Source organism: Lithobates pipiens, unplaced genomic scaffold, assembly GCF_037356315.1.
Source record: "Lithobates pipiens isolate NorthernLeopardFrog02 unplaced genomic scaffold, aLitPip1_a1.2 Scaffold_8, whole genome shotgun sequence".
Lineage (NCBI taxonomy): Eukaryota > Metazoa > Chordata > Amphibia > Anura > Ranidae > Lithobates > Lithobates pipiens.
In genome coordinates, this window is record NW_027507903.1 from 46,687,327 (window position 1) to 46,759,415 (window position 72,089).

The window sequence follows — 72,089 nt, forward strand, 5'->3', positions numbered from 1 at the left end:
ACATCCTTGGTTAACCATGGTGAGGCCCGTTCTGAGTGGAACCTGACCTGTTAAACCGCTGTATGGGCTTGGCCACCATACTGCAGCTCAGTTTCAGGGTCTTGGCAATCTTCTTATAGTCTAGGCCATCTTTATGTAGAGCAACAATTATTTTTTTCAGATCCTCAGAGAGTTTTTTTGCCTTGGGGTGTCATGTTGTACTTCCAGTGACCAATATGAGAGAGTGAGAGCGATAACACCAAATGTAACACACCTGCTCCCCATTCACACCTGAGACCTTGTAACACTAATGAGTCATATGACACCAGGGAGGGAAAATGGCTAATTGGGCACAATTTGGACATTTTCACTTAGGGGTGTACTCACTTTTGTTGCCAGCGGTTTAGACATTAATGGCTGTGTGTTGAGTTATTTTGAGGGGACAGCAAATTTACACTATTATACAAGTTGTACACTCACTACTTTACATTTGTATGAAAGTGTCATTTCTTCAGTGTTGTCACATGAAAATATATACATTATATATATATATATGTACAGTATATACACAATATTATATATTATGGATGCACCGATGGCAGTTTTTTAAGACCCAGTACAGATACTTTCTCAAGTACTCGCCGATACCAATTATCGATACTTATTTCTATGGAGCCAGTTCACATATGAGCGGGCCAGCTGCAGTGCAGTGTCATACACTTTAAAAATTTGCACCGGACTCTTTTTATGAATGGCACTGGAGCCAGCCCCGCACATATGTGAACCTGGCCTTACAGCCTGTGGACTTGAACGTATCGGTTTTAGTAGAGCATCACACAAGTACTCATGCAAATGTTTAGTATCGGCACCGATAACGGTAAAAGTGAAACGCTATTATATATTTTTTTATATATATATTCAAGAAAAAGGCAATCCAAATCCAATCTGCCAAACCCAGTAAACGGTTTAATTTAAAAAAAAAATGTATTAAATTAATTTTAATACATTTTAATTTATCATTAAAATGATAAATGTAACTTATTAAATTAATTAATTAAAATGTATCCAAGCAATGGTTTCAGTTTCCGTGAAGATTCTTTCTCAAGTACAACATATGACTTTACCATTACGATCAACAGCACAACCATTGGTCCCTCCATACATGCCAGGGTGCGGGGTGTCATCCTTGACTCTGACCTCTCCTTCAACCCCCATATCCAATCACTGGCTAAATCCTGCCGCTTTAACCTCAAAGCAAATCAACTTATTCACTCCTTGATTATTTCCCGCCTTGACTACTGCAACTCTCTCCTTAATGGCCTACCCTTAAGCAGGCTATCCCCCCTTCAGTCTATTATGAATTCTGCTGCTAAACCTCACTAATCAATCAGTGACTGCTGCCCCTCTCTGCCAGTCCCTTTACTGGCTTCCCCTACCCCACCGAATAAAGTCCAAAATACTAACCACAACATACAAGGCCATCCACAACATCGCCCCCATCTACATCACCACCCTCATCTGCAGATATCGCCCAAATCGTCCCCTCCGCTCCTCCCGGGACCTCCTGCTCTCTGGCTCCCTTGTTACCTCCTCCCATGCTCGCCTTCAAGACTTCTCCAGAGCCTCTCCCATCCTCGGGAACTCCCTGCCCCGGTATATCCGATCAGCCCCTAACCTGTACACCTTTAGGAGATCCCTGAAAACTCACTTATTCAGGGAAGCCTATCCCACACCCACCTAACAATCCCATTAAATCATTCCTCGCATCTATTACTTTTTGTACCACCCCCTCCCTTTAGAATGTAAGCTCTACGAGCAGGGCCCTCCTGTACCTTCTGTATTGTACTGTAATTGTGCTGTCCCCCCCTCTACATTGTAAAGCGCTGCGTAAACTGTTGGCGCTATATAAATTGTGAATAATAATAATAGTATATACTGTGTGTGTGTGTGTGTGTGTAATATATATATATATATATATATATATATAGTGTGTGTGTGTGTGTGTGTGTGTGTGTGTGTGTGTGTGTGTGTGTGTGTGTGTGTGTGTATATATATATATATATATATATATATATATATATATATATGTATGTATAGAGAGAGATATATAGATATCAAGGGATACTGGGAAGTAGATAGCGAAAATGTAAAATAATGCATTTAGTGAAAGTCTGAAAAGGGATTTATTATACAAACAAAAAGAAGTCAAAGCAGGAGATGTTTAATAATCTTTACTGAGCACACCACAAGGAGTCATTATTTATGCACTTTATTGAAAATACGATCCCAAATAAAACTCCCCCACACTAATGGTCATCAGTATTCTGATCCAGGTGTAAGGCAAGGGAGTAAGAAGATTTCCGGAAAGTAAAAGTTTTATAATGATAAACTCTGACTCACGCTGCCTAGTCAGTACACACCTGATTTTGCTTAGTAGGTGTATTATGGTACACAGGGAAGAACCCGTGACGTGGGAGGTGATTCAGCATAGCCTGGAGTTAGAAGGAAACTATCTGAGATGGTAGGGAGGGATTTTTGATCACATGACAGAGAGGCAGGAAATTGCCAGATATGGACTAATGATCATAGTTAGCCATTATAGTATCTCAGCTGACACTGAACATGCACTCTTGTTAAATACAGATGGACGTTGACAAATTAACTTTTTCTTGGCAAGAGATTATAGTGTAGCTGCTAAAAGTTTTTTTCTGCAATAGTGAATGTACTTAGAGCAAAAGCCCTGCACATGGCCAATTCAAAGTAAACCCATCACAAGAGGCCAAGGGGCAGCCATGGCTATTATACTGACTGATATGATTCTGGCTTCAATATTTTCTGATCTTAAGTGCCAAAGGAAGGATAAAGATCTAAAAATTCTGAGAAAAGTCAGAAGTCTATGTCTGCTTGCTTGATTAAGATTGGTGACTCAATCTGGGAAATTCAATAAAGCATTACTGGCACTTTTATGGCAGTAAACCTGTTTAATTGCAAAAAATAAATAAAAAATGTATTAATAAATAAAAATGAATAAAGTGAGAAAATAGTCCAACTGAAAAATGTGACAGATATCTTAATTTAAACAGTCGGAAATTGGGGGTGGAGGCAAACCAGTCTCCAATAGAGAAATGGACTATCTCAGTACAAAGACAACAAATATGTGATTTATATAAAAGTTGTAATTTTATTTATATACATAGGTAAAAAAACACACATGAATCAAACATAGACAAAACTACATCATTTTCAATGTTCAAAAACAGAACAATTAAAATTGTGTATAGGGGTGTCTTATACAAATATGTTTATACTTGGTATGCTCCAGAATGGAGACAAGTGTAATAGGTCCTCATGGGACTTATGATCATCTACATGTTTCGTGGTGTATATCCGCTTCATCAGGAGGATATCTAGAAGGTAAACAGCACATTGTACATAAAGATCAAAAATACAAAACTTGTCACATGTGATTAGTACAAGATACAACGTACATATATTTTTATTCATAGGGGAGAGAAGAGTGGAGTGCAGCTTACTCGAGAGGCCATATACAGGGGGCACAGCCAAGACACAGCCAAAGAGCTCCTCCATGACGAGTATGGGGGATGTGTGAAAGTGGATGGTTTGGTCTCTCGCAGTAGTTGGATGAAAAGGAGATTATATTATTTATATATATATATATATATATATATATATATATATATATATATATATATATATATATATATATATATATTATACAGGCGGTCCCCGGGTTACAAACAAGATAGGGACTGTAGGCTTGCTCTTAAAGAGGAGGGCCGGTTATACAAAAAAAAAGTCAGCAGCTGCAAACACTGCAGCTGCTGACTTAATCAACACACTCACCTGTCCAGGGCGCCCGCGATGTCGGCCGCCCGAGTCCGACCCGTCCCTCGGCTCTCGGGTCACGGCGCCGCCATTCCTTGTAAGGGAAACAGGCAGTGGAGTCTTACGGCTTCACTGCCCGTTTCCTACTGCGCATGCGCGAGTCCCGCAGCTACTGCGCATGCGCGAGTCCCGCAGCGCTTTCTGAATGGGACGCGCTGTGTTCTGGAACACACAGTTCCCAGAACACAGCGCAACCCATTACCCAGAAGACGCCGCGACGAAGACAGAAGACAGAAGATCTCCGCGGAGGAGGAAGAGGAAGATTAGGAGAAAGTGCCTAGCAACAGGCATTTCTGGTAAGTAAAAAAAAAAAATTTTTCATTTTTTTTTTTTATATTTTTTTGTAATTTTTAATATTTTTTTTGTTTTCAGGATGGCCCTCCACTTTAAGTTGAATCTGTTTGTAAGTTGGAACAGGTAAATTTTTTAAGTGTAGCTCCAGCCAAAAAAATCTATTTTTAAGCCTTTTTTAAGCTGTGCCCCTGTTCAGAAGATTTCACCTCACTTTCTGTCCCAATGACAATTGGATTTAGAAAATTTGGGGTTATTAGGGAAACAAGAATTAGTGATAACGCATCAGTGGAGACACCTTTTTCCCATATTAACTCTTACAGGAGAGAATTTCCCTTCCTATGGATAGATTTCCTCTCACTTCCTGTTGTCTCCTTCCGTTTGTACGTAGGAGTCATTTGTAAGTCAACAAGTAAACCAACCTGCTGGTATGGCGGAGTAAACCAATAGAGAGCGCCAAGGGGGGTGGGGGGGGGGGGGTAATGAGAGGAAACAGAGCTTCCAAACATACTACAGATAATACACTGGCCCCAACTATAGTTAAAAAAAAAGGAGGAGGTTAGCTGGGAGCAACAAAAAATATATGGACGCAGCCGCTGGACTATCAGCAAGGATCTATTGGCGCAAATGTAAAAAGGAATATAAAGTTACAGTCAATGATGACAAGCAACAATTGCAATGTCATTCAGTATTATGGTGTAAGGATTGTAAAGGGCTGTGTTTCAATCATGGCTCACCTGAGTATCTCCCCTCCTTTTTTGATTTCTTTAACCCAGGCCTCCCCTCTTGCTTAATTTAAACAGTGATCCATTCAGTGAGCATCCATCCTCCAAAAAAGTGCTCAGTGCTCCAAAGTTCATACTAAAAGTGCTGAAGTGCTCCTGGTAAACATGGCGTGCAGTCTGGCACACCCCTGTTGTGCCCTTACTCACCGGAAAAAATGGTCTCTCAGCTTTTCAGTCTGGGGGTCTCACTCGCTTATATCTGGCGGTGGGGGTGACACAGATCTTCTCTTTTTTACTTTTAGATCTCCAATTTGCTGCTTCTAATACACAGCTCAAGTCTCCATCAGGCTCAATGAGAGAGCTCTTATAGTGTAGTATTTTAAGATTTATTAACAGCGCAACAAAAAAAATTCCAATTACAGTGTTACTTTGTATAGTAGTAGGGCTCTTCCAAGTTCGCTGCGACTCGGCGTGCATTCCAATGGTGGCAGAAGTGGTGTTGGTAAGTCAGTTTAAAACTATCTGTGCCTAATTATAGCGCATGCAAAATCACGCTTTTTTTTTAAGTGTTTCTGAAACACTCTAAAAATGCATATCGTGTTTGCGGTGCCATTCATTGGCAATTGCACCTCAAATGTGGCAAGCAGGCGTGCATTTGCATTAGGAAGAAATATGCAACAAATGCAGAAAGACATACAGATAAAAACATGTAAGCCTCAAGGTGGCAAAAAGCTACATGAGCTATTTTTTCCCATGTAAGGCAGCCCCTTTTGTGTCACAAGAAACAAAGCAGCGGCAACATTCTAGGTGTGAATGGGGCCATTTTAATTAAGATAAGGTGACACATTTACAAGGTGCTGTGGTCTGTCTCATCCTCCAATAAAGTGCTCAGTGCTCCAAAGTTCATAATAAAAGTGCTGAAGTGCTCCAGGTAAACATGAAGTGCAGTATGGCACACCCCTCTTGTACCTTTACTCACCGGAAAAAATGGACTCTCAACTCTCTTATATCTGGCGGTGGGGGTGACACAGATCTTTTTTTCTTTCTAGATCTCCAACTTGCTGCTTCTAAACACAGCTCAAGTCTCCACCGGGCTCAATGAAAAGAGAGAGCTCCCATAGTGTAGTATTTTAAAATGTATTAACAGCGCAACAAAAAAAATCCACTTAGGCCGCGTACACACGGGCGGACTGTTCGCCCAACTTTGTCCGCTGAACAGTGTTTGGGCGGACAGTCCGCTCGTGTGTGGGCTTTCAGCGGACAGTTTCAGCGGACAGTTGGACGGACAAGGTTTTTCGGAATTTCCGAAAAACTGTCCGCTGAAACCTTGTTTCAGCGAACAGCCCGCTCGTGTGTAGGCTTGTTCGTCAAACAAAGTTGCGCGCATGCTCAGAAAGGATTTTCACGCCGAAAGCTATAATGCAGTGTATAGGACGTCGTATTTTTCGTCCCGTCGTACGTGCTGTTCACGTCATCGCGCACGGTTTCAGCAAACTGTTCGTTCGTCGTGTGTGGGCATGTCCGTCCATGCTAATTTTGAGCGGACTGTTTGCTGAAACTGTTGGACGGACAAAGTTGGGCGAACAGTCCGCGCGTGTGTACGCGGCCTTACAGTTTCAGGAGAAAACGGGCTTTGTATAGTAGTATAATAGTAGTACAATAGTGACAAATTCAGGTAGTTCCTACTACATCCAGCTATGCATATACCATGCCTGGCTGAAGCTGGAAATCACTGCAGGTAGAGACCGCTGCTTCTTTTATCTCCACCAGCTTATGAGTTCCACAGTGAGCAATGGATGCAAACTGTTCTCCGAATGGACGAAGTGGAGAGGCGGGTGTTAACGTCATGCTGTCTGAATAGCACTTGCGTCAAGCAACCAACCTCTTCTGTTCAGAATGCAGGCACTCACCCAGAGGCAAGTGGAGATCACTGGAGGAGTCATGTCTGTGTAGGTGATTTCCAGCTTCCAGAGTCATTGACCAAGTATACAAGCTGGACTAATATAACTAAGTATAAAATAGAATTCAATCTGAGTGAAAATTATAATCTGAGTTAACAGAGAGAGAGAAGTCAATGCTCAACGTGGGTCATACCCAAGGGACCGCTAAAGAATCTGACAATGACTTGTAGTAGGTTGCGCTCTTACAGTAATAGCCATGATAATCTAGGTTCGGTGCTGAGCAGCTTCTCCTCCGCACACTGACATGTGGTCACAATTCACAGAATGCCTTGTATACTTTTTAGAGCCACCTTTTGTGGCTATGACAGCTCCAAGTCACTTTGGATAAGTCTCTTAAAGCTTGCCACATCTTACCACTGTGTTTTTTGCCAATTCTTCCTTGCAAAACGGCTCCAGCTCCTTCAAGTTGTATGGTTCACGCTTGTGAACAGCAATCTTTATGTCTGACCACAGATTTTCTATTGGATTGAGGTCTGGCCTTTGACTAGGCTATTCCAACACATTTACATGTTTCCCCTTAAACCACTCAGATGTTGCTTTAGCAGTGTGTTTGGGGTCATTATCCTGCTGGAAGGTGAAGCTCCGTGCTAGTCTCAAATCACACAGGTTTTGCTCAAGAATATCCCTGTATTTAGCACCATCCATCTTTCCCTCAACTCTGACCAATTTCCAGTTTCCCAGTCCTGACTGCTGAAAAACATCCCCACAGCATGATGCTACCACCACCATGTTTCACTGTGGTGTTCTTTGGGTGATGTGATGTGTTGGGTTTTCGCCAGACATAGCGTTTTCTTTGATGGCCAAAACATTCTAGTCTCATCAGACCAGAGCACGTTCCTCCATACATTTTGGGAGTCTCCCACATGCCTTTTCACAAACTCAAAACGTGCCATTTTGTTTTTTGCTGAAAGTAATGTCTTTCTTTTGGCCACTCTGCCATAAAGCCCAACTCTATGGAGCGTATGGCTTATTGTTCTCCTATGTACAGATACTCCAGTCTCTGCTGGGGAACTCTGCAGCTCCTCCAGGGTTACCTTAGGTCTCTGTTCTGCCTCATGTTCGTGAGTTTTGGTGTACAACCGTCTCTTGGCAGGTTTGCTGTTGTGCCATGTTCTTTCCATTTGGTTATGATAGATTTGATGGTGCTCCTAGGGATCATCAAAGATTTGGATATTTTTTTATAACCTAACCCTGACTTGTACTACTCAACAACATTGTCCCTTGGTCTTCATGGCAGTGTTTGGTTAGTGGTGCCTCTTGCTTAGGTGTTGCAGCCTCTGGGGCCTTTGAAAAAGGTGTGTATATGCAATGACAGATCATGTGACACTTAGATTGCACACCGATGGACATTATTTCACTAATTATATGACTTCTGAAGGTAATTGGTTGCACCAGAGCTTTTTATGGGCTTCATACCAAAGGGGGTGAATACATACACACATGCCAATTATAATTTTTTTTTATTTCTGAAAAATAGTTTTATGTATTTATTTTTCTAATTTTACTTCACCAACTTAGACTATTGTATTCTGATCCATCACATATAATTCAGATAAAAAAAAAAACTAAAGGCTGTAATGTAACAAAATAGGTAAAAAGCCAAGGGGGTGAATACTTTTGCAATGCCGCGTACACACAACCGGACCTTCCGGCAGACTAGGTCCGATGGGGTCAGTCCATCGAACAATCCGATCGTGTGTGGGCTAGTCTGATCGTTTTTCAGGAAAAAAATCAGACGGACCTAGAAATAAAACATGTTTCAAATCTTTCCGACGAACTCGAGTCCGGGTAAAAAATCCATTCGTCTGTATGCTAGTCCGACAGACAAAATACGACGCAAGTACAGCTATTGGCTACTGGCTATCGAACTTCCTTGTTTAGTCCCGTCTTACGTCATCACGTTAAAACCGAGCTGACTTTCGAACTGACTTATTCCGTTCGTGTGTGGCCAAGTCTGTTCGTTCGCAAAGTTCGTCGGACCTCTGCTGAAAGTCTGTTGGGAAGACCATTGGACCTAGTCCGTCGAAAAGTCTGGTCGTGTGTACGCGGCATTAGGCATTCTCTGATATTTAGCTGGACGAGGTGGAGAGAAGAGGTGGCGGTGTCACCTTTTTCACCTCATCCAATTAGAAAATGCCTATTGAAAAAAAAGCCAAGATGTTCTGTAAATGGAGGCAGTACATAGTGAGCTGCCCCTTCCTCTTCTGCTTCCTCTAGCCTAGAGGCATGGGGAGGCAATCAAACTCCCAGCCGATGAAACCCAGGATAGACTATACTAAATAACTTGACGTGACTACAGCAAAAGCCAAAACACTAAATCCGCCTAACAGCCTATCTAAGAGGGTGCTACATAAGAGGGTACTAAATGTGCAAATATACATTCAGGTTCCTGGGTCATTCAAACTTATATGTATTTTTTTTCAAAATGAAATATTCATTTCACATTAATTTCACTGGGTATTTGAAAATGAACACTGGCTGAGGTGATAATTACTGCTTTATTAAATGAGCCCTGCCATGAATGAGAAGGTTGGATTCAACAAAGTGGTTTGTAAAGCCAAAGCTGACAATAACGAGCAAAATGGCTGCACAGTACATTATTCATCTTTTATCATACTATAGCTTTCCTCACAGCTCCATACACACTAGCGTTTTTTAAGCTCCTCAAAGCTTTTTTTTAGCATTTTTTTTTCTGCTCCTAGAAGCTAAATAGTGTTATCCTATATGCCCATTCACACAACTTTAGGCTATTAGCATTTTTATTGAGCTTCAGCATCTAGGAGCAGAAAAAAAATTGTTTTTTAAGAGTTTCTTGAATTGTTTTTCCATCAGAAAAAACGCTGAATGCTCCTAAATGCTTCTAAATGCCCCTAACTGCTTGTAAATTCTACTAAAATGCTCCTAACAACAGTTTTTTTTATTTATTTATTTGTGTACTGCAAAAACCCTAATAAAATGCTAATACTCCTAAATGCTTCTAAAAGTTTCTAAAATGCTACTAGAAGCTGGCACAAAAATGCATACCTCCCAAACCTTTTGAGATGGGAATGAGGGACCCCTATTAGCAAAAGTATGTAGGCATAGGACACACCCTCTGCCACGCCCCCTTAAAGGAGAATTACACACAAAAAATTATTAGTTAAATCACCAAGTGTTTTTTTTACCACTATTATTTATAAACTAGTATGTATTTATTTATATTGGCTTTAAAAAATTTACAAATGCAACTATTTAGAAATCAGAGGAAAGGTTTGGCACTGAGAAATGCTTTTTTAAAGATAAATAGTGCATTTTATATACAACTATATAGATCAGACCAAAATGAGGGACAGATGAGGAGGAAAGAGGGGCAGAGGGACTTTGTTACAGTCCTTCGAAATTAGGGACAGTTGGGAGCTATGAAAATGCTATTGTCAGCATTTTTCATCCAGTGTTTTCTTTAGTTTTTTTTTGAGCTTATGAAAAATGCTAGTGTGCATGGAGCCTTAAAACCCTAACCATACCCTAAAGTGGAACTTCCACTCATTGGAACCCCCCCTCCGGCGCCACAATTGGCACCTTTCAGGGGGGAGGGGGGTGCAGATACCTGTACAGTACAGGTATCTGCACCCGCTTCCGGCATAGATATCCGCAGAATCTGCGGATATTTATGCCACTTCCTGCGGGTCCCCCGCTGTCTGCTGGGAAACACATATCCCAGAGACAGTGGGGACCATCCTTATTGCGCAGCGCGATTCGCGCATGCGCAGTAGGGAACCGGGAAATGAAGCCGCAAGGCTCCACTTCCTGATTCCCATACCCAAGATGGCGGCGGCAGCACCCGAGAGACAATCCAGAGATCGGCTTCGGGTGTCGACATCGTGGGCGCGTTGGGCGGGTAAGTGTCCTTATTTTAAAAGTCAGCAGCTGCAGTATTTGTAGCTGCTGACTTAAAAAAAAAAAAAAACGGCGGAACTCCAGCTTTAAGGCGTATGTAAACCCAACATTTCATATTCCTGATATGTGCCTGCTGTACAATGTACTTGTATGAGAAAGTATCATGTTCTCTTTGTACTGTTTCCTTGAAAACCCTGGTGTTCCTACCAGTCACTCTGCTCTCCTATTAAAAAACTGACCACACTAAGCAGGAGAGCACACAGTGGTCAGTTCTCTAGCTATGCTGGGAACTCAGTCTGCTCTCCTCCAATGATCAGGCTTGTTCTGACAGCTCCCCTGCACAGCCGTTCACAGAGAAGATCAGTGTACTTTTGCTTCTCCTCCCTCAGGTCTTATGCAGCTGAGAACAGAGGGAATGTGATCACTTATATAAAAGGGGAAAAAAAAAAGATATTTATTTAATCAAATCTATACACAAATGATTTGCCTTTCCTTTCTATTTTAAACGGAATGGATTGTTTAACATGCGGATTGTTTACAATCTCTTTAACATAACTTTTATGCCCTGTACACACGGTCGGACTTTCCGACGGAAAATGGGCGATCGGACTGTATTGTCGTAAAATCCGATCGTGTGTGGGCTCCATCTGACTTTTTCCGTCGGAATTTCCGACACACAAAGTTTGAGATCTGGATCTAAAATTTTCCGACAACAAAATCTGATCGTTTAAATTCTAATCATGTGTAGACAATTCCGACGCACAAAGTGCCACGCATGCTTAGAATAAATTACGAGATGAAAGCTATTGGCTACTGGCCTCTTTATAGTCCTGCCGTACGTGTTGTACGTCACCTCGTTCTGAATTATCGGATTTTCCGACAACTTTGTGCGACCGTGTGTATGCAAGACAAGTTTGGGCCAAAATCCGTCGGAAAAAATCTGACGGATTTTGTCGTTGGAATGTCCGACCATGTGTGTACAGGGCATAACTCTGAGAGTTTCCAACACAAGGCACTATGAGTATGTTTTTGTGTGTAAAAGTCTTGAATTGTACTAATTCCAAACTGTTTTATATAGCACCCACCCCCGCCATCAGTGCTTTGTGTCCGTTCTGCTGCATTTGTATAATTAGAGCGTTTTAACCTTTTTCAGTGAAGTATGGATTATTTTCTGTAGTGCTGAAGGAGGTAGAGACTAAGGATGTGGGTCAGCCTCATAAAACCTGATAAAATGCCTGAAATTGCTGATTTCATCCCACTTCATATTGCATTTCATATTTATCCTGTTCAGTGCTCGGCTTTGTGTGTTCAACATGTATAGTCATGTCGATAACACATAGATTTAATCTATATAATTTCAGTTTGTAATTGATATGTTCTACCTTTATATACAGTATATGGTCATTATCTTTTAAACCTAAACTCCAGGCAAACAGATAAGTACATAGCTTTGTCAAATGATTTGTATCACTGTCCACCCAGTCCTGAGATTTACACAACCCTGCCAAACAGCACAATAAGGTTGGTGACCTGACTTTACTGCAATTAAAGTTGAAGTTTGGGTTACCAGCAGTGGCTTGGACTTTTCCCTTCCACTATTCATGGAACTCATAATATTATTGTTCCAAAATGTTCTGTAGATAGGCAGAAGAGATCCTGTCATTAATCCACTCCTCACAGAATGTGTTGCATTTAAGGGGCAGGGTGGTGGTTGTTTGCACGTCCTCCATGTTTCTCTCCTTATTGGGCGCTAAGCAAGGGTCACATGAGGCAGAACTCACCAAAAAGACCAAGGAAGTAGAACAAGAATTAACCCCCACTTTCCTGGCCAGCAGCTAACTAACTAGTTCAACCTGCTCACAGGTAGGAAGGGGCAGGTAAGTGGCATAAGTTCTTCACACTTATGCCCCATACACACGAATGGATTTTCCAAAGGGAAATGTTGGATGTGAGCTTGTTGGCGGTAAGTCCGATCATGTGTATGATCCATCAGACATTTGTGGTCGGACTTTCCGCCAACAAATGTTGGATAGCATGCTCTCAAATTTTCCACCAACAAATGTGTGTTGTCGGACTTTTGTGTGTACACAAGTCCGTCGGACAAAAGTCCAAAGTACAAACACGCATGCTCGGAATCAAGGACAAGCCAGAAGTGCTCGGTCTTGTAAAACTAGCGTTCATAATGGAGATATCACGTACGTCTTGTACGTCACTACGTTCGTAATTATTGGCCAACATTTGTGTGACCGTGTGTATGCAAGACGAGTTGGAGCAAACATCCTTTGAACAAAATTCCACGGTTTTGTTGTCGGAAAGTATGATCGTGTGTAAGAGGCTTTACACTTCTTCACACTTACAGCAACTGCTGTTCAGCACTGGAAGATCGCTACTGCAGCATCACCCCTGCAGCACTGAAAGATCACTATTCTAGGTGGTATTTAGCGACATAAAGGAAGGATTTTAGCATGAAGCAGCAGCCTGCAGGACATGGCATATGCAAAATTACAGGGAAATAGAGTGTTTACTAAACTTTAATTGCAGTAAAGTAAGTCTCCAACCTTAGTGTCCTTCTTGGCAGGGCTGTGTAAATCTCAGGACTGTATGGACAGCAATACAAATCGTTTGTCACACCATTACAGGAAACTAATAAGAAAAGAATCGTAACTTCAGCTTTAAGCAATACAGCTTGGTGACCTCCCGGAACCAACATGTGAATGGTGAATAATGGAGCAGCACGCTAATGTATTGTATATAATAATCATAGATATACATATTTAGAAAGTACTGAGGCGCTTTAAATATTTCACTAAAAATATTTGTCCCCATGTCTTCTGCATTAGCCCCCCAATAGAGGTTCTAAACATTCCATTCTGTGTAAATAGAGTGGAACACTAAGATACTAAAATGTACCTAAAGAAATAACCAATATAGTAAGAGACCAGGCAAAAATTGTCATTTGTAGGCATATAGCCCAGTACTTAATTAAGCAAATATAACAAACTGGTGGCAATAATAGATGACATCATCTGTGTAGTTCGACTTAAAGTGAAATATAACAGCTGTGTGCCGACAATAAACCTGAGCAAGGGACAAGAATACTAAAAAGGCACATTGAGGCAAAACTAAGCATAGTAACAAGACACAAGGTTGTCATGTTGCGCAAACAAGGTGTCCCCTGAGCTAAAATTGTACAGTAGATTTATAGTTCTAGATGTGCTGTTGAGGTTCTTCTGCAGAAGCCCATACAAATCAGAAAGGTTGAGGATTGGGAAATGCAGTGGTTGACCATGGAAACTGAAGGCACCACTACTGTATATGCTCAGTAGTGGCAGAAACTTCTGGAACCCTGGGCCCATCTCCAAACCAGAAAAGTATTATCAGATGTGGTCTTCATGGGAGAATAGTGACCAATGAGGTGAACATAAACTCACCTACATACAAAAGCACAAAGACTCAAAACAGGCAACAGGTGCTCTAAATTGATGAGCAAAATTGGAATTATTAACAGAATACAGATTTTCCACTGAAGTAATGAAATGGTACAAGGCCAAGAAAATAAAGAATTGTAGAACATGGCATGGCCCCACACAGCCCTAATCTCAATATTATTGTGCCAGTCTGGAATTGCCTGCAGAGACAGAAGAAAGTAAATGCTCAAAGTCTACAATGGAACTGGGGCAAGTTCTCAAAGATGCTTGGAACAATGTACCACATAGGTACCTTCAGAAACTGTATATTTTTCCTGTTCTCTGCACTAAGTAGGACATGTCTTTGTTAATAATGATAACCAATCAATTTTTAAATTACTGCTTTACAGCAATTTTCTTCCAAAAAAACTCACAATCTAATTTTCCTGTCACTTAAATTACTTTTATTTGAAGGGCAAAATAACCCTAGCAAAATGTTTCTATTTTTTTGGGAGGAAATCAGAGAACTTGATGGAAACCCACACAAAAACAGGAAGAGCTTGTAAACTCCAAGGGCTGCAGGCAGCAATGCTAACCACATAGCCAAGCCACCTTGAGTATTTGTGGTGGGCTGTTTTCAGTTCTTATGGGCTTCTCACTTATCACATATCTTTCTGTTTTAATGTGATTGCAGAATTCACTATATTAATATAATGCATTCATCTTATACCTTTTAATATGCTGAGTTAACAGTAGTGAAAGTATATAACTATTATTGCAGTCACATACGTAAAGTATATGTATAGTCAAAACTTTTTTTTTTTTTTTTTATAGTTTTGGATACAGTAGGGAAGGGTAAGAACCTCTGTGAACTGTAAATTGTTGCCTTTTTCCCCCACTGAAGAGATTCACTCTTGTCATGGTGACCATTTAGAGGAATGGGTCATTTTTTTCAGGCACCAGTAGAGAAAAGGGTGAGAAGAAATCTTATGCCCCATACACACGATCGGAAAACAAAATCATGTATTTTTGTTCAAAGGATGTTGGCTACAAGTTTTCTTGCATACACATGGTCACACAAATGTTGGCCAACAATTATGAACGTAGTGACGTACAAGACATACATGATATCTCCATTACAAATGCTAGTTATATCTCCGGCTCATACTTGATTCCGAGCATGCGTGGACTTTTGTCCGACGGACTTGTTTACACACGATCGGAAAGTCCGACAACAAACATTTGTTGGTGGAAAATTTAAGAACCTGCTAGCTGGCAGAAAGTCCGACAACAAATTATTCGATGGAGCATACACACGGTCGGACTTTATGCCAACAAGCTCACATCCAACATTTTTGTTGGAAAATTTGATCGTGTGTACGGGGCATAACAGTGTTTGGTTGACAAGTGTTAAGAACAATTCCCTCCACTTCTGAGAGATTTACTCACACTTGTTGTGTCTCCAAGATGGGTGGTTCAAAGATGTCTCCCTATCCAGACACAAGCAAAAAAAAATTAACTGAATGGGGTTTTAAGCCTTCCCTATTCTATCCAAAACTAAAATGTAAACAGTATATAGGGTTGCATTGAATTTTGATGGGCACAATGCAATATAAGGGTTCACAGGGATGGCCTGCCTAGGGGATAGATACTTTGTATCAGAATAATGTGTTTTATTATTATGTTAATAAAGAGATTGTTTTAATAATGATTGCATACTATATTCCTGAGAACCACAAAAGTCCATTATGCCCCAATTTATTCTTTGTTCAAAGATTCTCATTGGGTGAGTTGCCATATTAACAATAGCCACCAACCACTTTTCAATATGAGTCAGGGCCTAAGGTAATGACAAGGCAAAATGCAGCTGGATGGGGTTGAATGCTATGCCCAGTGGTACCGGTGTTTAGGGCCCTTGGGCGCTCAGGGACAAAGGTCTGGAATGCAAGTCTCCAGCCACAGCTTGCCATAGACTTTGACAGGCTGTCTGTATTGGGGCTGGACACTCCACCTGTCCTCTCCAATAAAATGCTGGGAGGAAAGCACTGCTACTAGACAGCCCAGTGTGCAAAGAGCCTTAGCCTGTATACACTGGAATGCCATTGATGTTTTTTATCCTGGCCCAGGACAGTTCCTGATAAATAACATGAAAGGTAAGGGCGCATTATTATAACAACAGCGAAGATTCAGATTCTTACAAATCTAACTTTCAATCCTATCTTGTTCTCTTGACACAAGAAACTTGAGTATCACTGAAAATTTTTACGATCCCCATAGGGTAACAATACATTAGAACCCACATGACTTCTTATATACACTTCCTATAATGGTAATTTCTTTGTCTTAGAACTGCTTTGATTTTCCTTTTCAAATCTATTGATGACTTCTGCATCTAATGTTTCCACTGCTAAAATCCAGAATGGATTTCCTTTTGGAAAGAGATTATCTTTTCCAGTAATATATGTTTTTCCAATGTTTTCCTGCAGCTAAACAATATTCACTTTACTTATAGCTGTACTTTAAAATGGAAATAAACATGAGTAAGAAGAGGATTTATCATGTAAGAATAGTTTGATTTATCATATTTGATGCGAAGCAAGAGAGTGACTGGAGGGTAGTGAAGGTTGTACAGGTTTAGCATTATGATGTAATTGTCACTTATGATCATATGGATGAGTACACTGTATACTTATGAGATGGAAAAGAGAGATATATTTCAGGGTCAGTTTCATATGCTTGTTCATAGGTCCCTTAGCGGTCATCGGCAACTTTAAACGTTGGCCTAGAGATATCCTACTGTAACCTCTTGAAACACAAGGTGATTGAGGTTGCAGACTTTCCAACCTGTAGGGAAGGCTCTTCCATCTTGTTCTGGTTAAGATACAATAGTATCAAGGACTTACCATTGGTTTCAACCCCTTCTGTATCAGGCAGTTCCCAGAATTCTTTCCAAACAACTAATGTCCAGCCCGAACCTATCTTCGCAGACTGGGCAGCAGGGCAGAATTCCAACATGATAATGACCCCAAACAAATCCTCCAAGACGACTACTGCCTTGCTAAAGAAGCTGAGGGTAAAGGTGATGGACTGGCCAAGCATGTCTCCAGACCTAAACCCTATTGAGCATCTGTGAGGCAACCTCAAACGGAAGGTGGAGGAGCGCAAGGTCTCTAACGTCCACCAGCTCTGTAATGTCATCATGGAGGAGTGGAAGAGGACTCCAGTGATTTGATCAAATACGTAATAACCATATTGCACAAAACGGTACATATATAGGTACTGACCATGTATATTATAGATAGACTCTCCAAGACATATGTAGCATCCAGTGGGAGATCGATCTGCCACAGCTCCACAGGGACCAGGAGACAACAGAGACAAAGAGAGGTGGAAGTAAGGGGGGAAAAAGACCAAGAGGCAGAAGAAAGCCCCAAAGATAGGTCCCCCAGATGGGCAGTGGGCCACTGCTGTCACAGCAGTTCCAGAAAGGGCACCCCCAACAATGCATGTCCCACTCCATAAAGGGGATAAACCAGGACCAAAAATAAAGGAAATGGTTCTCCACCTCTTCCAAGTCACTAGAAGAAATATATAAAAAGTTGCCATGTAACAAAATCTAGAAAGCCTTGCAGGTACATGTAAAAAAAAAAAAATTATATACATATGTCTAATAGAACTTGGTAAGTTAAATCGAGACATACCCTCAATCCTGACTCGCAGTGTATGTAACCACAGGTATAGAGAGATAAAAAGAGACCATGCTTGAGTGATCAGTCTGGGGGTAGAATGAAGGTTATAATATAACCTTCTCCAGCTGTGTTAGGCTTCAGAAATCTGAAGAAATCAAACACAAAAGAGCAAAGTATTAGCTCGCCACATCAGTGCTGAGCTTATCTAAAGATCATAATTCGGTCAAACAGTTTTATCAGCTAATGAACTTACCAAGCTCGGTTCAGTGTCTCACACTACTCTGTGGTTTGATGCAGGCAGGAGGAAGTGATTGCAAAGCACCTGTTTAAATATAAGTGTCATGCAGTAAAACGGCCCGGTGATAGGTCAGCTGTTATGTGAGGGAGGTACGGCAAGAGACATGTTGGAATTGGCTGGATGCCCCCCGAGTTCAGTGACATGAGGCGCCACCCCCGCACGCCACCCGATAGATTGCATACAGAGACATCATCCAATTAGGACGCCGCTATGGCATGCCTACGTCACGCAGCTCCGTGAAGGCCGTAGCTGCATGGCGCATAGGTGATGTCGCCCCGCGTCCCCAACTTACGACGCAGACCCGGCGTGTCCACTGGCATGGTAACCATGCATACAGACTGCCGGAAGGGAGGGGGGCGAGTACTCCTAATAGGCACACACCGGCCCCCCCTGCACCGAGTGGAAACTGGGATGACAACAACAAAACAAACAAACCTACCTACCTGTGAAGTCCCCTGATCCATCAGCGACCAAGGGAGACCAATCGCCCAATTATCTGGATAGGATTTCATGCAAAGACAATTATACCAAAAAGAGGATTTTACATATATTGCAGTGATATATTGTATTAAAGATTCTGAAGATAAAACTTACATAGTGTGATGAAAATTAAAAACCCAATAGATATTAGAAAAAAAATACAAGTGATAATTATAAAGAAAAATTAGAAATAATCAGACAAAAACACTGGGTATGCATAAGCCCTTAATTGACAGAGGATTTTATTTATATTTTAGCGAGAGCCCAGGTGATGATTATATATCACAATTTATTTCACAGATTATATAGGGCAATGTTCAACAAACCTATTCAAAAAGGCCCTCTCATTCAAGGGTTTCCCACTTGGACCCTCCGGATGAGAAATCCTCCAAGAAGGGCCTGTATGAAATTGCTCCTTTCAGGCCAGGTGGTTTAGTCGCATTTAAGCGAAATATCCACCTCTGTTCTGACTGCAGGAGTAGTTTATTGGTGTTCCCACCCCGTATACCTGAATGCATCCTATCTAATATCAGGAAGGATATCTTGGAAGTAATGCCATCGTGTAGATCTGTGACATGTCTTCCCAGTGGAAAACTAGGATTGCATGTCTTCATTGACAAAATATGTTGCTAGGCACGATGCCAAAATAGTATAGTTTTGCCTACATAAAAATAAAAACAATCACACCACAGAAGATACACGACGCCCGTTGTCTGGCAGTTGGCATAATGTTTCGGGCAATATCGTCCACCATTGGGGAGTATCACATTGCGTGCCGTATTCATATAACGGCAATAGTCACAGCCACCGCAGGTAAACGTACCTGGGTATTTGCACGGATCTTGTCAATCTAAATTGTTGAACTCACTGGAAAACAGGTGATCTTTGAGGGATCTTGCCCGCTTAAAAGTAAATCATGGATTTTTACTCACAAATGTGCCTATGATCAGGTCCATGTATAGGACATGCCAGTATTTGTTAGTGATTCTTTTGTTTCATGTTGGTTGGAGAATTTCGTTATAATTGATATAGGATTGGTTTTCCTATTTTTCCATGATGGATTATATAGCAGATCTTTTCTCTATCTCAATATGGCCCTATTGTATGCCTTTTTGAGACAGGTTTTTGAATAACTGCGTAGGAGAAGTCTCTCCCTTAAAGAGTCGGCCTCACTTTTAAACGTTAAATTGTCAGTACAATTTCTTCGTATCCTGAGATACTGGCTAAAATGGATGGATGCCACCAGTGCTTTCGGGTGAAAGTTCTGGCATGCAGTATGGTGTTGCCCGAAGTTAGTTTTCTATAGAGGCTACTACTAATACGACCCATTTCATCTTTGTTAATCTTGACATTCAAAAAGGTTATAGAAGATTTATTTATTCATTGTAAATGTCAAGTTAAAGTTATTTTTATCGAGTTGATCAAGAAACAAATCTAACTGGTCATGTGAACCTTCCCATATGAGGAGAATGTCATCGATAAACCTATACCAAAGACTGATATTCCTCATAAATGGAGCCATCACCTCGGATTGGCCAATCATTCATTCCCACTCCCCCAGGTACAGATTGGCGTATGATGGGGCACACAAAGTCCCCATCGCAACACCCTGTACCTGGAGGAAGTGGGAACCATTGAAAGTAAAGTGATGTGTGTTGTATGAAGTGTGTTGGAGAATAAACTGAAGGGAGCCCAACAGGAATTCCCTAGTTTTTTGGTCGAACCTATTATCCTGAGAGATAACATGTCTAATACATAATAAAAAAGAAAAAGTTTTCGGGACTTTAAATGAGGCTGGCACTAAAGGAATGCCTGCCTCCATCCCTATCAATAATATGTTAAGGGAGAGAACAGAGTTGGGACTTTAAATGAAGCACACATCAGTAAAAGAGTAAGTCAAGTGACTTGCGTTTATTTTATAAAGTCCATGATATGTTATACAAACATTTTGGCCATCAACCTCTAAAATGCTCTGGGCATACAGCCTCCACACAATAACTCATGGACTAATATTACACGGTAAATTACAATCCAATACACAATCACATAAAACACAAAAAGCAGTAAATGCATGTATAAACGTATCCTACTGTGGTTGAACCCAAAATGGCCAGGATAACCATGGTAAGTGAATAATAGATTAAAAAATTGATTAACAATGCCTAAGTAATAAATTATAAAACGGAGAGGATCATATAAATCTTGATATTCCATGGTTGAGATAAAGGATAATGGCTAACGGCTCTACGCATTTCGCGGTATTCCAACCGCTCATCAGGAGCATGCAACATGGAATAATTCTGCAAATTTTATATAAAAATAAAGAAATGATGAATTGAATTATTAAATAAAAATTGACAAGGTAATTTGATTATTATAATTAATTTCAAGGCTGGGCGTCCAACTCACGTCTGCATCAGCGGGCCAGTAAAACAGCATCTGGGTCCGCAAAAAGAGCCGCGGTGCATAGCCACCAGGCACCGAGGCAGCCCGCGGGAAAGGTAACCACCAACATAGGCACTTCCAGGGTGGGTAGATGCAATGCCTGTGAAATAGATGCAAATATCTATGTGAGGAATCTATGTGTAACAGACCAGATAAGGATCTGTCTTTATGTAAAAATATGTGTGTATAAGAAATCAGTAAGAACATATCATGGACTTTATAAAATAAACATTATAGTCACTTGACTTACTCTTTTACTGATGTTTGCTTCATTTAAAGTCCCAACTCTGTTCTCTCCCTTAACATGTCTAATACATATTAAGCCCTTATCATGAGGTATGGAGCTGTATAATGCCTCCATGTCGATCGCCACTAGGATCGGCGTGGAGAAAAAACACAAACCATCCAAAACCTGCAACAAGTGCAGGGTATCCCGTAAATAGCTTGGGAGATTGATTACATATGGGCGTAAGTGCCCATCAATGAAGGTGCTGAGGTTCTCGGTCAATGACCCATTGCCAGATACAATGGGTCTGCCCGAAGAGCATTTCATGCATTTATACAATTTTTTCACAGAGTAGAACGCTGGAATTTTAGGTTGTTTCGTCCTAATAAATTCCCATTCAGGCTTTGTGATGATATGTTGACCAAGTGCAGAGTCCACCAAGGAATAAAATTGTTGGTTAAATTTCTCAATTTTATTTGCATTGATTTTGCAATACCATTTTTTGTTTTTCAATATTTTCATGCACATGTCAACATACCCAGTGATGTCCATAATAACAATATTATATATGAGGGCTTTATTGTTATACCTGAATGTTCCTTAAGTGTTTTCAAAGCTAGTTTTCATCTCTTGATAAATTGCCCTGGTCGGAATTATTGATCTTAATTTTGCATATCTCAGTACCTACTAATTTGACAAATGCCAGCACGTTTGAGTCGGTATTCAACGGCAGGAATTTGTCACATTTATTTTTGAATGCGGACATTGGAGGGGGTTCTGTTTGGTCAAACCCCCCCCCCCCCCCCCAAAAGATGTTCCAAATCAATTTGACCGATCAGGTCAGGAACCTCATTCTCTTCAAGTAGGCTAACTAGTGCATCAAGAGCCTTAAGCTCTTGTGATTCAAAGTTTGGTTCGGTGAGTATCTCCCTTGAGTGCATTTGTTTGAGGATTAACTTATGGGCGAATAGTTGGAGATCCTTGATGACCTCAAATGTATTTATATCTTAATTGGGACAAAAACTTAAACCACGCAAGAGGACCTGTGATTCCAGATCAGAGAGCACGTAGGTAGATAGATTTACCACACTTAGGTCCAAGGTTGATGTTTCACAAGGAAATTGGGATTTGCTTACCCGATCTTTATTTAATTGTGATTCCACACTAGTAGCTCCTCTGACTGAACTTTCAGCCTGTATGACATTGGATGGTGGTGCTTTATTACCTATAGTAGATAATCTGGGAAAAAGTAAATTTGTGTCCGAGTGGGGCCGTGTTAATACATTGTTCCTATACTATACTGTGAAGTATTACCTTGCGTCGCTTGTGTGTGTCGTGGAGGTGTACCGCAGGGTTGTGCGTTTAATGACGTGTTTTTTTCTGTTGTTTCCCATTGGGACCACTTCCATTGAATTATTTTGAGGGTACAGCAAATTTACACTGTTATACAAGCTGTACACTTACTACTTCAATTTTTGTAACAAAGTGTAATTTCTTCAGTGTTGTCACATGAAATTATATAATAAAATAATTACAAAAATGTGAGGGGTGTGCTCACTTTTGTGAGATACTGTGTTTTATATATATATCTATATCTATCTATCTATCTATCTATCTATCTATCTATCTATCTATCTATCTATCTATCTATCTATGTATGTATGTATGTATGTATGTATGTATGTATGTATGTGTGTGTGTAAATGTTATTTAGCAGTTTACCTAGAGTTCTAGTTACAAATTACCAGATTAATTAATTAAATCTTTCTATACAGGAGCCTAGTTATTTGTAATTTACACATGGAGAAATATTTGCAGATTGGAACCTTTGGCCCCCTTATTAAAATTATAATTAATTTCTACTTGTCTTCCACATATAACGTCATTGTTAACTTTTTGTTTGTAAAATTAATCACTGAAGGCAGGGTTTCCCTCCCTGGTTTCTGATAGTAAACCTTGGGATTATCAGTAACTACTACAGTGAGCAAACAGACACTTTGTATGATTTACTGAAGTCGTAAGGTTAACTGCCAGGTCATTAATCTCTGGCACTGGAGAAGAGATGATTTACCAATAGAATTTAGTTTGAAGTTTTCTTTCAGAGCATTTATTTAATGGTTTGTGGGATCAAATCAACTGTAGTAATGAGAAAATTCAAAGGAATAGGATGCAAATTTAATTTTCACACAAACAAAATTCTAACGGTGAGTGCGTGTTCACTCTGGCCCACATGGTAAAATGCAGGGTTTTATTTCGTGGGCAGCCTTCAGTGTGAGGCCGTGAAGGGGCAAAAGATGCACTTTTGAGGGTATTTTGTGATTTCTGTTTTTTGCTTACCCATTTATTGAAATGTCAAAAATGTAACTCTTTTCTATGCACCAGACAGTACATACAGGTGAGCTCTGGTCTGTTGCAGAAAAATACATTATTCTGCACCACACTACCCAACACCCAGGGGCTTCGTTGCAGTGTGAAAAGGCACATACAAAAATAATAGTTTTCTTTATGACCTTGCAGTGTCTGCCATGGATTCGATTCAGGGAAATCCAGTCACTGCACCTAGTGTGAGTAAGCTCCCATTACAGTTTTGGTTTTGGTAAAAATCATACATATTGTAGAGAAGCCTATTTAGTGTATCTGAGCTTCCATTTAAATAGCAGGTCCAGATATAATTTTTTTTTTTTTTTAATTAGTTTTTATTGAAAAAGTTTTCACATACAGAATTCAGTATAACAATTAGAAAAGTCCCAAAAGAAATGAGTAGGCTTCAAAACAGTTGTGGTTGGTGCCACCATTAAAATCAGTCATAGATACATATGAGCATCAATACAGATAGAGAAGAATATTGGTCATATTCATATAAGTTGAAGGCCAGAAAAGTATACAGAAAATAAAGATAGGAGAAAAGAAGAAGAAATATTAAGAAGAACGGAAACAGTAATCCGGTGAATGGACATCAGGAGGAGAACAGCTTACTATTGCCTTAAAACACAGCAAGGAAATGCGATAACATACTTAAAAATCGTAATCATTAACAATTAACAGGTGGAGACATCTAAACATCAATGAGCTGATTTAGACCAGTCGACCCAAACTTGCCATTGGTCGTCAAAACTTGCTCTGTTCCCCCTTCTATTAGCCAGCAGTGATTCATACACATAGTTTTGTTTAGTAATACTAAGCACCTCTGAGAGGTTGGGGGTCTTGTTGGATTTCCAATTTCTGGTAATTGATAGTCTAGCCGCTAGTAGAACGTGTGTGACGACCGAACGGCAGCTAGGGGGGAAGTGTTCGATACCCAAATTCAAAACTGCAAGTGTGGGATTCAACGGAGTCAGGATCCCCGTGATCCTAGAGATACATCGAAACACACTGCCCCAAAAACTAGAAAGGTGCCTGCAGAACCAGAACATATGTGAAATATTGCCCACCTCCCCACAACCTCTCCAGCATAAGGGGGAATTAGCCGGTGAGAACTTTGCTAAGAGATATGGCGTCAGGTACCACCTCAGGGCTATTTTTTGGGCAAGCTCCCAATGATTTACGCATCTAGATGCTGTGTAGATCGTTTGGAATGCTTTCTTCCACTCGCAGGGATCAAAGCGTTTATTGAAGTCTATTGACCATTTAGTGAAGGGCCGTGATTCAGTAAACATAAGTTTATTTTGGAAAGTGGAATAAAAAAGGGAGATACCTTTGGTAGGGGAGGGATTTTTTGTGTAAAACTGCCACAAATTGGTCGGTACGGAAATATGAGGGCATCCTAGTGTTTTGAGGAGGTGTGAGGTTTGTAGAAACCGGTAGAGATCTGTAGGGGGCAGATGGAATTCTTCCCTGAGTGATACGAAGGATTTGAGGGAATTATCCCGATACAGGTCTTCGATTGTAGCAATGCCTTTTGCTTTCCAAGACAGGTATTCTGTATTGGGGATCATGTGGGACAGTAGCTCAATGGGGACAGGAAGTGTTGTGACAACAGAAGCAGTAGAGGTTGATCTGTGTAGATCTCTCCATGCAAGCAACGAAGCTTGAAGGGTAGGAGCAAGCCGACACAAGGAGAGAGGTCTCCAAGTGTCCAGTAGTAGGAGCATACTCAGGTCTGTAGTGGGGCTAAGGGCCCGTTCTATGTCACACCAAAGTATGTCTGGCGATGGGGAGATCCAGTGTTTAAGTGCTGTAAGCGTGGCTGCTCTACAATAGTCTTTAAGATCAATCAAACCCATGCCACCCACCGATCTATGCTTAATTAGCAGAGGTCTAGAGCACCTAGGTCTCCTGCCCCCCCAGACGTATTTTCTAAGAATGTTGTTTAACGCTAATAAATGTGTATTTTTGAGAGGAATAGGTAATGTGCGAAAAACATACAAAATCTGGGGGAGCATTTTAAAAGATGCCAGTCTGCCAGACCATGTGAGTTCTGTCTTAGCCAGTCTCTGTGCCTCTTTGTCGATTTTGGCTATTAGGGGGTTATAATTGGCATCTGCTAAATTAAGTGGGTCTGGCGTTAGCTGTAAGCCAAGATAAGAAATACTAGACTCTGCCCATGCATAGGGAAAGCTGTTCTGTAGACTAGTTCGGGTTTGAGGAGATAAGTTAAGGCCTAGGATAAGGGATTTTGAGAAGTTTACTTTGTAATAGGATATTTGACTAAAGTCATGAAGGATAGAATGTGCGTGTGGGAGGGAGGTCTGCGGGGAGGTCAGGAAAAGGATAATGTCGTCCGCAAAAAGGCTAATGGTGTGGGACTTGTCAAAAAACTTAAAACCGTGGATGCCAGGGTGTGTTCTAATTTTTTCAGCAAGAGGTTCTATGAGGAGGTTGAAGATGGAGGGGGATAAAGGGCAGCCCTGTCTAGTACCGTTAGAGATAGAGAAAGGGGTGGAGAGTATGTTGGAAGTATAGACTTGAGCACAGGGGGAGGAATACAAGGCCAGGATTGCCGACAGGATAGGGCCCGAGAACCCGAATTTGCCAAGAGTCTGGGACATATATCCCCAATGTATCCTGTCGAACGCCTTCTCCGCGTCCAAAGACAACAGCAGAGAAGGCGTCCGACAGGAGTGTGCGTGATGTAGAATATCAACGACTCTTCTAGTAGCGTCCGACGCCTGCCTTCCCCTCGTAAACCCAGTCTGCTCCGGTTTAATCAGTGACGGCAGGATCGGAAGAAGTCTATGGGACAAGATCTTAGCAAACAATTTTACATCGGTATTTAACAGAGAAATAGGCCTAAAATTAGCTGGAGTCGTGGGGTCTTTCCCAGGTTTTGGGATAGTGACTATGAATGCCTTAAGCATTTCAGGAGGGAACGAGGCAGAGGACACTGCAGCAGAATAAACCTCCCGCAAAGCTGGGGAGAGAGTTTGGGAGAAGAGCTTGTAATAGCAATTCGGAAGACCATCAGGTCCCGGGGATTTGCCGTTTGGGAGGGTTTTGATAGCCCGTCGGATCTCAGGTTCTGTGAGGGGCGAATTGAGGATCTCTAATTGATCAGTGGTCAGGGAAGGGAGGGTAAGGTCGGTGAAAAATTTTTGGATGTCTTGATCCGTGGGTTGTGGGGTGGAGGGATCATCTCTTAAATTGTACAAAGAGGCGTAATAATCCGCAAAGGAGTTAGCAATGTCATTAGGATCGTATAATTTACCATGATCTGATGCACGAAAAAGGAAGGGGATCTTGGTTTTAGCTTTACGATCTTTTAACCTCTGAGCCAGTAATTTACCAGCCCGGTTGCCAGATGAGTAATGGGATAATTTCAACGAGTGGACGTGTTTATCGTATTGTTCTATCAGTAAGAGCCTGAGATCCGAGCGTAACGCATTCAGTTTGTGCAGAATACTTTGGTTCGTAGCGGTTGTGGATTTGTTTTGGGTTTCCGATAATTTAATCTCTGAAAGCAAAGAATCTAGCTTTTGTGCCCTCTGCCTCCTTGCCCTTGCACTCATTTGTATAAGTATACCCCTAATAAAAGCCTTATGGGCACACCACAAAGTGAACGGGTTGACATCAGAAGTAGTATTAAAGGAGAAAAATTCTTGTAAATGTTTAGTTAGAAAAGAGACCTGCTGTGGTTGTTGAAAGAGACGGGAATTAGCCCGCCATACACTAGCCGGAGTCAGAGGGCGCCCCCCATCCACCGTGATGGACACGGGGGCATGGTCCGACCATGTGATTTCATGTATAGACGAGTCTGTAATTCGTTGAAGAAGCAGCTTATCAGTCAAGATCAAATCTATACGTGAGTACGAATTGTGAAAAGAATAGTCTCTTTCAGTGGAATGTTGGCAGCGCCATACATCATACAGGTCCTCAGTGTGGAGTAAAGGTAGTAGATCAGTTCTTGGGCGTTGAGTTTTGGAGGTCGTGTCCATTGTATGATCAGAAATGACATTGAAGTCTCCGCATATGATCCAGTTGCCCTTTTTCAACAAATCCACCCTCCGGAGAAGTTTCTTCAGAAAGCGTAGTTGGCGAGTGTTGGGTGCGTAAATGTTTACTATAGTGTAGGGCTTATCATTAAGGCTGCCAAGAATGATCAGATATCGACCCTCAGGATCTGCAAAAGACTGCTGAAGTGAAAAAGAGATGGTATCTCTGATAGCGATTAGAACCCCTTTTCTTTTGGTAGGAGCAGAAGCTTTAAAGACATGAGGAAATTTGTTGTGTTTGAAGGTGGGTTCGCTCAAAGAGGACCAATGCGTTTCTTGTACACACAAGACATCAGACCCCAACCTGAGGGCCTCTTTCCAGAGCGAAGCGCGTTTGGCGGGGTGGTTCAAGCCCCGCACATTAAAAGAGGTTACTTTGATAGACATAGTTCAGGTAGGGGAGAAATGCCGAAAAAGTACCTTGTTGGTCTGGGCCCGCTCCAGGAGGGCCGTAAAGCTGAGTTGGCAGTTCGTCTCCATGGATATTCCTCCGTGTCCATTCACCAAAAAATAGTAAAAAAGTAAAAAAAGAATAAGTAAAAGAGCAACAAAAGTCAGATAGTAACAAAAAAGTATATTGATAGAGAGCTAAAAAGGTGGATTCCATCCGGAATCTGTGGGCAGATATACTGCTTAAACACATAAACAGGGGTAAAACATGGGCCTTGAGCTCCAGAGTGCAAGGGATCTCGTCGTTCCGCTTGGAATATTAAGACACATAAACCGAGGCAGCTTAGACAACAGGTTTCTTAGTATGCTTTTTGCGGGATACTACCTGCCAGTCGTCACTGGTGTTCACCCCTTGAGCGGCGGTGTTAGTGTCAGAGACTTGGGCTGGCAGGATATCCCAGGACCGGAGCAGGGCCAGGCCCTCTTCTAAAGTTGAAATCACAGAGGTTTTGCCATCCCGCGTGGCAATAATTTTGGTTGGGTATCCCCATCTATACACGATGCTGTGGTTCCGAAGAGCCTTGGTGATCGAGAGAAGGGACTTGCGTTGTTGCATCGTGTGTTGCGAGAGATCCGCAAACAGTTGCAAAGTGGAGTACTGCTCTGGGGGATTGGGATTCCTGCGGTAGGCCGCCATGAGTTGGTCTTTTATATGGTAGAAGTGGACCCTCATCAGGACGTCTCGAGGGACATTGTCCGAGAGGTGAGACGGCTTGGGCAGGCGATGGATTCTGTCAATGACCAATTCGGTAGGTGGAACTGAGGGAAGAAGCGCCATCATGAGATCTTTGGCATACTGCTACAGGTGGTTCGGCAAGACAGATTCCGGCACCCCTCGCAGTTTGACATTATTTCTACGCGACCGGTCCTCGAGGTCCGCGAGTTTGTTTTTAAGCCAGGCTACTTCGTCTGCTTGGTCGTTATGAGAGTCAACCAGCGTGTTATATGAGCTTGCATATTCACCCATTTTTTTTTCAACATGGTCTACTCTGGTCCCCAATTCATTTACTTTGGTTTTAAAGTTTCGCATGCATTCCATGAGATCAGAGTGTAGTGAGCCTCGCAAAGAGATCAACATGTCTTTGAGTGTTGTATCTGTGATAGGTTGGCTTGTAGTGGGGAAAGAGTTAATAGTGTCCGCAAGCTCTCTTGTGTCCTCTAGAGAACTATGGATTGCACTAACCTTCTCTCCTAGAGGTTCATCCATCAGGCGAGGTCTGGACTTGGCAGGACTACAGGAGAGAGGAGTAGAAGCAGCCGGAGAGTGCCTCTGTGATCCTCCGTCGGATCTCGGGCTCGGCGTAGCAGGAGGGGAGCCTTCTGCAGACAGTGAGGAGTTGGCGCCGGCGCCATCTTGGCTCGCTCGGCCTACAGATGTGAAGAAATCTCTCATTTTCTTCGGCTGTGTTGTGCCAGCGCGTTTGCGAGTCATCCTCGGGAGTTGGGGGTGAACTCAGCTCCGGTCCTGTGTATTTGTTAGCGAGAATCGCCGCCTCGGTGGGTGCAGTGTCCCTTCGCTAGAGCGGAGCTCCTAGATCAGACGTCCATTCCGCTGCGCGCTAGCCACGCCCCCCCGTCCAGATATAATTTTAACGTAACTTGTGTACAGCAGCCCGCCCCAGCCCCCATCTTGATCTAGCAATGAGCATGAGAACAGAGGCTTTCCTGGATCTCTTCCTCCTCATAGGCTGAGACAGCAGAAAGACCAATTGTCTCTCTCTACTGTCAATCACAGCCAATGAGAAGAGAGTGGGGGCAGGGCTAAGCCTCACTAGGTATTTGAATGGCCACACAAAGCAGCGACTGGGGAGCGAGCCTATTTGGGTGCCCCCATAGCAAGCTGCTTGCTATGGGGGCACTTGGCAGGAGGGAGGGACCAGAAGCGAGGGACCCGAGAAGAGGAGGATCTGGGCTGCTCTGTGCATAATTACTACACAGAGCAAGTAAGTATAACACGTTTAATCTGACTTTAATATCACTTTAAGGGCTTTTTCAACTAAATTAAGCAGGACAGAATGAGGGACAGGTTTTGATGATGATGACGTTGAAGCAAAAATCTAACTGTGTATGGCCAGCTCATATCCTCATGGTATAATCCTGAATATAGCCTAATTACCCCCAATGCACAGGGGCAGGCCTATCGGATTTGACTAGATAGATAGATAGATAGATAGATAGATAGATAGATAGATAGATAACATAAATATAAAATCAGTACTTTAGCATGCTCAAAATTTACTCATAAGATCCTCTAACCCTGAGTGCTGGTTCACACTGATGCAAGTCTGTTGTGAATTTGATGCGTTACAAAAAGCACAAATTGCAACTCAAATTCACACTGATCTTCAGGAAAAATCCACATCGCACCCATTTGCATTGGATAAGTGTGAACCCAGACTAATACATTGATTAAAACAACATAATCGGACTCAAACCCACACTATAAAATGACAGAAAATAATGTCTGACTGCCTATTAACTGACATAATCCTGTGCCAGGAGGGAACAGGTCAGGGGTTATACAGTACAGTAAAACCTTGGATTGCGAGTAATGCAGTTTACAAGCGTTTCGCAATATAAGCTATTTATTTTTTTAAATCCTGACTCACAAATGTGCGAGCCTTGTCTCGCAAGACAAGCAGGATTTAAGCCTCTGGGGTGTGCAGTACCACATGTGGCCAGTGGCGCCGATGACGCTCGGAGACACTCGGAGAGGCTAGGAGGCGCAAGGAGACACTTGGGTGGTCTCTGAGCATCTCCAAGAGTTTCCCATTGTCTCCGGCGCCCCCCCCCCCCTCTGGCCACATGCGGTATTGCATACACTAGCAGTGACACTAGAACGAATTATCTGAGTTTCCATTGATTCCTATGGGAAAACTCACTTTGATATACAAGTGCTTTGGATTACAAGCATTCTTCTGGAACAAATTATATTTGTAATCCAAGGTACTACTGTATAGGGTTTTAAGGTGTATGTGATTAGGCTTGTGGACCAGATGTACGGGTGTTTTCACCAAAGTTCCTGTTTATGGCCACCACCATCACACAGCAGATTGTACAATCGATTCGAAAAACTGCATCATCTATACCGCATGGCAAAATTAACACATGATGAGTTTTATTTATTTTAAATGTAGAATTTATAAGTTTGTGTTGAAGATTTTGTTCATAATTTGGCCTTTTATTGCGTATTCCACAGACGTCATGTTTAAAATTCACCCTTAGCTATGTGTGCTGCTCAGAAATCCAATTTTCAATTACACAGCAAATGGGTATTTTCTGGTGTTTCTTTATATGATGGAAGTAATTGCTTTCTTCGGGGGTTGCTGTCACAAATGAAAAGTGTTTTATTTCTCGTCAGCTTTCCACGCTAACAGCCATTTGTAAATTAGCGGAATTTAAAGAGCCAGCATATGGAAATGAAATGCAGCGAGGGCATGGGGCAGCGGCATTTCAGTAGATGTGATGGCTGACAGCTAAGCTATTATGCTAGGCTGGTATTCCGAAAAGCATCAAAGAAATCCAGCTTGCTGCAATACACTGTGCTCAACTAAGATTCCATATCCTAAATAAACACTCAACCTAAATTTTCTATTTTAAAAGTAAAGCTTCACCTTTCCAAAAAAAATAAAACTATAAGCTTCCTTATTCCTCATTTTTTCTGTCTATGCAAATTTTTCTGACTCTAAGGTTATGCAAGCAGGATATTAAAAATGGTCTTTCAACTTCCCAGCAAGTGCAGGGGTTTTATCTATGTTGTGTATGAATGATAGTTAGATCATTTTTTTATTTTATTGTTTATTCTTTTATCATAACAGGTATTTATATAGTGGCAGAAATTTACGCAGAGCTTTACATACAATATTAGCACATTAACCACATGCCAAACCAGCGCCCGACGATGTATGTTGGCACAATGGCACGGCTGGGAAAATGGGCATACAGGTATGTCTCCTTTAAATTGCGGCATTGTGGGAGTGCGCACCCGCTGCAAACTCTGTGACCACACCCCTGGGTCCCGTGGACTTGATGTCCGCCGGGGGGAACGCGATCGTGTCACAGAGCAGCAGAACAGGGAGATGCCTATGTAAACAAGACATTTCCCTGTTCCGCCTACTGACATTACAGGGATCTACTGCTCTCTGTCATCAGGAGCAGTGATCCCTGTCATGTCAGTGGTAGCCCATCCCCCCTAGGACACACTGAACCCCTTGATCGCCCCCATAGTGTTAACCCCTTCCCTGTGTCATTTATCCAGTAATCAGTGCATTTTTATAGCACTGATCGCTGTATAAATGCCAATGGTCCCAAAATAGTGCTGTATAGGTGCCACTTGAACTTCTGCAACTTTTAACATTTGCAGCCCAAGCAAGTGGTAGTGTGGAAAGTTAAACAGTGATCATAGGGCTTGACAACCTACTTTAAAATGTTGGATCGCAGGTTTTCAGTGAAAAAGAAAGAAATAAGTAAATAGAATAAGATAAATTATATTTCCATACCGCGCTTATAAACCATATTATCGCATGCAAATAAATGCAATAAAAAGACCATAAACCACCAAAATTCTTGAATCAAGTGAGAGTGAAGTAATCCTTTTTCTATGAAAAATATAGTGCCATCTTCCACCGATTAATGGGCAAACATCCTACTCACCAAACCGACATGACACCCATTACAGGTAGTCAAAAACGCATGGATGGCAAAGAGATGTTTTCTCCAATGGAAAAACAGCCCCCAGAAAAGAAAGATCCGCCAATGAAGGTTTAATCATATATCAAAGAGAGAACTCCTCATGGTGTACCTTGCAACTATTTATTAATCAAAACAAAGTATCCATTTACAGTTAGATATACTTACAAAAGCCCATGGAACCAGGCAGGCACGCCGATCGTGTTCCAAATGAATAGCGGAAGTGATGTGTCATGCACTAGATGACCCGATGCTTTCGTCAACAACTTCTGACATCATCAGGGGACATGTCATCTTTTACCCTAGTTATCATAGGTTTTCAGTATTAGGCTTTACAGTTCTTTGTAAGCAAATAGTGAGACTGTTTTAAAATTTCCCAACTGTGATGATACTTAAATGTAACCGGCATGGCCCAAGAATGCTCTGACCACTGTACATAGACTTGTGGGAGAAGTCGCCAGATGAAGTCTCTCTTGCTAGATATGGCCTTTCATAACAGTCACACATGGTTCAAGTACTTGCTAGCTATGAAAGCAAGGCCTTACTGGCGAGGGAGATTTTTCCGCATTTTGGTCGGCAAGAATGCGACCCCTTGCTGTTTTGACCACATGTACTAATCTAGTGGTACTGATTCTGCTACTTGTCTAGTAATGCTGATACTGGCAACTTGTGTTACTAATGACATGATTGCAAATATGTCATGGGCCTAAAGCTGGCCATACTGAATGTTGTTTCATTTTCAACTTTAATGTCCAAAAAAAATCGAAGGAGTAGGATGGAATTTTTTTTCTTAAATGAATGAACATCTAACAGTTAGCGCCGGTTAATATTGGAGGTGGTGTGGGAACTGCATGTAATTTGAACAGGAATTACACTGCATTCCTGTTCATATCACATGTGATTCTGCAGCAGTGCGATTTGAGCCATCATTCTGAATTTATCAAATCACCAAAATTACCGTCGCTAATCTTGTTTTTTTCCCATTGCTATCCCATTGAATAATTTTATGGATCAGAAGTTAAAGATTGAGGTTTCTTGATGTTGGGTATCCTTTTTAACTTCTTGCTGTCCACATAACGCATATGAGCAGTGGCACAGAGGGTGAGCTTTAATGCCTGCATGCCGCATATATGCATCCATGGGACACGGACTGAACTGTCATAGAGAGCTCTAGGTCTCTGGTAATGATCGGGAGCTGGCGAGACATGTAGACATCTATACCAGAATAGTGTCTGGTTACAGTAAGTAGGGTCATCAGGTGCTAGGCTCCCTTTAGGTAGAGCCCTGCTGCAGTGATGACATGGATGAGACTGGGAGGAGCCCTAGGAGCACTTGTGGCATGGGAGCCAATCACTCCACATCAGCCCAGATGTAACTAGCATGTGTAGGCCCTGGATAGGGCAGGAGGCCAGGAGGAGTAGACCTGCAGAGTCAGCTGTAGTCTTCCTGTCTCTTATAGAGGAGGGGTCTAGGGCCGATTGCAAAAGCCCTTTCAGGCCAGGCCAAGAGTTCCCTGTGTAAGGTTGGAGGGTCCCGGGAGAGATATACCTTAGGAGGAGGTGACTACAGAGAGCACAATCCTGTAAATACTAATGACCCCAGGGTGGAGGAGAGACTGTTAGAGGGAGATGGCTGCCAATGTGCTTTCACATATGACTACTGCGGACCATCCACTAAATGTGATTGTGTAATGTCACGTAACTCCAGAATGTACTATAAGTCGATGTGATGTGACTGTGCAGCAACTACTTTATGTGTGGACATTTCTACCTTTAGGGATGTAAAAGTCAACAGCCAGAAATGTTGTGTGGAGGCCTCTGGCATGGAATGAGGCACAATATAGCGAAGGATTCAGCCTCAGCATGAAGAATAATGTTCTAGCAAAAGAGACAGGAGCAGGGCAGGGACTTGAGCTCTTGGCGCCAATTGTAGCCAATTGAAAAGCTCCTGATCATTTGATCAATCACACTGGTCAAGATGGAGCAGTCCGTCCCACCTCCAGTGCGTAAAGACCCACTTAAAAGGGACGCAGGGACTGGGCAGGGGGAGGTAAATATACAACTGTGTTTTCTGCTGTGTATTGTATTGGAAAAATGTAAACTATTGAATTGAAAAGTCAGAGGATCAGAAGAATAGCCAGATAGCGAGCATTTTTGGTAGGAGGTCAGCAACGACACCCTAAAGAAATTTCTAAGAGCACTAGATTCTTATACCTATAACGGAGATATGTAGCATAAGTTGGGTAAACAGTTGACTGTTGGGGTGTTCAGTGATACATTTATACATTATGGTGTTCCAGAAATCTACCCTCGCCGTCAGGCTACAGCAACACTCAACTGAAACTAATAAATGAGATCTAGTGAAACTTCCACAGGCCAATGCACCTTGCTATTGCTGTGCCACTTGCCACGTCTTGGGAATGGTGTACAAAGTAGGTAGAGTTGGCTTAATCAGAGCCATGAGGCCTGTAGATGGGGAATGAAGTTCAGCTCGTCTTCCAGGTTGATTCCAGGCCTGCTTTTCGTCAGACTGGCAGGCACATAACACAGCTATGTAAAGAAGCGTGGAATTTTCATAAGATCTACTATGTGGAGTGATAACAAACAAGCCCTGTGCTGAAATGTTATCTTAATAAACATCCCTCAATGAAGGTATCATTCCTCAGCCGCGTGTTTATATTCTACAGAGAAAAGCTGTTGTACATTCCGTCTGCTCCAGCAAACACTGCCTCTGCCAAACTACTGTATCCAAAAAAGGACAACAAACCCATAAATATGCTACTTCTTACCAGATCAGTCCCAGAATTTGTATTTTATTAACTATAGACATAATCATCCATTGGCTTCTTAAAGTTCTCCAGGACTTCGCCATTCAAGCCGAACTCCAGAATGAGAAAAAATTGTCTAAATCATTCTCTCAACCTTTTTCAGTTAAAGTACCCTTTGGAATTATAGACAATCTTGAGACACCCCATTATAAAAAGTAAAAAACTAAACTAAAAGTTTTCCAGATCACGGCAACATCCACACACATAGGACACCCTACGTTAATGGTAATTTATTCTTCCAAAGCCAATACACCTTTGAAAACTGGTACTGACTACAATTCCAATGTTTCTCTTCTCCCTCAGCTTTTCTCCCTCATTCAGCTAATGTGACCCCATTGCTTACGGAGAGGGGTGGGGGAGGGGCAAATCAATTCTCCATCAGCTCATCCCCCCTGCAGTTATTACCTTTTGTTTCCACTTGACCCTCCCTTCTAGATTGTAAGCTCTAACAAGCAGGGCCCTCTGATCTGTATTGATTTGTATTGTAAGTGTACCGTCTGCCCTCATGTTGTAAAGTGCTGTGCAAACTGTCGCTATATAAATCCTGTATAATAATAATAATATCACTAATGTGCTGCTCACTGTTCTCCTTGATGGAGGCTCTGACATGAGGAAGCAAAGCCCTGCCTCTACCAAGATGGTCGCCTCCACCCAGCGACACAGTGTAGAACAAGGCATGATGAGTCAGTAATGGGGAAAAGATCAGCTGCAGGGAGACCACAGGCAATACTGGTGACTAGTCATTGATCCCCTGATTGCCTTATTATAACATCTTACAAAGGAAAATGTCTGTATATATTTGTACAAAATTGGATGATGTATGTGAAAACAGGTTCACTTCACTTGACCTCTCTCCACATTTTAGTTTATTTAATGATCCACCGTCACATGTGCATACCGGAACTTCACTATATACTGTACAAGCATTGTTATCCCAATTATTACAGCCAGATCTGCAATATGTTCCTTCTGACTAAAGACGGTGATTGTTTCTCCTGCACACAAAGCCAAGGAAAATCAAGCGGTTTGACAAGCCTGTTTTTTTGCTAATTAGAAATGGCCTCTGGTATCTGAACCAGGTTTTTAACAGCTTGAATGTGACATGTAACAGTTGTTTGCATTCCTTTCAACAGATTCTCATCCAATAATTTTTTATAGTAGGTGAAAATACTAAGGCAGTCTTGGTTGGTATATGTAAAGGAGAATTCCAGGTATGGGATTACCAGACATCCCAACCTGCAATAACTCATATCAGGTAGGTGGCGCTCTGGGTCGCGCCTCCTAAACCCCCCCCCCCCCCACCAATTTAACATGATGATCAAATTAAATGGAATCAGTATACAGAGTTTTACTTCTGAGAGATATTAAAGGAACACTAACCACCACGACCATCTTCATCCCTAACTTCCATCTCCGGTATCATCCTCATTCTATTTCACATTGTATCCAAGTGGAATTAGGTTCATCGGCTTGTGTTCCTCTTTGACTGTGGCCGAGGTCAGGATATCGTGGGGCACTCGTGGGTGTGCGGGAGACGCAACCAAAATGCGGGAGGCTCCCGCACCTCGCAGGAGACCTGGGATCTCTGCATTATATACATGGTTACATTAGTTAAGCTTAGAGTCTGGACCAATATAACTATGCATATACCATACATGTGGAATCCTTCTAGAACCCTAGTGCTCAACCTGTGTCTTGGGGGCTGCATGCTTTGTTTCCCTATTGCCCTGTTATAGCAGTGCTTTCTAGCAGTCTCATGTAATATGTCTGCAGTTCATGACTATCTCCCAAAGCATGTCCCCAGTCTGCAACAACTTCTATAGCATGCTCACAGTATCTCACCATCTCTTGTATCGTGCTGCAATCTCTGACCATTTCTTGTACCATGTCTGCAGTCTCTGGCCATCTCTTGTATCATGGCCATAGTATTTGACTATATCCTGTTGTGTATCTTCTGTCTCTGATAATGAATATTCACTGAATTTTATGTGCAGTTCTTTTATGTTGGGAGCCCCACCCGAGGCCTCCCCATATCAAGAGAGTTCATTATCACCAGTCTAGAAGCTGGGAATCACTGTAGTAGACACGGCTGTTCCCTGGGCAAAATTTTTCTTGGGCCCCCCATGCAATTTCCCTCTCCACCTACTCTGAGACATACAATAAATAGCAGCTAGACCTAAAATCATTTTTCTGTATCAGATCAGGCAGCAATTGCGATTGGTTGCCAGCAGTTACAGCATATCATTACTGCTTACTGACTAGTTGCTAGAGGTTACAGCACATGTTACGGCTTACTGATTAGTTGCTAGAGGTTACAGCACATCATCTCCTCACAGCAGGGGAGCATGATATACATAGGAATGCCACCTTTATTTACATATCAATGCCGCCGGCCGCAGCTATTTACTTAGTATTGTCGCCGCTATTTACATATGAATGCTAGTTATTTATATGTAAACACAGGGTCTGCAGGTGAGTCACTTGCACACAACAATAGGGCAGAGCTGGGCAGCATTAGTACCTGCACTTCACACAGATATTAGGACACAGCACAGAAATAAAACTTCAAGGGACAAAGGAATTTAAACCTGGATAGTTGGCAAGTATGAGGCAGTTGTTTTGGGCCCCACAACAATGACAGGGCCCAGGGCAGCTGCCCCTTTTGCCCTGCCTTAAAGACGGCCCTGGCTGTTCCATTGATCTTCACTTGCTTCCAGGGCCTGTGCCAATTTGCTACCCTACTGCCTTGTGAACACAAGAGGTGGGCCACTCAGCACAGCTGCCATTCAGAGAACGCCTTGAATTTTCTCAATGACTGCAAAATATTCTCTTATTGGACAAGGTGGAGAGGCAGTACAGGGATGGGGTTACATAGTCAGGTTGATTAAAGACAAATGGCCACTTGGTTTAATGTCCTGTTAGGGGGTTTAAGGGCAGTGGTGGCCCTTCCATAGAGGGTGCACGCCCCCCATTCATGCGTCTGGCCCCCTGATCTACATATCAGGGCGCCGGACTATGGATTCCAATGGGGGGATGTTTTTTTGAAGCACATGATTAGAGCCAGAGGCTCTAATTGGCTTCAAAAAAAGGCAAGCTTCAGGTGCAGAGCACTGCGCCCGAAGCCCACCCAGTTGGGTGACACGAGCAAATGAATATTCACTACTTTCACACTAAATCTCCTCCCAAGAAGCGGGTCTAAAATCCGTTTTACAATTGGCCACAATGTAAGGCAATCCTATTGGATGCCTAACGCCAGGAGGAGCAGAGAGGAGACACGTGGCAGAAGCTACTCCAGGAGAGGACATCGGAGCCGCTTTCCCTGAGCCCGCCACGCTTAAGGACACTGGACCAGGGCGACTGCGCTGAAAGATGGCCGCACTCTGAATCAGCTCCACTCCTCGGCTGCCTAGCACACTCCATAAGGACCTGACCGCGGCTCTCACTGCCTACATCCAGCTCTCACAACACCCCCAGACTTCACCACATGTCCCGGCGGCATTGAGGCACCTGCCCGTCTCATGATTGAGGACACTGGAGCCTGACACCCACCACCATGATGGGGTTAGGATTGACTGGCAGACAGCGTGTGGGAGGGGGGGTTTGCTGGGGTGTTAGTGCCACGCCGCTGGACGTCAAGTGGGGGAGGTGGGGGTGTTGTGTTAGTGTCGCTCCGCCGGCCACCCGGGGGGATTGTTTGACACATAGTTTTGATGCGATATGTCCATCAGAATGCCTGTTTTAACCCTGGAAAAAAAGCAGGACTTTAGCGCAACCGTGTCCATTACCCACAGTTGCAGAGTGGTTGCAGTGCAGCCCCATTAACTTGAATAGCTTGTGTTTGGCAGTGGTATTGCCTGCCGAATATGAACTGTGGTATAATTTTTGCCTTAGCATGCGTACCACCTCCTCCGCCAGGTTAGGTTGGGAGGTGGTAAAAACAAATAGAATGCATTAAGATAAAAAAACCTTCTGCCTTTACAACTCCTTTAACATCCAAACAGCATCATAGATGTCAACATAGTATATTTATTTATTACGCTAACTTTATTGCTAAAATAACTGTGACATTCAAGACATAGCTGGGTGTAGTAAGATGTCCGCTTCCTGACTGCAGGTGTTCTGTCAGTTTAGCAACCCTGATAGCGGTGGACACATGCGCAGCTGACGACATTTCATTTCCGTTTTTTTTCGTTGCCTAATCTGACGGGTCACTGATTCTGACGGCACACCGGCAAGAAAGGCAGTAGGGTGCGCTTAGCTGAGAAAATTCCTCCTCCAAATGAAAGAAAGAAAAAAATGCCCATGTAGACTCCTGGGATATATGACACCATTTTGGCCTAAACCAGAAACCAGGAAGCAACTGGAAAAGAAAAAGTTTAAACAGGAAAATATAGCATACAGTACCTTCCTATCTATTTACTAAGTCTAGCAGCATAGGGTTTCAAAATAGTTCATGTGGATTGAGAGAGTTTAGTTTCACTTTAAGAACCAATTGAACATATTTGAACTGCAAGCATATCACTAAAATCCTGAACCTTATTTCAGTGTACTGTATACTAACATTGCTCAATTGTAATTTAGCAAATTATTCATAAAAATAAATTGGATTAATATGATGCTTTGTGTTTCTAGGATAGGTTCTGGCACAATTTCGGTTGCTGACTTCTTGGACTCAAGCTCTTCACATTAAAGTAGGTGTTGTCTTTATCTCTTTGTCAACCAGTGTTTTCGGCAAAGTACTGACACAGGTCACAGCATGCTGAAGAAGTAACTAAAAGTATTTTCGAAAAAGAAAATTGAGATGGAGACAAATAATATAGCAATACATATTTCTCCTCTCAGGGTAGGATCTCTTCAGATGACATGGCTCGGGTGTCTGAACATTTGACAGGTGCACCATAGCTAAAGAATAGATTCATCCACATTCTGCTCACATAAGGGACCTTAGGTTGTGTTGTCTTGTTGAGCTACATCAAGCACACTTTTATTTCCAAACTGAAGCCATAAATTGGCTTAATCTAATGCTATGTACACACGACAGGATTTTCCGACAACAAAACCATGGATTTTTTTCCAAAGAATGTTGGCTCAAGCATGTCTTGCATGCACACGGTCACACAAATGTTGTCGCAAATTCGGAACGTCAAGAATACGGTGACGTACAACACGTATGACGAGCCGAGAAAAATTAAGTTCAATAGCCAGTGCAGCTCGTGCTTGATTCCGAGCATGCGTGGACTTTTGTGCATCGGAATTGTGTACACACGCTCAGAATTTCCGACAAGTCTTGTTGACGGAAAAATTGAGAACCTGTTCTCAAACATTTGTTGGAGGAAAGTCAGACAACAAATGTTCTATGGGGCATACACACGGTCGGACTTTCCGACAACAAGCTCACGTCAAACATTTGTTGTCGGAAAATCCTATCGTGTGTACGGCCCATTACAGTTATCCATTTATTAAAGGGATTGTAAACCCTTGTTTTTTTTTTTAAATAACAAACATATCATACTTACCTCCACTATGCAGTTCGTATTGCACAGAGTGGCCCTGATCCTCGACTTCTAGGGTCCCCCAATGGCGCTCGCAGCTCCCCCCTGGGGGTTACCATGCGGGCGCGCTCCCGAGTCCAACATTTGCGCTTGTAGATACAGAATGCCAGACTTGGCCCCACCCCCACATAATTGGATTTGATTGACAGTAGCGGGAGCCAATGGCTGCGCTGCAATAAATCTATCCAATCAAGAGCCGAGAATCCGGTCAGAGAGGGTTTACGTGTCTCCGTCCCGTGGGAGCGAACGGGCTCAGGTGAGTAAAACGGGGGGGCTGATCAGTGACACAGAACTTTTTTTACCTTAATGCATAGGATGTATTAAGGTGAAAAAACACAAGGTTTACAACCCCTGTCCTAGGTTTTCTAGCATGCCCCTTAACAAGACAAGTTGTGGTGAGGTAGCCTAAAAAGAACAAAAAGACTCCCACTAAAGCAATACAAGACACAATAAAGCCTTAAAATGAAAGTATGTCCATGTATCACTTCCATCACAAATCCTAAAAGTAATTTTTATTTCTTGACTAAGGTCAGAGCCAAGTGAATAAATCTTGTCAACTCCCGGCCCTACACTGCATCCAGAACCATCAGGCTATAGCACAGATACAACCTACAGCCATGATTTCCATACAGGGCATTTAAAGTATAACTAAAGGCAAAACTTTTATTTATTTTTTAAGTTGTGGAAAGAGTGAAGAGGGATTATTATTATTATTATTATTATTATATGGGATTTATATAACGCCAACAGTTTGTGCAGCGCTTTACAACATGAGGGCAGACAGTACAGTTACAGTACAATTTAATACAGAAGGAATCAGAGGGCCCTGCTCATTAGAGCTTACAATCTTAGAGGAAAAGACTTCCAATGGGGGCACTAGTTCTGGTGACAAATAGGCATTCCCTTACTTTGGAGGGTTTTCTTCTCACATCCTGCTTTGACTATGGGTCATGAAATGAAGGGAAGTCTTCCTAATTGGATACAGAGGGCCAAAAAAAAAAATAACTAAAATTTACACCCTCCCTTGCTCTAGCCAAAATAAAAATAAAAAAATGTTGCCCTTTTTCTTTTTTTTACTTTAAGTTGGCCATAAAGCAATTGACAGCTGTATGGAGTTTAAAAAAAAAAAAAAAGACTCTACTATATGAGATATATAATTATTACACCCTGTATATCTGGATGCAGTGCTGGCCTAGAAGAATAAATGAATTGACTCCACTCACTATTTCAAATGATGAACAAACTCCTTCGTTTTTGGATTTGTGGTGCAGGAGAGGCTTGACGATGCTTTTAGTTTTATGGTGAAGGTAAGGTAAAGTGTGGAACCGAGGGTGAAAGAAAGTAATAGACATTACTATTACTATTCCCTGATGAAGTCACGTGATGTGATGTCACGCGTAGGGATGGGAAGAAAGCTGACTGTGGATGCACTTTCTGCTGATTACTAGAAAAAGGCTTTTTTCTATCTATTAATGTCAATAAGAATACAATTTAAAGGAGAAGGTGACCGAATTTACCAGGAGAGAAGACATATAAAGAAATCTATATACCTCTATGCGAATCCCTCCTTGCTATAGGTAAGGGGCCACTGCCCACTAAAGTGTGATCACAACGGGATTAAGCACTGGGAGACCCACACCTCAGTTGAATTTGCACAAGTTTGCACAAAGCACTTGCACTTAAAGGAGACTGTTGTTTATTTATGGACTTGAATATTTATATCTTTTTATTTATTTATTTATTTTTTTATTTTTTTATTATATTTTTTTTATTTTTGATGGATTTCAATATGTATATTTAATCTATAGAGGCCGGATTCATTCTGATATAATGTATGTTACAGCCGGCTCTGTAGTGCGTTTACTACTATATATATTTTTTGTTTAATTCTAAAGTTTATTTCCATGTGATCAGGAGAGGGTACCCTCTTTTTGGTCTAGGTATACTCTTTCTTATTTTCTTGTATATCATTTGTTTATTATTAGGGTGGTTCACTTATATCACCTCTGGAGAGTGTTTACTTATTTGCACATTTATAAGACACACTTGGCACTTTATGATCAATTCACAGTTTTTTGGCTTTGCACTCAATTGAAGCAGTTGTGTTTCCGTGGAGGTTTTTAATTGACTCTGTAGTGCGTTTAATTTTTAATTTTTTTTTTTGCATTTTCTCTGTACTTTATCAAAATAGTAATTTTTTAAGAGACTGTTTTTAGTTACTTACCTTTGTTCACTTGATTTTCATTTATTTGGATTCTATCACCTCTGTGGTGTGTTTATTTTATTTTATTTAATGTAGCACTTTGCACTTTTTGATATTATTCAGTAGACATTTATATATATATTTTTATATTACACTATTGATTTATGTAACTAGGCATTATACTTATCACCCTCGGAGGGTTATTTAATATAGGGGCAGCGCAATACCAACATAACTTAAGTTTCATATTAAGTGGATACGGTGTGATCCATTCCGTTAGTAGCAGCAGCCCTTAATATTTGATAGATCACCAGTGGTAGCGCAGGAATAAAACACTATCATTTTATACAATAGACATGTGCACACTGAAATATTTTGTTTCGGAATTTTGTTTTTGTCCGAAAAATAAATTTATTTAGTTACTCCCGAAATTAGTTTTTATTTATTTTGTTTTGTAAAAAAATGCATTCATCCGAAAATCTGAAATAATTAAGGTTGAATCTGTCATTGAAGGCTCATGGTGTCTGTTGAATGTTCTAAGAAGATTCGACGGAGCAGCTAAAAAGTACGACGCCGCAATCGTACATTTCTGGTTCGAATGTTCCGCCTACAAGCTATAGTTGAATTCTAATGTTGTGTGACACTAGTAATAATTATATTTATTAATTATTATTACTAGTCAACCAACATAAGAATTCTTCTATAGCCTATGGATGGAGCATTTGTCCATAAATGTCCACTTGCGGTGACTGCTTCGTCGAATCTTCATGTCGAATCTTTTCTCTCTATTTCGAATAATCTTGGACTAATAGAGTTAGGTTAGGCACATTCAACCTTTTTTGCTATTCTCTCTATAATGTCGAATCTTTTCTCTCTATGTTGAATCTTTTCTCTCTGTATAGAATAATCTTGGACTAATAGAGCTAAGGTTAGGCACATTCGACCACAGGTTCGATGGACACAGATCGCTATTGTCAGCATCATGTCGAATCTCCTATCTATATCAAACTGTTGTCACAACGAAAACGAAAATAAAGCATTTGTTTATGTCGGATCTTTCGGTTTTCGGATTTTGCACGTTCGTTATCTTTTGTTAAAACTATAGCGAAAATAACCGAAATTTGGCCAAAAATGCATTCGGACTAAAACGAATGCGCATGTCTAGAAAGTATTATGCCCTATCATACGGCGTAGCATAGCTATATGATAAATATGCTAGTAAGTGCAAATTGTATTCTGACTTGAATAATCTACCCTTTGAATGTTATTTCTGTTGCCTTTAAAGAAAGTTAAAAAAAATAACCTACTCACTGATCAACTCACCAGATAAAAGAGAAGGAAAAAAAAAAAAAGGAAACGAATGCAGCCACCACAACTAAGCTCCAATATATAAAATTGTTGCTTTTAGGTTTAATACTACTTTTCTACTGTTACATGACAAAAGACATGTAAATAACCAGACATTTCTGTTTTATCCAACTTGAGTGTAAAAGCACAAAAGACCCAGATAGCCATTGTGGTATATGTGTTACCAGCCTAAGAGATTTTGTTATTGCTGATGGTATATCACAGCGGTCTTTGATGTGAGAGTAGGTAAAGTTATGAATATACATCAAAAGAGTGTTAAAAGCACATATAAAAACTTTACAAAGCTTGCTCGGATTAGGCCTGGCAAATGTGCCTTTGTCTTTTTATCTCAGGTAGTAACTAAGTATAGTACACAAGATAGGTGGGTATGTACTAAACAAGCCATCAGCCTTGTTCAGCGCAAAGACCAACTGCCATGTACAAAGAGTAGTAACTCAACCAATAAAAACTTCCTATTATCTCAAAATGGATTGGTCATCAGCAGCTCTTTGTACTGATTTACTGAATAAGACAATGCTATTAGGCTCCCGCTCAACAAGACTTGTGTTTTTCTATGTATATGTTCCAGAATAATCATTATGATACAAATATGATATATTCCTAATTTCAGTTAAATGTGTACATGCTTAACCACTTGCCGCCCGCCCTATTACAAATTGACGGCGGCAAAGTGGTTTCATAATCCTAACCGGACGTCATATGATGTGATTAGGATTATGAGCCGCTGCGCGCCCCCGGGGGCGCGCATCGCGGCGATCGTTGTTGCGGGGTGTCAGTCTGACACCCGGCAACTACGATCTCGGTAAAGAGTCTCCGACGGAGACTCTTTACCATGGGATCAGCCGTGTCCAATCACGGCTGATCACAGTGTAAATGGGAAGAGCCGGTGATCGGCTTTCCCTCACTCGCGTCTGTCAGACGCGAGTAGAGGAGAGCCGATCGGCTGCTCCTCTGACAGGGGGGGGTCTGTGCTGATCGATTATCAGCACAGCCCCCCCGAGGATGCCCACACTGGACCACCAGGGACACCACTAGACCACCAGGGAAAAGGTAATAAAAATCCATAATCCTCCCTAGACCACCAGGGTGCCAGTCAGCACAATGGGTGCCAATCAGTGCCCATAATGGATGCCAATCAGTGGCCACAATGGGCATCACTGATTGGCATGCATTATTGTTTGGCACTGATTGGCATCCATTACTATAACACCGATGCCGCCTATGAGTGCCCACCTGTGCCACCTATGAGTGCCCACCTGTGCCGCCTGAGTGCCCACCTATGCCGCCTGAGTGCCCACCTGTGCCGCCTATGAGTGCCCACCTGTGCCGCCTATCCATGCCCACCTGTGCCGCCTATCCATGCCCACCTGTGCCGCCTATCTATGCCCACCTGTGCCGCCTATCCATGCCCACCTGTGCCGCCTATCCATGCCCATCCGTGCCGCCCATCCGTGCCAGCTATCAGTGCCAATTTGTGCCACCTATCAGTGTCCGTCTGTGTCGCCCATCCGTGTCGCCCATCCGTGTCGCCCATCCGTGTCGCCCATCAGTGCCGCCTATCAGTGCCACTTCATTGGTGCCACATTGGTGCCCATCAGTGCCACTTTATCAGTGCCCATCAGTGTAGCCCCATCAGTGCCCATCAGTGAAGGAGAAAACGTACTTATTTACAAAGTTTTGAAACTGAAACAAAAAAAACATTTTTTTTTTCAAAATTTTCGGTATTTTTTTATTTGTAGCGCAAAAAATAAAAACCGTAGAGGTGATCAAATACCACCAAAAGAAAGCTCTATTTGTGGGAAAAAAATGATAAAAATTTCATTTGGGTACAGTGTAGCATGACCGCGCAATTGTCATTCAAAGTGCGACAGCGCTGAAAGCTCAAAATTGGTCTGGGCAGGAAGGTGTTTAAGTGCCCGGTATTGAAGTGGTTAATAACTCATAATGAAAGCCTCCATGTGCTTCACTGGGATTATACCTGACAACTTGACTGATGGAGCGTCATTAAAGTGTTAGAAACATATCAGTTTAAAATCTTCAAAATTTCAGGGACAGGCTGGGTTCTTAGTTTATCTTTACCAAAATGTTAATCCAGATGTGTTGACTTGTATATAGAACTCTGGACCTTTACGATAGAGCAAGATAGTATATCATGTGTGAGAACCAGCCTCAGACACATTAAGGACACAGCCACTTGCTTAAATGTTCTTTTTTTTTGTAAAATCTTTATTTTCACTTAAAAAAAAAAAAGAGGAAGTACAAACATTCCAAACATACATTTTTAACCACTTCAGCCCCAGAAGAATCTACCCCCTTCCTGACCAGAGGACTTTTTGCGATATGGCACTGCATCATTTTAACTGACATTTGCGCGGTCGTGCGACGTTGCACCTAAACAAAATTGACGTCCTTTTTTTCCCACAAATAGAGATTTCTTTCGGTGGTATTTGATCACCTCTGCGGGGGGGTTTTTTTGCGCTATAAACAAAAAAGAGTGACAATTTTGAAAAAAAAAGCAATATTTTTTACTTTTTGCTATAATAAATATCCCCAAAAATTATATAAAAAAAAAACACATTTCGGGACCATTGTCATTTATACAGCAGGAAGTGCTATAAAAATGCACTGATTACTGTGTAAATGACACTTGCAAGGAAGGGGTTAAACACTAGGGGGCAATCAAGGGGTTAAGTGTTTCCTAGGGAGTGATTCTAACTGTGGGGGGGGGGCACCACTGACATGACCGTAATCACTGCTCCCGAAGACAGGGAGCAGTAGATCCCTGCCATGTCACTAAACAGAACAGGGAAATGGCTTGCATCTCCCCATTCTACCGCTCCGTGGGTACGGTCATGGAGTTTGCGGCGGGTACACATGCGCCTACAATGCCCCGATTTAAAGGGGATGTACCTGTACGCCCATTTGCCCAGCTGTGCCATTGTGCTGACGTATATCGTCGTGCGCTGGTCGGCATGGTGGTTAAGGATTATCTATTACAAAAGAAGTCCAGAGGCCTACAATCCAAGTGAAAGGGTTATCTCCATCAGAAAATGTATAAAGTAATGCTGAAAACAAATCTAATATTGTATGACCAGTCACAGGGAATGTGAAGAAGAAGAAAAAGATAGAGAAGGAAAGGAAAGAACGCCAGAGAAAAATAATGGAACATGGAGATACAGAAAACTATAGGGATATACACAACAAAAGGGAGAGCAAAGTATCCCTCCTGGCTCCCAAAAATAATTGTAGCACCTTCCTAGATAGGTTCTAGAAGAGAGTATCGTTTTTGGTCTGTCTGCTTACCAGCAAGATGGTTAAGTAACATTTAGAGTGCTTTCTGCCTACCAGCGAGCAGGATCTATTGGTTAGGTCTGCTCATTGTACTCAGGTGCAGCTCAGTTTGCTCTAACTGTCCCTCACTGGTGGGGAGGCATATTAGACAGTTAGAGGGGACCTGGAAAGACAGTGCACAGGCTTTGTTACTCCACTGGCAATTGGCAGAGGAAAAGTGCTGCATTGCATGTTGGGATACTGTATATAAAGGAAGAGTACATGTGCTCAGAGTTAATTGAGCCGTGGAACAGGGTCAACGAGGGTGGGACGGCTGCCCTCTCCTCCGCTGAGGAGGCTGTACGGCTCTGAGTGGTCTAGGAAGGATCTGATTCTGCCTACTGTGAGTATAGATCTGTGTCTTTGGGGCCTGTCAAGTAAGGGCTGTCCCCTTTAGCTAGAAGAGTCAGTGGACAGGTGTCAGTAAAGGGGATGCTAGAGAGTGTCCTGAAGATAATGTAGTGCATCAAGTCTCCTGCTAGTGAGAGCAAGAAGACTTAACCCTTCCACTGAGGAGGCTGTACGGCCCTGGATGGTCGAGTAAGTAGGCAGAATCAGATCAGTAGTACTCCTCCTGTGTGTTCTGTGACATAGGAATGATGGTGTCTGGATAAAGTGGGCCTTGAGAGTAAAGGAAGTTCTCCTCTTCCTCCTGCTCCTCTGTCTCCAGTGCCCTGTCCATAATGCCACGCAGAGTCTTTTCCATCAGGAACACAACAGGGATTGTGTCACTGATGCATGCACTGTCACTGCGCACCATTGTTGTGGCCTCCTCAAATGGTGACAATACAGTGCATGCATCCTTAATGCATCGAGCCCTGTCCTGCATCCTTTCGAGTTGCAAGCAGCATTACTAGACATGTGCATTAGTTTTCGTCCGAATGCATTTTCGTCCGAATTTCAGCTATTTTCGTTTTCGTTTTGACAAACGATAACGAAAGCACAAAATCCGAAAAACGAAAGATCCGACATAAATAAATGCTTTATTTTAGTTTTCATTGTTACAACAGTTCGATATAGAATAGGAGATTCGACATGACTCTGACAACAATCTGTGTCTATAGAACCTGTGGTCGAATGTGCCTAACCTTACCTCTATTAGTCCAAGATTATATAGAGAAAATATTCGACAGAAAAAAAAGATTTGACAAAGAGAGAAAAGATTCTGCAAGTTACTGTCCTAAAAAGTGTTTGGGGACCCGGGTCCTGCCCCAGGGGACATGTATCAATGCAAAAAAAAGTTTTAAAAACGGCCGTTTTTTCGGGAGCAGTGATTTTAATAATGATTAAAGTGAAACAATAAAAGTGTAATATTCCTTTAAATTTCGTAGGGGGGGGGGGGGTAATCCACTCTTGCTATCCAGCGACGGACGGTCATCTCTCCAGCGATGGCTCATCTCATCCAGCGCAGCGATCCATCCTTCTTCTGTCTCCTCCACGGAGACACTGCAGGCATTCCGGCGGCTGACGTTTCTTATATACGGAGGGCGGGGCCACCCGTCACCTGACCCCGCCCCCCTCTGACGCAAGGGGAAACCCGGGGTTCCCTGTGACGTAGGGGTGACCCGCACCCCTCTGATGTAACACAGGCAGGTTTCCGTTACATCAGAGGGGGGCGGGGTCACCCATACGTCACGGGGAACCCCGGGTTTCCCCTTGCGTCAGAGGGGGGCGGGGTCAGGTGACGGGTGGCCCCGCCCTCCGTATATAAGAAACGTCAGCCGCCGGAATGCCTGCAGTGTCTCCGTGGAGGAGACAGAAGAAGGATGGAGGATCGCTGCGCTGGATGAGATGAGCCATCGCTGGAGAGATGACCGTCCGTCGCTGGATAGCAAGAGTGGATTACCGCCGCTGGAATCTTTTTTTTATTTTTTTATTTTTAATAAAGGAATTTTTCAAAAGTGTGTTTGTTTTATTTAACCATTTTTTACACTTTCTTTGTGAAATGGTACCATTTCAAACAGGGGGGGGCCGGGATCTGGGGGTCCCCTTGTTAAAGGGGGCTTCCAGATTCTGATAAGCCCCCCGCCCGCAGACCTCCACAACCACCGGCCAGGGTTGTGGGGATGAGGCCCTTGTCCTCATCAACATGGGGACAAGGTGCTTTGAGGGGTCACGGACCCCCAAAGCATCCTCCTAATGTTGAGGGCATGTGGCCTGGTACGGTTCAGGAGGGAGGGGGGGCCGCTCTCTCGTCCCCCCTCTTTTCCTGCGGCCTGCCAGGTTGCGTGCTCGGATAAAGGGTCTGGTATGGATTTTTAGGGGGAACCCCACGTCAATTTTTTTTAAAATTTGACGTGGGGTTCCCCTTAATATCCATACCAGACCTGAAGGGTCTGGTTATGGATATTTAGGGGGAACCCCACGTCAAATTTTTTCTTAAATTTGAGGCAGGGTTCTCCTTAATATCCATACCAGACCTGAAGGGCCTGGTAATTGAATTTGGGGGACCCCCACGCTTTTTTTTTTTTATTATTTATTTATTTTTTTATCAATGACTTTCAATGAGTGTTCTCTGTATTACGGGAGCCGACAATTCATTATAGCTGCGAGTGATATTAAAGGACTTTTTTTCCTGCATAAATGACACTTTGTGCTGGGACACTTCTAAGCACGGGAAACATGCGCCCCTTCACAGGCATACTATAGACAACCCCTCCCCCTACGAAATTTAAAGGAATATTACACTTTTATTGTTTCACTTTAATCATTATTAAAATAACTGCTCCCGAAAAAACGGCCGTTTTTAAAACTTTTTTTTGCATTGATACATGTCCCCTGGGGCAGGACCCGGGTCCCCAAACACTTTTTAGGACAGTAACTTGCAAATTAGCCTTTAAAATTAGCACTTTAGATTTTGAACGTTGGAGTCCCATAGACTTTAATAGGGTTCTAAAGTATGCTATATAGTTAGCTCCGTCGAATCTTCTTTATACATTCGACAGACACCATAAGCCTTCCAAGACAGATTCGACCGTAATTCATGTGGATTTTCGGACGAATGCAATTTTTGAACGAAAAACAAAATAAATAAAAACGAATTTCGGGAGTAACTAAATAAATTAAGTTTTCGGACGAAAACGAAATTCCGAAACGAAATATTTTACTCTGCACATGTCTAAGCATTACCCAGTGTGCTGTGAACAAAATATATCGTCCCTGCCTATGCTTGCTGGACCACATGTCAGCAGTAAGGTGGATTTTACGGCTGACTAAGGCCAGAACATTCCCTTCTACGTGATGGTAGAGAGATGGAACAGCCTTATGTGAAAAGTAGTAGTGAATGGGAACCTGCCATTGTGGTACAGCACATTGTGCGAATTCACGGAAGGGGGCAGAATCAATCAGGCTGAAAGGCAGAAGTTGGAGAGCCAACAGCTTTGACAAGCTTGCATTCAGATGCTCTGTATATGGGTGGCAGGGACTGTATTTTTTTTTCCGCTGCAGCAGATGGGACAGAGAAATTTGTTGGCTACAGTCTACAGCTGGTGATGTACTGCTGGCAGATATGCTGCTAGGACCTGGGACACCCTGTGCTATACCATCAACCCTGTCAGTGAAGGCTGGTGAAAGGTAATGATTTGATATCGCAGGGGCAGACTGAAGTGGGTAAGGAGGAGGGACAGATTTGTGCCCCTTTTGTGTGGCTTTTAGGTGCTCTTGCCAACGGGTTGAGTGGTTGGATGTTGAATGCCTTGTTAGGCATGTGGTACCCAAATGGTTGGTGTTTTTGCCACATGTGATGTGCCTGAGACACAGTTTGCAGATAGCAACAGTACGATCTGCTGCAGATGTGCGGAAAAAGGTCCAGACAGCTGAGCTTTGGGGAGTGGGCCGGGAGATAACAGCTGCAGAATGTGATGAAATAGGGTGGCTGCTCTCTACTCTTTCTTGATGTCAGCCTCCTTGGGGTTGTGCCGCCTCACCTTCAGTTTCCTCCTCTGCTCTATCTGGCACCCAAGTTGCATCAGTGACCTCATCATCATCATCCATCTCCTCCATATTCATAATTACCACTGGAGACAATTTGGCAATATGCTGCGGCTCGGGGAACATGAATGCTAATTAGTCTACCAGTGTTCCTCCCTCTCTCTAGGCTCATGTTCCTGTCATCCTCAACTTCAGAACCAACATCTGAATCCAGTAATGGCTGCGCATTATCAAGGCGCAAGTGGCTGATGCTGTGGTCAAATAACTCAGCTGACTCCTCAATGGCTGATGCTGGGGTTATGGCGGGAATAGATGTGGACAAAGAGGCAGGTTTATTCACTCTGGCAACTGCAGGGGACTGCACACTTGTCTCTGCTTGCATGACAGAGGATGAGGAAGGTTTAGTAAGCCAATCCACCACCTCTTCTGTATGCTGTGGCTGGATAGCACAGGCAAACTCACTAAACAGAGGAAATGATGCTCTGCCTGAGGAATGACCACCTCGCCCACCTTTGCCTGTGGACACATTTGTTGCTGGCCCCCTTACAGTGCCAAGGGAACATCTGCCTTTCCTTGTTGTCCTCTCAGACATTATTGGGAGAGAGGGGGCGGTGCTTATAAGCAAATGTAAAGAAGAAGTTGAAATCTGTACGTACGCACTTTAATCAATGTAAAGAGGTGTTTGGTGCACTTTAATTTGAGTATTCACACTACACAGACACACTCCACGGATACACTATAATATACTACAATATAATGCGCCAAATGTACAGTGACGCACAGAACTATATGTCGTTAAACTGGCAGTAACATGCACAGAAGTAAATGGCGTTAAACTGGCAGTAACTCGCACAGAACTATATGGTGTTAAACTGGCAGTAACACACAGAAAACTTTATGTCGTTAAACTGGCAATAATGCACACAGAAGTAAATGGCGTTAAACTGGCAGTAATGCACACAGAACTATATGGTGTTAAATTGGCAGTAACGCATGCAAAACTATATGGCGATAAACTGGCAGTAACGCACACAGAAGTAAATGGCGTTAAACTAGCAGTAACGCAATCAAATAGATGGTGTTCAACCGTCACTACACTGATGCTATCTGAATTGTCCCTACTCTAGCTATACACAAATGTAAATATTACTGAGGCGGTCTCATTACACTACACTGAAACTATCTGAGCTGTCCCTACTCTAGCTGCACACTATGCAAAGCTGAAAAATGTTCCTCCTCTCTACACTCACACTATCCCTAGACTGACAATAAACTAATATTGTACACTGACAATTGAAGCAGAATAACACAGTATAGCACACTAACTAATAGCACTCTATCCACGCTAAAATCAAACTGAAAATGGCTGAAAGAAAATGGCTGAAAGAATACTTTTATACTGTGGGGCGAGAATGAGCCATGATTGGATAAAGTGATGGTGACAGTGTCCAATCATGACTTTGACAGTGCTCTGTGCCCTGATTGGCTCAAGCTTTCACTGCTTCAGCCAATCAGGGCTTGCAATGCACTGTTCAGTGCCGCAATGCACTGTGATCAGTTCGGGGGGGTCGAACGACCCATTTGTTTGGCTGTTTGCTGAACGACCCAACAACAAAAGTTCGGCCCGAACTTATGCTCGGGCCGAACCGTTTGCTCATCCCTACTGGGGAGGACAAGTGAGAGTTGTCCTTTTCCTTTATGAATAGTTCCAGTTGGAGTATCCCACTCATCCCTTTTCCCATCCAAGTTCCAAAATAAAATACAAAAAAACACAAATACCCTGGACTGGTCATTGAGTAACAAGCAAGCGGGAGAAGGATGGGTCAAGTAGGAGCTCCTAGCAATCAAGTTGGAACACCTAGCAACCAAGTGGGAATCCTCAGAAACCAAGTGGTAACTATTCGCACGCAACTGCTGGTAACCCGTGAGAGGCCTAAGGAAGTCAACATTTAGCAAGCTCTACAGCTACAGTGCTACACAATAGAACTAAAATCACCAATATAGTTGGTCAACCAATTACATAATAAAAAAGCATAAGGAACAGCACACCTCTGAGTAAACTCCTATAATCACTGTGTTAATCGTTTATACATGTCAGAGGAAATGAAATCCAACCACAGAGCCCAAATTATATAGAACTTGGTATAGGTATTCACACACTGGTGCCTCCACTCCTCAGCTTCAATTATATCCTGCACCCTCAGTAGCCATTCCCTAACTGTAGGTACTACTGGAAACTTCCAATGGATTGGAATGAGGCATTTACCAGCATTAAGGGGATGAGGCAGCAACGAACAACTATAGGACCCTACAGACACGTGTGACATGAAATAGCATAGGAAGTGGGTCAACAGGTGTTGAGTCACCCTGATAATTAGATTATGGACTTCCACCCAAAATGGTTGGAGAATGGGATAATCCCACCAAAGGTGCAGGAAGGTACCCTTCTGTCCACATCCTTTCCACCAGAGTTAAAAGTTATTTTTAAGGGCTTCTCTTGCCCATTTTGATTAAAATAAAGTTCCCATTAAACACATGGGTTTCCTTTGCAGTTTTTTTTTTCAGCATTTCTCTGCTACAGAACAAATATTCATCAACCTCCTGGTTTACACACTTTGTCCTCAATCCTCAGGCCCTTGTCTGTCTCCTGCAGATAGTCTTCTCACACAAACTCTATGCAAGCATGTACCAATTCCTTGCTACACTGGCTCCCACTTGTCTCCAAGTTGGCTGACTCCTCTGTCCACTGGGGTGGAACCCTGAAACATAGTCACGTCTTTAACCACTTCAGCCCCGGAAGAATTTACCCCCTTCCTGACCAGAGCACTTTTTGCGATACGGCACCGTGTCGCTTTAACTGACGATTGCGCGGTCGTGCGACGTGGCTCCCAAAAAAATTGACGTTTTTTTTCCCCACAAATAGAGCTTTCTTTTGGCAGTATTTGATCACCCCTGTGGTTTTTATTTTTTGCGCTATAAACAAAAAAAAGAGAAACAATTTTGAAAAAAACGCATTATTTTTTACTTTTTGCTATAATAAATATCCCCCAAAAATTTATTAAAAAAACACTTTTTTCTCCTCAGTTTAGGTTAATACGTATTCTTCTACATATTTTTTGGGGGAAAAAATGCAAAAATCGATTATTGATTGGTTTACGCAAAAGTTATTGCGTTTACAAAATAGGGGATCGTTTTATGGCATTTTTATTAATATATTTTTATTTTTTTAAATAGTGGCGATCAGCGATTTTTACCGTGACTGCTGTAAGGTGCGCCCCTCTAGTTCTGCTTGAGCTGGACTCTAGTGGTCATTGGAAAAAAACTCTCTGACCAGTCGGGTAGTCAAGACACCATACATAGGGTTGTGTCACCATACACAGCGTGTATGGCAGGAAGGTTTATTCCTGCTTCACAGAATAATATGCAATAAACCTAAAAGATATTCATAGTAATTCTGCCTAGAGACAGACTCAATTTCACAATGTTTGACCTTATCACCTTGGCTTGAGGTCAATGTTCTCAACACACAATATATGTTCTTAATGTCCAGCAACTAACCGCAGACGCATCCTGCTTCACACTTCACCTTAGCACGTCTGGTAATTTTAGCACAAGCTTAGCATGAGATGAAAACATTTTCTAAAACATTATCTTCTAAAACAGACCTAAGGAGTAACTCTACATTCCCTTACAATATCTAAAGAGTAACTCTACATTTCCTTACAACTGCGACATTATGGCGGACACATCGGACATTTTTGACACATTTTTGGGACCATTGTCATTTATACAGCAATCACGGCTATACAAATGCACTGATTCCTATGTAAATGACACGGGCAGTGAAGGGGTTAACCACTAGGTGGCAGTGTAGGGGTTAAGTGTGTCCTAGGGGCGTGTTGCTAACTGTGGGGGGCGGGAATGTGTTTTACACATCACTGATCTCTGCTCCAATCACAGGGAGCAGAGATCAGTGTCACTATTGCTAGGCAAAACGGGGATATGCTCGTTTACTTTGGTATCTCCCCGTTCTTCCTCTCCGTGAGTCGATCGACTGTATCCCTGTGGCGATCGAGTCCGCTGGACCCGCAACCCCATTCACGGAGCTCCCCACCAGCACAAGGTACAGGTACATCGTTCTGCCTGTACGTGCCCTTCTGCCGATGTATATCGGCGTGAGGCGGTCGGGAAGCGGTTAATAAAAACCCTGTACACATCCACTCAATCAGTGTGACGCTTGTCCACAAAATTTGGACATAGAATTGGAGACTTCATTCTCCAGGTCCCGAACCAGGTTTTACCAACCTCTGAGAAAAGTGAAAATCTAGTTTCCCCTGTATGAGACAACCACCCTGGAGCCCCTCAACCTGCCTGGATGAGAACCCTGGGTGACACAAAACCCTTTTCATACCATGACAGGGCACAACTCTGTCACACATGATATTGCGTCATTATCTCAAGTTAGATATCATATCGACTATGAGTTACTAGAGATTTGTTTCTACTATGGTGACTAATGTCTTTGGCTTTTATGACGCAACGGGATAAACACACTTTGGTAGTGGGGTGAGTTTCAAGGAGAGTTATAAAAATACTTTCAGTTGTGTTTATTTAAGTTGTCCACTGAAACAAATACAAGTCATCCCTTTACAACTGCATCCATGCATTGATAAAATACTTTTCTTGACCTGCTGCTTCTGATACCTGTCAAATATCTGGATTAGCAGTAAGCCCTTGTACACACGGTCGGACACTGCGACAACAAAATCCGTCGGATTTTGTCTGACGGATTTTGTCCGAAACTTGTGTTGCATACACACGGTCGGACAAAGTTGTCGGAAAATCCGATCATACGTAACGTGACGACGTTATTTCGTTACGGCGGGACTACGTTCAGGCTAGTAGCCAATAGCTTTGGTCTAGGAATTTGATCTGAACATGCGTGCCACTTTGTCCGATCGGAATTCTCTACACACAATCGGACAAAGTTGTCAGAAAGTTTTATAGCCCAGCTCTAAAACTTTGTCAGTCGGATTTTCCGACAGAAACAGTCCGATGGAGCTCACACACAGTCGGATTATCCGACAACACGGTCCGATCTGACATTTTCCGTCGGAATGTCCGACCGTGTGTACAAGAGCTAAGAAAGCAATGTGCAGGAAGTTCTGACCATTACACCGAAGACGTTAACTGGATGACATTTATGACTCATTACCTGTCCAACATAATTTGTATTTCGCTTTAGAGCATTGCGTGTGTCTTCATTCACATGTCAAACCATTGCAGACATGCTATTTTTCTTCCTCTTTGTGCTGTCCCTCACTAATGCCTACAAGAAGAGTAGAGTAAATATTAGAAATTAGATGATGAACATTTGATGGCTGTTGGTGGTTTGAACTTTGCCCTAGAAGCTGTTGGTAGTGTTTGGTTGCTGTTCTAGTTTTTAACACGGCCTGATCTATATTAAGTGGTACATGGCTCAGAGGTATAAGCTTGTCTCTCTCTGCTAACGCATTCCATTCCTCCTAGCCCACCTGCGCTGACTTGCCTGCTCACATTCGTCTCACACATCACTTCTCATTGTGATCAGCTTCCCTGAAGGCCAAACTTCGGTTTGTTTACTCCTACTTTACGGCTTGTCAAGCCCTTTCTGAAACACACAAAGCCACCACTTTGAAGAATTAACTCTACTAGGGTTTGCGGTGTGCAAAGAAATAGTTCCTTCATTATACTCTGAGAAGGATCATTGTACGTACAGGTTTTATTGGAACTGAAGGATTTCTATTCTGTTGGTCAAAGTGTTACCAGGGAATATTCAGAAAGCTTTGGAGCTATGGGATAGTTGCTCACTACTATTACTCATCTCTAGTCATTGATTAACCCTTTTTTTTTGTATTTTATGCTTAACATTCATATTTTTCCACAGTAAAATAAATTTAAAGTAAAAACACTGCAAAAGATAATGAATAACTACATTTTATGACCCAACCTACAGCTATTTACCCAGCCATGGTCTGAGGAATGATTCATAATATGATCACTTGAGCCAGACTTCAAAGGCCAACTAAGGGCTTGAAAAAAGAAAAAGAAAACTTTGCATTTAGCCCGTCTCCCCCCCAACTGCAATGGTTAAATACTTGTAAAGCCTAGGGAAAATTGCATTATTAAAGCAGCCCATAGATGATGCAATTTTCTTGGAAGGAAAGAAAATCGACTGATTCCCCCATCAACACAGTCAGTGTTGATGGGGGAAGTGCTCCCAAAGTGCTATTGTTCAGGCACTTCCCAGAAGAGTTGAAGCTGTTATAGCTGCAAAGGCTGGGCCAACTCAATATTGAACCCTACGGAGTAATGGCACGTACACACGATCGGAATTCCATCCAGAAAAAGACAGATGAGGGCTTTTCATCGGAAAATGCAACCGTGCGTATGCTCCATCAGAATTTAGCTGTCCGAATTTCCGCCAGCCAAAAATTCATAGCATGTTCTCAATTTTCCAGACGGAAAAATTGGGGCTATGAGCCCTAGATTGGGGGCTATAGCCCCAAAAGTCACCCCCTAGCAACGCCACTGGTTAGAGGTATTACTCATTATTAAGGGGCTGAACTAGTCATAGCTGTAAGCAGCCTGGTCACTCTTAAGCCCCCATACACACTATTCGATTTTCTTCAGATTTAACAAATCCATGTAGTGGGAGGGCCTGCCTGATTGCATACAAATTGAAACTCTTAAGGTTTGACCTCATATTATATGGTTTTGGTAAATCTGAAGACAAAAATCTGTAGAAAATCAAATGTTGTGTATGGGGCCTAATGCCGCATACACACGATCGGATTTTCCGACAACAAATGTTGGAAAAGTCCAACCGTGTGTATGCTCTATCGAACATTTGTTGTCTGACTTTCCGCCAACAAATTGGCTAGCAGGTTCTCAAATTTTTTTGGAGCCAATAGGGAAGGTGAAATACAAGATTTTTTGAGTGATATTAAAGGGTACAGTAGTCTTTAAATGGCTCCTGACAGTAGAATAACGATAGCCATAGCACTCCATGCTGCTGCTATGGGGCCTGGAAGTGGAGGGGACTGCACTGGGGTGGCTGTTGTGGCTATTTAAACATAGAATATCTGTGTGTATGTGAAGGTAATACAAATCCACTACTGTATCATTAAAGATTGCGAAAGTGGCTGTAGACACTAAGGCAGCCTTTCTCAACCTTTTTACCCCAGAGGAACCCTTAAAATAATTTTCAGGTCTTGGGGGAACCCATGATAAAACTCATTCATTGGGGGTCAGTGGGAACAATGCCCATTACTTTGGAGATCAGTGAGAAGAATGCTATTTTTTACAGTGATGGTATGAATGGCCCTCTTACAGAGAGCTATAAAGATCATTGGTGTCATACTACTGGCTCCTCCAAGTGGCATTGGCTCAGAAGTTTGTAGGCACCATCAAACAGGAGGTAAGTCAGCCAAAGCTCGAGGAACCACTAGCCATCTCTGGAGGAACCCTAGGGTTCCACAGAACCCTGGTTGAGAATGGCTGCATTAAGGGCCCTATCACACTGATATGTTTTTCCTACATTTTTACCTTGCATGAAAAATGTTTCCCTTTAAATCCTATGGGATTCTTCACACCACTGAGTTACAGGTGCAGTGCGTTTTGAAAAGTCCTGCATGCTGCATCAAAAACACTTCTTCCCATTGAAATGAGTGGAAATTTCAACGCACTGCAATTTGCATCTTTGTGCATTTTTGAGTCGCATGTCCATTTTTCACAGGTGCAGGCAACCCAATAATGCACCAGAAGTGCATTTGAAACACAGCAAACATTTTTGGCTACAAAGCAGTGTGAAAGGGCCCTTACCCTGTACTGTCTGTGACATTTCCAATCTAGAAGAGCTGACGTCACATGTATAAGAGAATTCAGAATTGTCACAAGTCACAGATCCTCTTTGCTGGCTGTGCAGTACGGAGAATTTGTTTATCTGTCTTGTTACTGTACATTTATTGCCCTCAGAGCTTCCGGGTCTTCCCAGCCAGCACTGAAATTAACCCTATATGCTTAAAGGACTTGTAAACCCTTAGGGCCGGTTCACACAGCGGGCGATGCGAGGCCACACCCGCAAGTTGCCCCCGTTCTGTACAATGGAACCGTTCTGAGAGGAGCGACTCGAGTCGCTCCGACTCAGAAAAAAGGTTCCTGTACTACTTTCGGGCGACCTCGGGGCGACTTGCATTGACTTCTATACAGAAGTCATTTGCAAGTCGCCGCCGAGGCCGCTGCAGGTCGCGGCGAGGCAAGTCGGAGTCGCCTCGCCTCGCCTGCAGTGTGAACCGGCCCTTACGGTTTTTCACCCTAATGCATTCTATGCATTAAGGTAAAAAAAACTTTTTGTGCTGCAGCACCCCTAGACCCCCGCCCCCCTCCTTCTTCTTACCTGAGCCCAATCGTTCCAGTGACGAGCACAGCAGCTCCAGCAGCTGTCACTGGTCCTCATTGGGTAGATTGATAGCATGAGGAGCCATTGACTCCCCCTGCTGTCAATCAAATCTAGTGACACAGGGGCCGAGTCCTTCTGTATGTGTCAATGGACACAACAGCAGGACTCCGGAACGCACCCACAAGAGTGCCCCCATGAAAAGCTGCTGTACGTGGGGGCACTTGAGAAGAGGAGGAGCTCCATGGGAGGACCCTAGAAAAGGAGGATTGGGGCCACTCTGTGCAAAACTCTTGCACAGAACGGGTAAATATAACATGTTTGTTATTTAAAAAAAAAAAAAAAAAAAAGCTTTACAATCATTTTAATGCAGAGGCTGTAAAAAAATCCCAGAGTGTCTCCTAAAGCCCCGTACACAAGGGCAGAATATCGGGAGATATTTGCCAGTACTAAAATTACCGCCCGACATTGTGCCAATGTGTATGTCGGTCTTTCCGACAGTTCCGCCGCCTTCTGTCGGACGAGCATGCTGGAAAACCAGCAGCCGACCCACTCCCGGTCAACGCTCTCTCTAGAAAAAAAATAAAAAACCCCAGTGATGATTAAATACTACCAAATGAAAGCTCTATTTGTGTACAAAAATTATGAAAAAATGTAGATTCGATTTTTTTTTTTTTCAGATCAATGCATTTCAGCAAAAATTTGCCAACATCAAAATCAGTGATTTCAGTGGAAATCTTCCCTAGTCACAATTATGTGATAAAAATAAAAATAACATGCAATTTCAGGATAAAGCAGTAACGGGAAAAATGAAAGAATTCCACGCACAACTGTAAAAGAAAACCTCTAGTTCTCTCTATGGACTGTTTTGAAAATAGCCAATGAATTAACCCAACTGACCCAACGAGTCATTTTCCCACAAAACATTCGCTATTCACACTGACAGCTATGAAATATAAAGCATGCAAGGACCGTTTAGACCGCATTCATACAGACATAAACTTTACTGGGGCTTGTAGCTATTTTTCCAGAATGCGTACACCCTTATGTATCCGGATGGACTGTCACCATATTGCAGCACAGCTGCTGACTTGGAAAAGACGTCCGTTGCTGTTTTGGCGTCTATTATAATGAAATACCTGGTTTTTACTGACTCATAGACCTCAGTTTGGCAAGCAGTGTTTATTATGTGCAGTAATTCTCTACAAAATATCTACAGAGGGATAACTGCATTTTTAAATCTGGACACACATGGATACTCCAGGCAATCCAACTTCTGTACCGGAATCAACTAGTCCAATTTTTAACAGATGTGGCAAAACGCACATTCAGACAAATTTGCATGATGTTGATTGTCGGTACAGTAAAATCTTGGATTACGAGCATAAATTGTTCCAGAAACATGCTTGTAATCCGCAGTACTTGTATATCAAAGCGAATTTCCCCATAAGAAATAATGTAAACTCAAATGATTAGTTCCACAACCATTTATATTCCTAGGTCCTTCAGTTTATAGTCCATATAAAAAGATTCTAGCAATGTGACCAAGTTGTGTAACCATAAAATGTCCATCCACAAATGGAAGCCTCCACAAGGGGATTAGAAGCAAAATCCAGCAGGAGCTCCAGAGTATAAAAGAGAAGAGAGGCGTGAATAAGCGTAAAAATATGTTGCTAAATGTTGTACCTTCATTAAATGTAACCGTATCTCTACACTTAGAGGTGCATCTCTTCTCTTTTATACTCAGTTGTGATGTTACGCTACTTGTATATCAAGACATCTCTTGTATATCAAGTCAAACATTTTTAAAACATTTTGCTTGTCTTGCAAAACGCTCTCACACCAAGTTACTCTCAAACCAAGGTTTTCCTGTAATTGACTTGAATTTTAAGATTTACTCTGAAATAACTGAAGGTATTTCCCAACTGTATCATGTATGAGTAGATATTGCCATCTTATAACTGGATTTTCCATGGTATCCCTTAAACAGCCATGCAACCACTGATCAATCGTGACAATATGAATGCTTAAGCCTGGTACACACAATCAGATTGTTGGCCAAATAAGCATCTGATTTTTGTCAAAAAGGGCATGTGTCAGGATCTTGTCTTGCATACTAACGGTACACAATTGTCGGCCAACAAACACGAACATAGTGACGTACTACAAGGAATTTCAGCTCTTGGTCGCCACCCTTTGGGCCCCTTCTGCTAATTTCGTGTTTGATGAGCATTGATTCCGAGTATGTATGTTTGTACTTTCAACTTTGGTGTGACGGACTTGTGTACTGACCATCAGAAAATCTGACAACAGACCGTTGTCCACCGGAAATTTACTAGCATGTCATCCAATGTTCGTGGGCAGAAAGTTGGATAACAATTGTCAAAAGGAGCGTACTAACAGTCAGATTTTAGGACAACAGTCTGTCAACAGACAATCCCCTGCCAACAATTGTACCGTATGTACGAGGCTTTAGTCTTTAGGTTAACCTTGGCATTTTCTTTCAAGAGCAACTCAGCTGTTGACTTTCCTAGTCTTAAATGCTCTCAGTTCTTTTGCCCCACTGCTTCTCCATTCAGCTGCCAAGACAGAGCAATCTGAAATCAGTAAATCTGAGTATGTGGCGCATGTGAAGCATCCCTTGACTGGTCGCTTGGGCACACAGTATTGTCACTTGGGTGATGGGAGCATCCTTAGGCCTGTTTACACACCGAGGGCTTTCTTTCTTCACTCCAACAGCTGAACGGACCAGAGGAGTAGCAAAAACTCATGCAGCTAGGGAAGGTGGCATTGTAATAAATAATTAAGGTGGAAGGTAAGGCAAGTCAGCCAGCAGTTGACAGGGCAGTATCTTTCAAACTTCAGGTGACCTCCAAATGCCAGAGCCAGACACATGCAAAGTAAATAAAGCAAAATGGGGGTGGAAATATATATTTCTTTCTTGCACAGTTATAGTACTGAATGAATGGTTGTTAAAGTGGTGTTGCCACCAAAAAATAAAAAATAGCTTAAAATTCTTAAAAATAAGTAAATAAATAAAGAATTGGAAAAAAAATGTTTTACTAACCTCTAAATGGTTAACAAAAAAGGGCTGGCGACTACCAGGTTCTTAGGCCTCATTCACACTGGACGTTATAATAACATTATAAAAACGCCAGTAGCTTTTTCGCAGAAACGTTTTCGCAATAGCGTTTTTTAGCATTTTTTTTAACATTTTGTCTTTTTTTTCCAATGGCTCAAAAACGTTAAACGCTGGACAGCCACGTTTTTAACACATCTATCAGCGTTTTTGGAAATTTTTTTAATTTTATTTTTACGTTAGAGCATTTTTACAGCTGAAAACAGCTGAAAAACTTCTCTCAGAACCCATTAGCTTTGGGTTTTTTACAGCCAAAAAACACCCCAGACAAAAACAATTGATAAACAGCCTATGTGTGCATGAACAGATAGGATAACATACTAAAGAGTTTATTGACTGTAGAAAAAACATCTGAAGCCAAAAAAAGCAGCTGTAAAAATGTCCAAAAACGTCTAGCATGCATGAGGCCTAAAGATGAGGGAGGTTGGGTACTTTCTGGCAGATCTGGAACATTTTATGGATGTCTAGATTATTGAAAGGTCACTGGGGCTTTTAATATTATTGATTTATCCTTCTCTAATAAACTTTTAATATGAGCAGATATCCCCTCCTCTTGTTGGTTAGTGCTTGTGTGAAGTTTGGGCCTGTGTCAGCAGGCTTCGGTTTGCTTCAATTGGGTTTTGTATTACTATACAAGTCGATGGGGATGTAAAACCCATTTGAAGCAGGTTGAAACCAGTTCAGAAGGAGGTCAATTGCAGGTCAAATGTATACGTTAATAAATTATGAATGATCTCAAATGAAGCTCATAATGATGTCATTGACACAGGCCTAAAGTCCATTGGCACAGGCCCTTTGCAAATCAGCCACATATCGGTATTCTCCAGTTGAAGTCGTGGCCTGGGGATGTTTGGGGCAACTGACGTAGGGGTCTGATGACATCAAAGACTACAAAAATTCTTGCTATTATACATAAATATTTTTGCATAATGATTTTGGACAATATTCCTGGGCATTTTTAGCACTGAAAGTCTATGGCTTTTAGTAAAAAAAAAAAAAAAAGAAATTGTTCAATCTACACCATTTAATTTAAAACACATTTAAGAATTGGGTGGTAAGTGAAATAGGCCACCTTTAAGGCTTCATGTACACGGCTGCTGGTAAACAGACGTTTTTGGAGCAGTTGGGCTCCTCTATGTTCTCTTTTCAGTACATATACACAGGGTCGTTTATAGTCGTTTCTAGACAGTTGAGTTTAGAAGCATTTTTTGGAAAGCAAAAAAAAAGTGTTCATGACGGCTGTTCAGAAATTTGAAATACCCAACACCAGTAACAGGATGTAAATGCTTGTAAACACATCTAAACGCGGTAACTCGTGTTTAGCTGCGTTTCGTTTAAAGGCATTTTACATTTTTAACTATTTGAAAAAAATGCCTCTAAACGCGGCATGTAAACGTGGCAAAACTGACTGAAATTTTACTATCTCTCAAGTTTAATCATTCAGGGGAGGCTGTAAAATGTCCCGTGTACATTAAGCCTAAAGCCTCGTACACACGATCGGCTTGTTGGCCAACAACACCCGTGGAATTTTGTTTGAAGGGCATTGGCCCAAACTTGTCTTGCATACACACGGCCACACAATTGTTGGCAAATAAATACGAACTTAGTGACATACTACGTTGTTTTTCAGCTCTTTAGTGCCGCCCTTTGGGCTCCTTCTGCTAATTTCATGTTAGTAGAAGTTTGGTGAGTGTTGATTCGCTCTTTTCATTTCGTACTTTTCATTTCGTACTTTTCATTTCGTACTTTTCATTTCGTACTTTTCATTTCGTACTTTTCATTTCGCACTTTTCATTTCGCACTTTTCAGTTCGTGCTTTTCAGTTAGTTTCTGAATGCCCGTTTGTCAACCAGCCATGTTGCGTAATCAGAGGAGATAACGTGTTATTTATTATTGGCCTTGGAGTTATTGCCGGCCGATATTTGCCGTTTTTTAATTAATCGACATCGGCCGATTGTGCTGATAAAAAGGCCGATTAGAACTACAGCGCGACTTGCAAATGGCTTTTTTAGGGCCGGTTCACACAGCGAGGCGCGGCGAGGCGTCTCCGACTTGCCTCGCCGCGACCTGCGGGGACCTCAGCGGCGACTTGCAGAGGACTTCTGTATAGAAGTCAATGCAAGTCGCCCCCGAAGTCGCCCCGAAGTAGTACAGGAACCTTTTTTCTGAGTCGGAGCGACTCGAGTCGCTCCTCTCAGAACGGTTCCATTGTACAGAACGGGGGCGACTTGCGGGAGCGAGGCGAGGCGAGCCGTGTCGCCTCGCTGTGTGAACCGGCCCTTAGAAACCAATGCAAGTTGCCTGAGTCTTCAGTGAAGACTTTCCTCCTCCCAGGCAGTCTGCCAAGAAAAGAGTAAAGAGATACAATGTTTACACTTCTAAATGAACTCCACTCAGTGTGTAGAGTTCTCAGTTTAACCATTTAAAGACTAAATTTTTTCTGACACTTGTTGCTTACAAGTACAAATCCTGTTTTTTCTGCCAGAAAATCACTTAGAACCCCCAAAAATATATATTTTTTTTTAGCAGAGACCTTAGGGAATAAAATAGAGGCTGTTGCAATATTTTATGTCACACGGCATTTGCACAGAGGTCTTTCAAACGCAATTTTTTTGGAAAAAAATACACTAATGATTAAAAAAAAAAAAAACTAAAACAGTAAAGTTAGCCCATTTTTTTTCATCCAAAAGTTTTGACTACCTGTTTATATTTAATATTTAATATATAGTTTTTTTGTTTTTTTTTTAATCTAAATTATACATACAAGTAAACTGATTGGAGGTTTGTTTTGTTTAATAAATGTTTAAATGTAAGACATTTTCTGTATCACTTATTAAGGCTGCTTTCACACTAGAGCGGGCAGGCGTTGATGGTAAAATGCTGCTAGTTTTAGCGGCACTTTACCGTCTTTTTAGCGGTGCTATTCGGCTGCTAGTGGGGCACATATAACCCAGCCAAGGAAGAGGTTAAATGCATCTGTGAAGCGCTGCTGACAAATCGCATTACATGCACTTCGGCAGTGGTGCCCATTCATATCAATGGGCAGGAGTGGTGGAGGAGCGGTATACACCACTCCAAAGGTGCTGCTTGCAGGACTTTTTTTTAACATCCTGCCAGCGCATCGTCTCAGTGTGAAAGCAATCAGGCTTTCACAAAGATTGCAGGGGAGCCGTTTTGCATGCACTTTACAGAGGGTATTTTTAGCCCAAAAGCGCCTGAAAAATGCCCCAGTGGGAAAGTTGTCTGTTAGATTTTATGAGATGAAGGGGGAAAAAAAAGGAAAAAAAATATAAACAAATCGGCCATCGGCCACCATGATTTCTAAATATCGGCATCGGCATCGGCCAGAGAAAAACCCATATCAGTCGACCTCTAGTTATTGCTTTGACATAATTTTTTTGGTTGAATAATGATTTGAGTTGTTATATTTTCTATATTTTTAGAATGCACTTTTTGGTTAAGTTCTACAGGATAATGGTGTTGTGGTAACTTGCCCAAAAAAAACATACCGGTAATAATATTATTCTTGATATCACTAGAAAAAATAAAGCCTTTGAAAATTTGTTTGCAATAACTCCATCAGGATCACCAGCAAAGCAGCTTCATTATTATCCCATTATAGAAGAAAAGAATTGTGCTCTGCATTTGGAGATTTCATAATTTGCCACGTCACGAATGTTAATTCTCCATTACGAATGCTAGTTTACAAGACCGACTACTTCTGGCTCATCCTTGCTACCGAGCATGTATGTTTGTACTTTGGACTTTTGTCTGATGGACTTGTGTACACACGCTTGGAAAATCAAAAATCAAATGTCCGATGGAGCGTACATGCGGTCGGATTTACCGACAACAGCCTGACATCCAACATTTCCTGTCGGAGAGTCTGATCGTGTGTACAGGGGTTTAGCCTAATACTCAAGATTAATACTGCTTTGCAAAAGGATGGGACAGGCAATGAAATTAATACTTTTCACACCCACTTTCCGAAGCTTCCCAAGTCATGTTAATATATTCCACTAGTGAACAGTAATCGCTACCAACATCTGAATCAGTACAGTGTTATTCTAGACAACCATTTCTCAGAGCAATTAGCTTGCAATAGTATCCTCAGTATAATGAGGTGTCATCTACCCAGTTAGCAGAACATAGCCTAGTCGTTCACATGACAGCGACAGACATCAGTCCCAAAAATGCCACATCCTCCTGGTTTGTGTATGTTGACAGGGTGGTAACCAGATCTCAGGACCATGCTGCTTGGGAAAAGTCACTACAGATCAGTGGTAACGGCAGAAAAAAAATATTAGCTTTGCTTGTAAATCCCACAGACTTAGGCTTCCGCATGGGATAAAAACAGCATGGAGTTTGGATAATTTCCAATACATTTCAGCTGTCCCTGGATACCATATGAGAGCGAGAAACAGTTTTTTTGTTCTGCGACTTCTTTGTATCATAGCTACTAATGTAATATATCTGGACACCTCCAGATAATATGTGCCCCAAACCATTCTAGCTTTATTATCAAGTACATGAAACAAAGGATTATATTGGTGGTCGGTGTAGAATCTCCCACTGCAGTATATACTGTACTTGCCAAAATTTCTAGCTTTGCTCTACATAATTCAGAATTTGCCACTACTAAATAATCCTATCCCCCCACCACTGCCACTAATCCCATCAACCCCCCAGCATTGCCACTGATCCCAGGAGTTCTAAGATCCCTAGGAGTTTTCTGTCTATTGATGGGTCCCTTCACCAGCCCATGGTGTCCAGGCAGTGAGGAGATCATGTGCTATAACCTTTGGCAACCAATCAGTGAGCAGTAATGATGTGCACTAACCTCATGCAACCAATCATTGAGCAGTAAGGATATGCAGTAACCTCTAGAAACCAATCAGTGATCAATTGGTGAGTGGTAAGGATGCCCCATAACCTCTAGCATCCAATCAGTGAGAAATATTGATGTACAGTAATCTCTAGCAAACAATCAACAAGCAGAAGTCATGTGCTGTAACCTCTAGCAAATAATCAGTGAGCCATGTGCTGTAACCTCTATCAGCCAGTCAGTGAGCGGTAATGATACACTGTAACCTTTAGCAACCAATCACAATTGATGCCTGATCTGATTCAGTAAACTGATTTTGAGTCTAACTGCTATTTATTGTCTGTCTCAGAGCAGATGGAAAGCGAAATGCATGGAGGGGGGAGGAGGAGGGGGGGGGCAAGAAAATGTTTGCCCAGGGTCCAATCAGTATTAAAGACGGCACTGTTTATAATGTGTTCCTGCCACTACTTCCTTATTATCAAATAGGCGCCTTGTTAATGTGAAAATGTTAAAAAGTAACTCCACTTTTGTTGAGAAAAAAATATTCCCCCTGGGTGATTGGCGTACATTGCAAGGATTTTAACAAACCTTGTTGCAGATTCCTACCTTTTGATATTCTGAAGAAATCACTGTGTGTTTGTCTGTATCCACGTGGAAACTGAATAGATTGGGAGGGGTTTTATAATTATCAATCAGCTGTGCAACTGCAGGGCTCTAATGAGGAAAGCTGCTGGGTCTGCATCCCTTTAGACGTGATTTCTTTTTGACATTATCTCACCAAAAATTAAATTTTTGTTGCAGGGGATGCCAGAAAGCTGACTTGTGTCTTAGTACAGACTTTCGGGAAAATCAGGGAGCCATTCAAACAGGCAGGAAATTATGTTTCTGGGGGTCGTTCTGTATACATTCTGTGTACAAAACATCTCCAGGTAGACATATTGCATTGCGTTTATAGAAAATTACACAGCTGCAGATTGAAACTCAAAGGTAATTTTTAATAACATTCAATCACAATATGACTTGTGTCACAATTGTATACGCTATATTATTTTTTTGTTATTTTCTATTTATTTTTTTCTCACGAAAGTGCAGTTACCCTTTAAAGCTGAAGATTAGCTAAAACCATTATTTCTCTACAGCTTTAATTTATTACTTACCTGTAATGAAGTATGTCCTGCAATGGGCAGGTGGCTTGATTCTGTAGAAATTTTCACTGCGAGTCTGTGAGGCTACCCTGTCCTCTTCCTGCTGCTGAACCTCCAGCACTGTGTGGGTTAACTGCTTTGGTTCTCCGGGCTCAGCTACACTAATGCCGCGTACACACGATCAAACAATCCGGTGGAAAAGTCAGGCAAACTCAAGTCCGCCGGACAATCCCCCCGTGTGTAGCCTTCGGCAGACTTTTTTGACCCGAAAGTGCGGCGGACTTAGAAAGTAGTTTTGCACTCCAAACTTCCCGCCGTACTTTTGAAATGAACGGACTTTTCCCGCCCGGAGAAAAGTCCGCTCATTTCGAGCGGGTCTCCAGGTTGGCGGGGCCCGCGAAGGAGACTTTGCGGGCCCCGCCACCTTGTATGAACTTAAAGGGGAACCCCAACGCCGAAAAAATCGGCGTGGGGGTTCCCCCCAGGTCCACATCAGACCCTTGTCCGAGCCACTACCCGGCCGGCCAGGAAAGGGTGGGACAAGCGAGCGCCCCCCCCCCCCTCCTGAGCCGTACCAGGCCGCGTGCCCTCAACATGGGGGGTGACTTGGGGAAGGGGGGGCCGCACGCCCCCCCACCCCAAAGCACCTTGTCCCCATGTTGATGAGGACAAGGGCCTCTTCCCGACAACCCTGGCCGTTGGTTGTCGGGGTCTGCGGGCGGGGGGCCAGGGTTGTCGGGAAGAGGCCCTTGTCCTCATCAACATGGGGACAAGGTGCTTTGGGGTGGGGGGGCTGCGCGGCCCCCCCCTTCCCCAAGGCACCTCCCATGTTGAGGGCACGCGGCCTGGTATGGCTCAAGAGGGGGGGCCGCTCGCTCGTCCCCCCTTTCCTGGCCGGCCGGGTAGCGTGCTCAGACAAGGGTCTGATGTGGACCTGGGGGGAACCCCCACGCCGATTTTTTCTGCGTTGGGGTTCCCCTTTAAGTCCATACCAGGTGGCGGGGCCAGCGAAGTCTCCTTTGCGGGCCCCGCCTACCTGGAGACCCGCTAGAAATGAGCGGACTTTCCTCCGCGTGTGTGGGCAAATCCGTTCATTTCAAAAGTAGGGCGGATAGTACGGCGGACTTAGTACGCCGTATTAGTCCGCTGAAAAAGTGCCGTGTGTGGGCAAGTAGCCCGTTCGGAAAGTCGGACGGACAGTCTGGTGGTAAGTCCGCCAGACTAAGTCCGTCGGATAGTCCGCTACGTGTGTACGCGGTATAAAGGTGATACAACTGAGACATTCCCCCCTTGCCCTCTCCTCCATTGAGAAAAGCTATTTCACGGTAGACATGTGCATTTCGTTTCGTTCCGAATCGAAATTCGGACGAATTTTCATTATTCAGACATTCGGATGCATCCGAATTACCGAATTGCAATGCTAATGAATTCAAACGAAATTCGAATCAATTTTTGCAACCCGACTTTGGGGCCATGTATCTCGGGGCCACTTATAGCTAGCAACCCCAAATTTGGTATGCACACACAGAAGAACTAGCACTACAACATATCCGAGTTACGGGGCTCCAAAGTCGGGTCGCAAAATGTAATTCTCTGCTTCAGAAAAGTGCTTGACATTTTGCGACCCGACTTTGGGGCCCCCATAACTCGGGGTCACTTGGAGCTAGAAACCCCAATTGGATATGTTGTAGTGCTAGTTCTACTGTGTTTGCATACCAAATTTGGGGTTGCTAGTTATAAGTGGCCCCGAGATACGTGGCCCCAAAATTCGGGTCGCAAAATGTCATTCTCTTCTGCAGAAAAGTAATATAAATGAAATAAGATGTGTGTGTTTTTTTGCACTGGTACACTGCAAGTATGAGAAGTTGATGTGACAGATGTATATAAGTAAGTAACTAACCATCTTCCAAAATTTCTAATTCAAATAGAAAAGATTAGAAAAAAATATAATTTAATAGAATAAAATAGAAAGAATATACAACCATCTTCTGAAATTCAAATTTCAAATAGAATAGTATGAATTCAAAATTTTTAATTAATTCATTTTAAATTTTGATAGAAAAGATTATAATAAAATAGAAAATAGACTAGAAAAATGATAGAACAGAACAGAATAGAATATATTATATTTTATTCTGTTCTGTTCTATTGTTTTTCTAGTCTATTCTTTTATATTCTATTAAAATCTTTTCTATTAAAATCAAAATCATTATATACTAAATTCAAATTCGGAAGATGGTGGTTTTATAATATATATATATTTCTTTCCGACATTCGAATTTCGTATAGAATGAATTCGAATTTGAATAGAAAAGATTAGAATGGAAATAGAGAATAGACTAGAAAAACAATAGAACAGAATAGAATATAGATACTATCTATTTCATTTTTAATTTGTTTTGCAGATTACTATTTGTTTCCATAAGATCTCCTGCAGACTATTAGCATCTATTTAAATTTTTTGCAGATCTCCTGCAGACTAT